Consider the following 51,447-nt stretch of genomic DNA (forward strand, 5'->3'; position numbering starts at 1 on the left):
CATGAAACAAACAGTTATAGTCAGATTTTTAGGGAGAAGGATCGGGTATAATGCTCTTCTTAACAGAATTTACGCAATGTGGAAACCCATTGGTGACCTAAACATTGTTAACCTTGATAACGATTATTATCTTATCAAGTTTAACCAATAAGAAGACTACGTGAGAGTTCTTACTGAAGGCTCATGGACGATCTATGGGAGCTACCTAACAGTTCAACCATGGAGTAGGGAATTCTCTACAACTGAACAACACCCCTCTAAAGTGATAGTATGTGTTAGTCTCCCAGGCTTACCAGGTAATATACGAAAAGTTTATTATGGTCAATCGCCAACCTATTAGGTAAAGTAATAAGAATAGACTACAACACCAATACGAGAGAAAGAGGCAGGTTTGCGAGACTTGTTGTTTCAGTTGCCTTAAACAAGCATCTACTACTATGCCTTGAGATCGATGGTTTTATCCAAAAATTGAGTATGAGAGTCTCTATCAAAATGTTTCACTTGGGGCAAATATGAGAACTCTAAAGAGGGTTGTGGTGATAATAAATAAAAGGACTAACCCCAGACCATCCCAGCTAGGGATGGACATGGGACATGAACCCGATCCGACGGGTTTCGACCTGTCCCGATCGGGTCGAGTTTTTTTTTAAAAATTCGGGTTCGGGTCGGGTTTTTTCAATGTGATGTTCGAGTAGGGTCGGTTTGGGTTTAGAGTGAAAATACCCGATCCGACCCGACTCGAAAAAAAATATAATTTTACCTTATATATGAATAATTACAGTAATACCCCTATATATTATTTTTTCAATTAGGTAATTATTTTTATTGAATAAAAATAATATTTTTTATTATTTCAGGTCGGGTTAGGTTTTTAAATTATATATCGAGTCGGGTTCAAGTCAGGTGGAATCTTTTTTTTATCGAGTTTGGTCGGATCTCAGGTGGAGAATTTCTTGTTCTTGGGTCGGGTCGGATGGACAAAAAATCCAACCCATGCCCATCCTTAATCCCACCAAGAACCCTACAGAACAACAAAAGACAAGGTAGTGATGATACGGATGGAAACCGATTCAACCATGAATGTTTGTGGCAGGCAAATCAAGCAGGCAAAGAAAAGAGAATACCCAAAACACTAAGGAAAAAGAACATAAAAGTTACAAATCAAAAATTAAAATCTTTAACAAGTGGGAATAGGAAGAAAACAACAACCATCAAGTTACCGGAAACAACAGTAAGGTAGATTTGAACCCCGCTACTAGCATTGAAACTAAGGAAAACAAATAAGCAATGAAAGACAAGGACGGACATTGGAACTAGTAGAGGAAAGGAAAGCAAGCTGATACCTATAAGGCTCCAAGGAATACCTAATACAAAGGCACAGAAAATAAGACCATTGATATTACACTTGTGGAAGTCCCAATGACCTCGGGTATCATTGACGAAATGAATGACTTGGCTGCGACACAAGCTATTGATAATATTCACATAATAGCTAGTAATTTAGCATAAATATCTGAACATAACCCATGTTTGCAAACTGATACTCACAAAGCTATATCTATTTTGGAAAGAACAAAAAGAAGTAATCCTCACAAGAAACCAACCACACCAAAGACCAACTATTGCAAAACTTTCAAAACAACAAAACAAGGTGATCATAAAACCCCTAGCATTCCACTTTTAATCGAATGGGTACAAACTTTTTCCACTCAAAGTAACGTGCTAGTAAAAGATGTTATGGAAGGTAGTGACAACCCAACAATTGCAAAAGAAATAATTGAGGAAAACCTACATCCAAACTTAGGAGTGAAAGATATACCGATGAACAATGATGGAACCACTAAGGGAACCCATCTCCAATAACCCTCATCTATATGATGAATATCCTACTTTGGAATGCACAGGGTGTTGGACACCCAAATTTCTGGAGATATTTTAGAGATTTGATCAAGACTAATAAACCCAAGTTGGTAGCTCTCTTCGAAATCAGAATGAGTGCCACCAAAGCAGATAAGATTGTTAGGTCTCTTGGTTATGAGAATTCTTTTCGCGTAGAAACACAAGGATATAGTGGGGGATTTGGCTTATTTGGAATAACTCTTCCGAAATTGAAATCCTCCAGATCTCCAATCAATATATTCATGGAAAAATTAAAAAGAAGAATGCTACCAGGTGGAGTTTCTTTACTACTGTATATGCGAGCCCCAACATCACCATAAGGAAACAATTTTGGGACCAACTTTTGAGCTTGAATCCAGAAAATAATGAAGCCTGGATTATTGGTAGAGATTTTAACTGCATTCTCAAGAATGATGATAGACATGGGGTAGCGAACGGAATAGAGGGAGCATCAGTCTTTTCAAAAACTTTGTTTTCAAAAACTGCCTCCTAGAATTAAACTATGTTGGTAAAAAAATTCACCTGGAGAAATGGAAATATTTGGCAACGTCCGGACTGAGCTTTCATAAACAAGGAATGGAGCAACCGACCTCCAAAAACTAGAGAAATCCATCTGGATCGCATTGGCTCTGACCATAGTCCACTACTAATTCAATCGACCATAGAATCGGGGATTAAGGAAAGACCATTTCGGATGCGGCAGAATGGCTCGACTGCCCAAACTTTGAGAACTGTTGAACAAACATTGGGTAACAAATGGTGATATCAACACAAACTTGGAAAAGTTTAAGGAAGATGACACCAAATGAAATAAGGAAACCTTTGGTTGCATTAACAAGAGGAAAAAAGAGCTTCAAGCTAGACTAAGAGGGATTGATAATGATATACAAAGAAAACACTCGGATTTCTTAGTCCGTTTAAAAAAAAGAATCAAAAGCTGATCTAGAAGAAATACTCATAAAAGAAGAACTTCTTTGGTTCCAAAGAGCAAGAAGTGCTATATGGCAATAAGAACACTAGTTATTTCCATAAAATTACAATTGCTAAACAAATAATAAATATTATATATGCATTGGAAGTCACTGATGGAGATATTTGTACAAATTAGGAGGCTTTGAAATCACACGCTGTTTAATTTTTTAAAGAGCTCTTCACAAGCTCCATTGGAGACAGCTAAATTTTAACCCCGCGAAACCAATTTCCAAAAATCTAGGCAAGCCAGCTCACAACATTGGAAGCTCCTGTAGAGGAACTAGAAATAAAAGAAGTGGTCTTCAGTATGGCCCCCCTCAAGGCTCTCGGAGCATATGACATTCATGCCATGTTCTATCAGAAAAATTGGGACCAAGTGGGGGAAAGTGTTTGCAAACTAGTTAAGAAAATTCTAAAAGGTCAGCCCATTGATGAAACCATTAATATAACTTTGTTGGTGTTGATCCCGAAGGTAGAAAATCCCGTAAAAATTTCATAATTCCGACCAATAAGCATGTGTTCAGTCCTCTATAAAATTGTTACGAAGGTCATTGTCAATCGAATTAAACCCCTACTTCCCGACCTCATCTCCAGTGACCAGACCAGCTTTGTCCCTGGTCAAGAAATCACTGTTAATATCATAATAGAACAGGAAATCGTCCACTCAATGCAACAGAAAAAAGGAAGGAATGGCTGGATGGAAATCAAAATTGATTTAGAGAAAGCGTATGATCACATTGAATAGTATTTCATTGACAACACACTTAAAGATATTGGCATACCTAACCCCCTACGGAACGTAATTATGAATTATTTTAGTTCAGTGGCCATTTCGATTGTCTAGAATAGATCTCTCACAGATATTTTTAAACTATCATAAGGCATTAGGAAAGGTAACCAACTATCCCCATACTTGTTCATTCTCTTAATGGAGAGACTTGGCCAAGCAATAACCGAAGAAGTCAACAATGGAGCTTGGAAACCAATAAAGCTCGCCAATTTTGTACCCGAAATATCTCACCTACTTTTTGTTGATGGCCTATTTTTCTTTGCAGAACCCATTGTTTCTCAATTAAAAGTAATGAATAATGTCATACAAAATTTTTGTATCAAATATGGGCACAAAGTAAGCGTTTTAAAGACCAACATCTTCTTTTCTATGAATGTTCCTAATTAAGGATACCAAAACGATCATCAACATAAGTCTAAGCTTCAAGGAAGTTAGCAATCTCAGCAAGTACCTCAAGGTCCCACTTTTGCATAAAAGAGTCACGAGGAAAACTTACCAGCCAATTATACAGAAGGTAAGAAAGAGCTTTACAGATTGGAAGGCTAAGTCCTTATATCTTGCAGGTAGGCTCATTTTAGCCAAGTTTGTACTCTCAACAATTCCCTATTACACAATGCAATTTGCGATGCTGCTGAAAGGAACTTGTAGTGACCTGGAAAAGCTGATAAGAAATTGTGTTTGGGGTCAAATTGAAGAATTGGTACCCACCTATTTAACTGGGAAACCTTGTGCAAAACTCCCAAGGAATGCGGGATGGGCATGAAGCAACTTTACTACCAAAATATGGTTTTCTTCATGAAGTTGGCCTATCATTTTGTTACTAAGAAGGATCAAATGTGGGTTAAAATTCTACAGGGCAAGTACAAAATTAAAGAGTGAACCTTTCGAGAAAATGTAGTATGGAACTTGGGGAAGAGTGAACGTATTGAATTTTGGGAGGAAAATGGATTAAGGACTTAGGTCCCCTTTGGATTCATTGTCTCCAATCGAACAACATTACTGAAACTCCTTGCAAAGTAAAAGACCTCATCAACAAAAACAATGAATGGAGCTAGGAGAAAATCAGGAACATACTCCCAAAAAAAGCTATCATAGCCCTTGAGGCAATACCTCCACTACTCATCCTGGTAATCGAAGATTCTGTTGGTTGGAAAGGAACATAGAATCGTTCATTCTCAGTAAAATCATCATACAACCTTACCCTTAGTTCCGTAACTGAACAGTTAGACGGAGCCTGTGATATTCTAGCAAAGTACCAAAATTTCCCTAGAATCAAGGTGTGGTTGTGGCTGGCCATCAATGACAGGCTACTCACGAATGCCGAGAGGGTCAGACATCATATGTCCACCGACGCTAGGTGTAAAATATGTAGAGCAGACAAAGAAAACATTGATCATATCCTTCCAAGCAAACCCCCCTTTCCTTGGTCCACAATTCCATATAAGAAACTAAAACAAGAAATAAAAGTCTAATAATTAGTTGGCATCAACTTCTTACTTGTCTCCTTCTTGTCCCTCCACCTCGCACCTCTCAACAAACATGTTTTCCTCCTTGTTAACACCACCTACACCCTAAACCCCACTTCTTTAAATCCACCCTAATCCTCTATTTTCGTATTTCTAAATTGTGTTTCCAAGCTTTTCTTTCTTTCTCATGGATTTAAATTTTGTCATGTGCTAAACGTGCTACTTAAGAACCCATTATTATGCAACAAAACTCACTGAAATGTATCTTTTTCTCTACCGATTCTCAATTCGTGCATGCATGCCTCTGTCTCATTTTGTCTGCTCAATTGGTTGTCTTTTTTAAAACAAAAAATGACCTCTATTCATCCCCTTTGTTTCTCTCTCTTTCAAACTTCAAGACAAACAATAATTATATAAGGTATCTGTATTTCACTCCAAAATTTCATACTTCTGTGCTTCTGTGCCGGCGCACCATTCTGCGCTTCATTGTAGTCGCCTCGCCTAGACCTAGTTAGGCGCTTCACCCTCGCCTCGCCTTAGCGCCTAGGCGTGCCTTTTTAAACACTGGTCCAAACAGAAGTAAAATATTTATGGACTTTATTATTCCGCTTTGATTTCGCAGAGATGGTTGACATGTAATATTTAAGTATAGGAGATGACAAACTTCATGAGTTTATGTTGTGTTGGAATTTTAGACTGATTGGAAAAATGTGATGGTTTCATATGAAAAAGTTTGGGAGCTTATTTACAGTGGTGTATATTTTTGTGGATAATGCATAATTATTCATCTTGTTTAGGTGAGCTTCTTGTTTTACTGGGTTCTTCATGTTCCATACATGAAATGCATTTCTGTCTTCTTATATGTAAATTCTTTATGAGACCTTCGTTTTTCCCTTCCCTTCTATATCTCTGTGGTGAGGTCCAGAGAATTTGATTGGTTTTTTTGGCACAAATAAGACCATTTGTTTTTTAAACGGCATCCAAAAATGTTCTATTTTATGGGCGGTTGTGATGTTGTCTTCGTGGAAGCTCCTATTACTTGTACTAAAATTTGAGACATAGCTGTTCTATCTGGATTCCTGGAGTTGTCTAGAAGTTGGTTGATCATCTACTCATCGATAGCTAATCAATATTTTTAGGTTTTACCCCCTGTATTTTGGAGTTAGATGAACATATGTTCTCTGATTATTGCTGCAGCCTGTACCTATGGAATTGTCAATAGTACAAGTTGAGGAGTTAGTTGGTAATAAAGCTAATGGCCACCACCAGTTTTCCTTGGAGAACTTTCTGCTTACCTTTAGTTTGATGCACTATGTATGATATAGAAGTTTCATTCAAGAAAATCCAATTTATTGCATATCTGTAGCACATCATGGTTACTAATTACTACATGAGGGAAGGAGATGTACATCTAAAATTTCTGTTTATGGCGATGGGTAAAAAAGAATGTTAATTAACTTTTGTTTTCATCTTGAAACTAAAAATAATTCTAACATGACACTTTTGGTGCATGCTAACTGATTAACATTTGATATAACAATGACTTTGACACATGATGTCTTTGAAGTAAAAAGCATGATTTTGTTGCCCAAGAACCAAATAGGTATAGTTTGATAGAAGTAAGTCCCTTAAACTTCTCTTATTGTCAACAAAAAATGGTTGCTTATGGTGTTGAATAATTATTTTCAATAATCCAAGAACAAAATAGGTATAGTTTGATAAAAGTAAGTCCTTTAAACTTCTCTTAGTGTAAACAAAAAATGGTTGCTTGTGGTGTTGAATAGTTATTTTCATAATCCAAGATTAAAACATACTTGAATTTTAAAATAAATTTTTAATTTTTATGATCTTAAGTATCACAATTTGTCGTATCGATATCATGTTGTCTGCAATTTGATATGTTTGTTGGATGGCCTTTTTTGACATTTTTATACTTGTTGCACCTTCACTTCAAAATGACAAAAAGGTGGAGCAATTTTCATTCTGGGATAGTTGCACTTTTGATTCCACGAAGAGATGATATATTGATTTTATGCATGCAGGATAAGGTTGAGTTTTGAAACAGGGCAACTGGGGTGAATTTTTTATATGTACAAGAGGTTTGTTTCTATCACAGTTGGATTAAAGAAGGATTCATAACGGTATCTTCCCTGCAATGGTACTGCAGGCATGTGAAAAGTTTAATTAGATTATTGTTTCTGTAGGTAGTACTTTTCATCTCACAAAATTTTGCTGCTGAATATTTTTGGCTTGGTTTATCTATGCCTGGCAACGGATTCGGTGACAGTATCCATAATTTCCTTGGCCAAGAGAGCTTGTACCTGGGCCAGCATCACTCAAAGCTGGTTGATAGTACCTGGCATGACTTAAGTAACAATCTGTTTGTTGGAAGCCAGATACACCCTGTTTCAAATGTGAAGAATTTCAGTGTAAATCAATTTGGTAAGGCATCTTATTTGTTTTGTTTCTACTTCTGTTACAACAATTATATCCTGTTACAAGAATTTGGAGGGCAACATCAAGTTAATGGAATATCCTGGCATGATCCAGCCTTTACCAGGGCAGCAATCTGGGATGACGGACATGCAACTGTTATAGCAACAGTCCATTCTTAAGCAAATGCAGGAATTCCAAAGACAACTACTTCCAAATTCACAGTTTCCGCTACCTGAAGTAAGGCAGTTGAGCTCTGCGAATCAGGTTTCCTCATTTTTGAAACAGGGATCAGATAATTTCCCCCCAGCTCAATGGTGTTCCTGTCCTTGATGCTTCAAATTGTTCGTGGCAGCCTGAGATCATGACACCAAATGCAAATTGGGTGCAACATGATGCCTTTTCTTCCATGCCAGAATCCTCTGGTGGATTTATGTCTTCCCATGAGCAAGGGCAGGTGCGTTTGATGTGTTTGGTTCCACCGCAGGATAATCAATCATTTAATGGGGCCTTTAACAGTGGTGCAAGGAGAAATCCATATCAGCATCCAAATAGATAAGCCTTTATCACAGCTGATGCCAGCTAGCAGTAATTCCTTTCCAGGTAATCAGTTTGCTATGTTTCCAGACCAATTCGGGTTGCAAGATGGAACTTTGGTTTCCACACAGGGTGATCAGGTTAAAAATGTATTTGGTGATGCAGCTCTTCAAGGTTCAAATATTGTATTCAATTCAGAAAACTTGCAGCAAATGACTATCCAGCCAAAAAATATAGGGATGGTCTCTCATGGGAGGCAAGAACATCTTCGTCAATCAGAAACATCCCGGGAAAAGTCAGAAATTCATGCTGTGCACTCTCAGAATGTGGCTTCACTAGATCCAACCGAAGAAAAGATTTTGTTTGGTTCAGATGACAGTGTGTGGGATATCTTTGGAAAGAACGCCAACATGGGTGCAGTTTTGGATGTTACAGATTCTTTTGTGGAATTTCCTTCTCTGCAAAGTGGAAGTTGGAGTGCTCTCATGCAGTCTGCTGTAGCAGAAACATCTAGTAATGACATAGGGGTACAGGGAGAGTGGAGTGGTTTGGCTGTGCACAGTAGTGAACCTCCTAGTGGAAACATGCACCTTCAATTGCCAATGATGGCAGCAAACGTCGATTGCCTGGAATTGATAACAAATTGCAGAATGCCATGACACTGAATTCTAAATTGTTAGGTCACGGTACTCTACAAAAGCCTGTAGCTGAAAGTGCTCACTCCCCTGATGTGCGAGAAACTGCAAAGAGTGTTTCTGGCCACCAAACCATGTCCATATTTGATGCTAGTGTTCAGCCTTATATGAAGGCAAATGATTGGAACTTCATTGAGTCTGCATCACGTAGTGGTGGGGCCATATCAAAAGTTCATTGCAGCCTTCTCATAGGGATCACAAGGGTGTTATGTTCGAGGAGAGAAGCCATGGGTCTTGCCTTGATCGTTCTGTTCAAGAAAATATTGAACCCTTGAATGTGATTACTGACTTGGGAAGCCCACAAGTGAACATAGAAGGTTCTGATCCGGGTAATGTTGCTGCATTAACAGACACGAGAATGATAAGGGTTAACAAGGAAAGCAGTCAGCAACTTCCAAATGGCCATAGTCTTAATCTCTGGAAAAATATTGATTCTAAAGTAAAGTTTGGACTAAGCAGGGGGTCATCACAGTATCAGCAAAATCTGGATAGGAGCCCTCAATCTTTTGATTCATCCAGAAATAACTGCTTGGACACAGGAATTTATGTAGCAAATATGGAGGAGAACACCACTGTTAAGGACACTTCAAATGACAGTTTTTGTTCCAACATGTCTCACAAGACATCCACCGGTGGCATTATGGACTATGGCTGGCTAGATGCAAACAATCCACGGGCAGTAGAACAGAAGTCATCTGTTCCTGTTAATTTGCATAATTTTCCCATTCGGGATCTAGATGCGGAAGTTCAACCTTCTTATGGAACTAAAAATCTTTCACATATGCAGGCTATAGTCCAACATGATTCTCAAGGAATGAAAGATCCTGACCAAGGATATTTTTTGCAGTCAAATTATACTGTTCATGCTGCTGCGGAGTCTTCAGAAACTGAGAAGGTTATTTTCTGTTTTTGGCCATATATGTGAAAAGTGTGGAATTGCCAACTATTTCTCTGGAAGACTACTTTAATTTTAGAATATAGTGGAAAATTACTTTAATTTTAGAATATAAGTCTCTAGAAGACTAAACATTCTCTGTCCTCTGTATATTAGGGTTGTTTTCCTGGCATTCAAGTAGACGAGGTGCCCTCGAGAAGCTCAAGTTCTGGTTCTGCAACTGACAGATCTTTTGGCAATTTTGTGCCAAACAAGACAACTTCAATCAGGTAGTTGAATATTTGCAGTTCTCAACTTTTAGCCTGACTTTAATTTATTGCTTTTCTCAATTTTAATTGTCGATGAAACTTGGCTGTAGCAAACATTCATTTCAGTTGTTAAAACAATTAGAGTGAAAACTTGATCATATTGATATTTGAAATCTGATTTTCATTTGGTAATGGTGACTCTTCTGCTTCCCTTAGTGTTGTGCTGGTTTCCTTGTTTACCTTTTTTTGTCTTCTGAATACCTCAAAATTTGGCAGTCAAAATATGCTGGAGCATCTTCAAAAGGTTGATCAACCAAGGGAACCTGGTACTGAAGCACACTTAAGCTCTTCTGAACACAATCAATCATCTGAAATGCCAGATGCAGAAACTTCTGATGGATCAGTAGGCCAATTTCAGCATTATAGGCATTCTGCTGCACAAAGTTTTGGTTTACAGGTAGGCCCCCCATCTCAAAGGTTTACCATTCCAGACCGTCCAGTTCTATCTCAAAGTTCTCCGCAAGGACTTAATTCTATAAAGTCAGTTCGCATGTCTCCTAAGGTAGGAAGGAAGGGTCATGCCTTGTTGGGTGCAACAGCTTCTGTTCAGTCCTCAACTCATGGAGCATCCCGGGGAGATATCAGGAATAATATTCCAAGTGTCTCTGGACATACCAACCATAAAGCCTCACCACATAACATCTCGGGAAATGTTTCTGCGGGTTTTACCTCTGATTATCCTTATTTAGAAAGTCATCTTCAAAGCCTACTTGCTACGGATGTGGGTTGTGGGTAATCAAGCATTACCAAATAAACATGTTAATGCATATTTTAGTGGGTTGGCATCTTAATCGAAGCGGATTAATGACTCTTTTGAGAGAGCCCAAATTAGTCCATTGGGAAGGATATCACCTCACGCACCTGAAACTGCTAGAGATAATGACCTTGCTTCTTCAGAGACTTCCTGGCCAAGTTGTGGCAGCCAAAACCATGAAAGAGATCTAGACCAATTGTTTCCGGTGTTAGAGGCTATGCCAGCTTTGCAACCCTCTGCTATGGCCAAATCATCACGGCAAGGTGATTGTAACAAAATGCCTAATGTATGGCCCAGTGTATCAGCTGCACATCTATTAGGAGCTCAATCTTCTCATGCCTCACATAATTTGTTGAAGAGCCATCAACAGTCCAATGGTAACTCAGAAACAGCTCTTCCTGGAGCAAAGAAACTAGATGATGAAATTGCAGGAGGAATTGGGCTAACCGAGTTCCCTGCAGGATCTGCTAAACCACAGAATTTTGTTGGAGGAGAACACCGGCCAAAGGTCAGCAGTTATTGCCTGAGACTGGTGGCAGCCAAAATCCTGCAAGCGTGCTGAGAGACGTTGAAGATTTTGGCTGTTCTTTAAGACCAAATAATATTGTACATCAGGAATATTTATTGTTGCATCAGATGCAGGCCATGAAAAATATAGACGGTGATCCAAGTAATAGGAGTGCCAAAAGATTTAAAGGCCCAACTCTAGAGTCTAGTTCGGATGCTCAACAGGTATTTCAAGGTGCAGATCAGTCGCCTTATGGATCCGGTAACATGATGAGAGATGCCCAAGTGAATTGTCCTATAGTTCCTTCTGGAGATTCTAAGATGCTAAGCTTGTCATCAAATGCTGTAGATTACCATGAGACACAGTTATCTGCTATTGAGCAGATGCCATTTGCTCACAATGGTTCCCTGCATGTCAGCAATGCTAATGATTTACCTGGTAGTCTGAGGGGTGAACACTCTCAGATCAGACCCCAGATGACTCCATCCTGGTTTGACCGGTATGGGGCATTTAAAAATGGTATTTACAATGCTCAGAAAATTGCCATGATGAAGGCTACGGGCAAAGCATTCATCTTTGGTAGGCCTCCTGATGGTTTATATGCTCTTGATTCCAATGAGCAAGTTAGTGCTGCTGATGCTAGTCAGCTGGGTGATGCCCGGCAAAACTCAAACCTCTTGCCAATAGCAAGCGAACATATCTCCCGTCACATGCTTTGTCCTGATCTTCCAAATCAGAACCTGATTGCCGTGAGTGCAAAGAAGCGTAAAAGTATGACATTTGAGCTTGTATCATGGCATAGAGAAGTGACACAAGGTTGTCGAAGACCTCAGAAGATCAGGTGATTAGATAAATATTCATTTTGCTGAATTTTTATAATATATATAATGTCTCTATGTGTAGGGATGAGCATGGGTCGGGTTGGGTCGGATTTTTGGTCCACCCGACCCGAGAACAAGGAATCCTCCACCCGAGATCATATCCGACCCGACCAAAAATAAGATTTCACCCGACCCCGACCCGATATATAACTTAAAAACCCGAACCAATCCGAAATAATAATAAAATATTATTTTTATTCAATAAAAACAATGACTTAATTGAAAAAAATAATATATAGAGGGGTTATTATTGTAATTATTCCTAAATATATAAAGTAAAATTATATATTTTTTCGGGTCGAGTTGGGTATTTTTCACCCCAAACCCTACCCGACCCGAACATTACATTTAAAAAAATCCGACCCGATCGAGTTGGAACCCATCGCGTTCGGTCCCATGCCCATCCCTATCTATGTGTGTGTTTTACATCGAATGACCAAAAAACCTGAAATATTTGCAAAAGCAATTTGCTAAATTCAGAAATTAGATGCTTTCTTCTCTACTATTTTTATGCATTTTCCTCTTTATTGGAATTATATTTGAAGTTTTCTGTTGATCACAGTGCGGCTGAGGTGGAATGGGCACATTCAGCAAATCGATTGATTGAGAAGGTGTGTTCAGTGTCAACTGTCGTACTAATATTAGTCCTAATTTGAACTATGGAGGTTCTCACTTAAAGACATTTGTCTTGATCACAGGTTGAATACAAACCTGAAATGATTGAAGATGGGTCACCGGTGCATAGATAAAAAAGAAGGCTCATTTTGACAACAAAGCTTATGCAGCAACTACATTGTGCTCCTCCAAGGGTGGTTCTTTCTGCAGAGTGTAGCAAAAATTATGAGACTGTGGTCTATTTTGTTTCCAGATTAGGCTTAGGAGGAGCATGCAGTACATCATATATACCTGAAAGTGATACAGCTGTTCCTTCTGAGAGTGGAAGCACGTAAGAACATTCTACTTATGCTTGTAATCCCTGAATCCTTTTTTTACTGGCTTCCATCTGGAGTCACTGTCAGTCTACTTTTATACTAATGGTTCTTTTTTATGTTAAATTGTTTTTAGCCTCTCTGAAATGCTTAAGGAGAGAACGCAATCCATCTTAAAGGCTGCAGAAGAGTTTGTCGTCAGAACAAAGAAACTGAAAAATGATTTACAGAGGTAACTCTGATCAAGTTTTTACTAATATGTTTTACGCATAATATCTTGCTTTTGGTTTTTTTTTTTAATAAACTTAAAACAAAGGTTTATATATATATTGGAAATGTTTTGCTCGCAAGTAGACTATGCATCTATTTTCTTGCTTACTGTTTAGCTGTATACTTTATTTAAAAAGTCCCTTTGGTTGCCCAATGTTTCCCCTAGCAAAGGTTTTACCCTAAGCAGCTCCTTTTTTGCTGATTGTCTTGTCTTCTAATGTTTCCTATTTTTGTTATGCAGTCTGGAGAGAGAGCCTCAATATTGGACTTAAGATTGGAATGCCATGATCTAGAGAAGGTTTTGCTCATCAATCGTTTCGGCAAGTACTATGGGCGGGGGCAAGCGGGCAGGGTTGAGACTTCATCGTCCTCTGAAGCAATTTCTAGTCCTCCCAAATTCTTCCTCCAGAGATATGTTTCTGCGCTACCAATGCCTAGAAATCTCCCAGATAAGGTACAGTGTCTCTCACTTTGACAATTAGTTATTCGGTTATCCCCAGCTCAAGAGTTGACTGGATACTGGTTAAATCATAGGTGAAATCTTTGAAGATTTCTTACTTGTAAATACTATGTAATTGTTGTAAATATAGATGGGCAGCTCTAGATTTCTTTTCCTTGTTAATGTTCTTTATAGTGTGTATATATAGGATATATGTAATAGAGTTCATGTGTGGGAATACGGGTCAAAAACCCTTTTTATTTTGGCCCAGTTGTCGCAAAATCACCTTAATGCTCTTTTCTGAGTCCATTTTCTTAATTGAACCACACAAATCAAAATGTAGGAGAAGAATGTCTCTCTTAGTTCGTTTCATCGTTGGCCATTTATGCCTTACAGGCCTAGCAAGTTGTGTTCTTGTTGCGTTGCATATTTTATTATATTATAATTGTGTTAAAGCGATTGTATATCTATATAAATTTTGGTAAGTTTATATTTCTTTATTCATAGTTTGGAACATTTTTGTATTTGTGCTGTGTTCGTGTTAGTTCAGTGTTTTAGATATTTCTTTTTCTCGTCTTCTCCTATCTTATCATCGTTTTATTTGTCTATAAGTTGAATCTTTTGATCTAGTACTGGTTAAACATTTTTATTGAACAGTACACTTGATTTTGGGGCGATGTTTGAATAATTAAATTATGGCGAAGGTGAATTCTGTGTTTAGTTCAATGAATAATCATTTTTAAAACAGTTACATTTTGTTCAATTTTAACATTTGCTAATCTGTATCGTGTTAATTACGATTAGGATACTTTAGTATTTATTGAAAGTACTATTAATTCACGACTCGTGAATTCAAGTCAACTTCTCTTCTTGTATTTTCCTTTTTGTTTATTGTTTTTAGCTATTACTTTTCATTTCATATCATGCTCGTGTCTAATATCAAATTTACTGTTTTTTATAATTATTTTATATGTGTGCACTACGAGAGGAATTTGCGAGAGTGACGCATGCTTTCGCTCATAAGAACAGAAATAGAACATGAAACTTCTTTTACAAATTTGCAGCTCATTACCGCCCCAGTGTAACAAAGTTTTTAATATTCGGTTCAGTTTTGATTATTTAAATTTGAAATTGGAGGCTAGGAATATATATGCCTTAAGATCTAACGAGGTTCATTTCACAATAAAACTCGAACTGTTGAGTTTTACGTAATAAAACATACAGTTGATCGAATCAAATTAGAATTTAAGTTGGAGGTGATCTCTTATTATTATTATTATTATTATTATTATTATTATTTGACAAAAGAGGTTATATCTTATTAATACTAATTAAAAATAAATAAGATGGATAAAATTCATCAACTATTTATTTATGTATATGTTCCGTTGCCAAATTTAAATTTATTTGGAGTTTTTTTTTTTTGGTTAAACCTAAGCGGGTTAGGAATATATTTGCGATCTCATGTGCTTGACGCGTTGATATTTCATTGGCAAGAGTCGCACTCAACAGTCAACACAGAAGATAAACCGTTAAAAGAGGGAGAAGAGATAAGAGAGATCATTATCGGAGATGTCTCACAATAACAATTCAACGTCGGCCAACGACCCCAGGCAACCTTCGGCGGCAGAGCCTTACGCGGCGCAGCCGGTTTCGCCGCAAGATCTCCCTGTCGAATATTCCGGTTTTATCGCCGTAGTATTCGGCTTCGCAGGCGTTATGTTCAGGGTCCATCTTCTATACCTCGATTTGTCTCCTGTTCTTGAAGTTGAATTATCTCGTTCAATTGACTCTAAACTTTTAGATCTGAATTTCATCTTCTTTATTTGTTTATATTTGCAGTACAATCTGAGCTCGTGGCTAGCGATCATATTCTGCGTCCAATCACTGGCGAACATGAAGAACGTCGAGAACGATCGCTAGCAGATCTCTATGGCTATGATGTTAGTTCTCCTTTTCCTCGTTTGTTAATTTATTTTTTATTATTCAAAGTCCAGTTTCATCCGAAATATTAACTTTAGAAATTATAGTGATGTTATGTTTTTTTTTCTGGATTTTAAATTAAGGATCTCTAATTAGGAAAATTCTATTGGTTCGGGCAATAATTGGATATTTGGATTGCAAGAGTAAATTTTTTGGAAGTTTTACTTCAACTGAATATATAACCGATGAATTTGGTTTTAGTTATTTATACCTTTAGATTTGCTAGATGCACATATGTTTACAGCGTTCAACGAACATTGTTTGAAGCCTAAAATTTCCACCAAGTCTGATGTGATAGTGCCAACACTTTTCAATAAGAAAAGCAGCTAGTTTTGGTTGATTTGTACTGGTTTTGGTGTTGGTAATGGTTCCTCTCAAAATCTCCTGTGACTATTTCTAATTGAATTGGATGATCTCTCTTTGAAAGCAGGGTTGAATTTATGTTAAAAGAAGTGTTAAGAAAGTTATAGTAGAAGTTTAACAATGCAAAATTAGATAATCAATAGAAAATACAAAGACAAATCTAAACTAAATTATATGAGTATTCAAAATTTCTAGGAGTACGACCTCACCCCCAACTTCCCTCGGTCCATTCCTGATTACAAGCATATAGTAGATTCTTAGAGATCTTCTTAATTTGATCCAGGTATTAGGCAGATGTTAAACACTAGTTTGCCCTCAGATTCTTTCCTTTGTCTTGATAACCAACTAGCTTGGAGATCCTTTGAGAAATATTCTGCATCTTTTTATTAATGTTAGCGGAGATAGATTTTGTTTCTCAATTCTGGGTAATGATTATCTGTCCCTGTTTTATGTGTTACTCATTCAATCGTATTGAAATCAGGTTTGCTATCATGGGATTAGTTACATACTATTTCAAACCAGCTCGACCAGGAACACAAAGTTAAAAGCTAACTGGAATCACGTAGTTAGGTTTGCTAATGTCTTTTTGCTCGATCATGATGTTGAGATAAACGGTGGCCTTATTCAAGTTCAATTTTGTTGGATATAATTATTCTACATCACCAATTGACTTATATTTACAATTCTGATAGTTTTATAATGCGTAGCCTCTAGTCTTTATTTTTAGGGTAAACTATTCAAATACCCCCTTAATTATGGGATTGGTGTTGATATGATCACTATATTTTCAATTTTGGCAATATGATCATATAACTATTTAAGTAGTTTCAATCAAGCTACCTGCCATTAACATTCAACTATTTTGTTAACTATCATGTTAGCACTTCCGATAAATATTAATGGCAGGTGACTTGATTAAAATCACTTAAATATTTATGTGGTTATATTGTCAAAATTGAAAGTATAGGGTCATATCTATATTAACTCTATAGTTAAGTGGTCATTTAAGTAGTTTGTCCTTATTTTTATTGAAGTTGTCAGTATAATATCCAAGAATCTTTGCAAGTAAGATGGGAAAAAGGTCTAACCATCTCCCTTGCATACTGTTGCTTGGAAGTTTTGATTCCATCTTCCAATAAAAGTCATAAACCCATTATTATGATTCGTCGTAATTAGGTGTGTTTAAAATTATTTAATTTGATTCTTAAGTTGATTCATCGATTCGAATAAAAATAGTCGGATGTATTTTAAAAATATTTGAATTTTTGAGTTGAGTACTAGGGTTGTTATTTTCACGGATTTTGAGTACTCAGTTTCCTTTCTTTTATTTTAATTTTATATTAAATCTTTTATTCTCAATTTTTAAATTATTTCACTCTGACATTTTAAATATTTAATTTCTTAAAGGCTTAATAAAAAAATAAGTTTAAACTATGTTTGGAAAATATTTTAATGCCTAAAGAATTTTTTGATAAAAATAAGTGACTGATGTTTTCTCAATTATACTTTTAAGTGTCTATCGTTAATTTTTTATTTTTTTGATAATAAAAATTTTAATTTTAATTTAAAAAGAAAAAATAATTTATTTATAAAAAACTTAATTTTGTTACTGAAATTATAAAAAAAACCCTAAAAAACTAAAACCTTTCATTCCAACCCAATACTAATTGTCGTCGGCCATCTTCGGCCACCTCATCATCGTCGAATAATCATCCACCTCATCAATCGTCGTACTTGTTGTCATCCCAAATCTAGATAATTCCCAATTTCAATTTCTTGACCCAAACAGTCGTTGACCATTTTTGGCTATCATCGTCATCACCGAACGTTTGGGTTTTGATCGAAATTGAACGGTGGTTCAGATGGTGGCGGTGGTGGGGCTTATGGACATTGGAATCAGTCGGAATCGACAAAGAACTACGATGGTGTCTGACGAACCTTTGAATGCTTTTTCACTACAAACAATGACATATTCCAACGAAAGGTCAATGGGGGTTTGATCGGGGTCGATGCTAGTGTTGATGATGGTGGTGGTGACGGTTACCACTAGCCGACCGAAGACTATAGAAGGGGGATGGGAGAAGGGGGTAGAGGGGAGGGAGCACAAGGTATTGATGTTGGGTTTTTTTGTTAATAATAAAAAATATTTTTTATTTTTTTAAGTTTTAAATAAATTCTTAAAATTACTAGAACGTGACACATGTCACTTAAGGGAGATTTTTAATGGAGGTTAATGTGCGGGCATCTAAAAATGTAACGTTGTAAACATTAGGTACCTATTTTTAGCGAATAATTATTTAGGCACTAAAACATTTTTGAGACATAGTTTGGACACTTATTTTTATATTAAGCCTTTCTTAAATTATTTTTCCTAACATTTTAAATTATTTTTCAAATTATTTCTTTTAAACTTAAAACACTCTAAATTTAGTTGTATTTCTTTAATTTTATTTTTTCATTTTTAAGTTTTATCTTTGAATTATATAATTTAAATTTCTAGATTTTGTATGAATTATGTATTATAAGCTTGTAGATTTTATGTTTTTATATTTGATTTTTTTAAATAATATAATTTAAAAGATAAATAAATATGAATTTGATATCTAACTCAAAAAATGTGAATAGTTGGGCTTTACGAATACACAACTTGTATGTATCCAACTGTAAGGGGTTAGTGTTTGATTGAGTAAAGTAAAAATTTTATAAGTTATTTGAGTTGATGAATCTTATTTTATAAATTCAAACTTTATTTGAATTTTGTTTGAGTTGTTCGAGTTTATGTTTAAACTTAAATATAAATATTTATACTATTATGATATTATTTGATTTCAGTTTAAACAATTTTCTATAACTATATACAATGTGCATATATTTCTTCATATTTTTTATATGTGATATGCATATATCATATAGAATTGAGGGGTTCGACTCAAACTTGAAAATCAATCCTTTAATTGCTAAAAATTTAAGTTATCAGAGTTACTATTCAAGTTGTATTTTATAATACCACTTAGGATGCGTTTGGTTCACGGAATGTAAGATTACCAGGGAATATGATTACTGGAAATGTTGTATTTTGTGTTTGGTTGGCTTAGCATGAATGTAAGATTACCGTGTTTAGTTAAAAGAATAAAAGATTATTGGAATGTATATTTGACCAAATTGTCCTTATTAAATATTCGTTTTTTAACAAGTTTGAAAATATTTATATATTTTCTTTAAAAAAACTAAATTTATAAAATTCATATAAATTTTTTTACAAAATTGAAAATATAAAAAGGTTTAATGAAAGGGTAAAATTTTATTTTAATCCCTGAACTTCATATAAAATTTTAATTATAAACATTTTTTTGTAAATCTAAAATAGTTTAAGGATAAATTTGTAGTTTAACCTTCGTAGAATTTTTATTATTCAATGACAGAAGAAGAATATTTTTTAAAGAAAAAAAAAATTTAAGGGCATTTTAGTCCAGAACGCCGGTAATCCAATAATACCTAAGGAAAGAGAGGTAATGATATTCCCGATAATATACCCCAAAAATTCACTATTGATAATCTTACATTACCGGGAATGAGATTCCCAGGCTAACCAAACGGGGGAATGTGAATTCCATTCCCATGAGAATCCCACATTCCCCATCCAATCGCCCCCTTAAATTTAAAAATTTTCGAGTCGATTTAAGTTAATTCAAATTGAATTTTTTGAATAATGAATATTAGACACTTATTATTTGAAAGGGATTAAGTATTAATTTTCTGAGTTACTAGAAACTCTATATCTCTCTTTTCTTGTTACTTGAGATTCAGTTTTGGGAATGTAATGAAAGGGATTTTCAACTAGACACTTATCATTTGAAAGGGATTAAGTATTAATTTAATGTACTGAATATTAGAATTTTTTTCACATTAACATAACAACATTTAGGGATGTGCATTAACAAAAAATATTGAAATTGTCAATTATTATTCAGTTTAATTTATAATTTATAAACATAAAACTATATATGAATTTTGATCCAATAATATAGAATAAAATCTTTGATTTAGTATAATTATAACATAAATTTTTAATTTTATATTTATGTATATTGTAATTCAACTACCCTTAAACAATTTAAAGTTTCGTTCAAAAATAAAAATCAAGATGGTTCATTTTACTAACCCAACTCTTTTTAAAAGTGTAATTATTAATTTATTAATTCAAACATAGAATAATAGAAAGAATAAGTTAAAGGATGGGTATTAGTTTACTAATTCAGCATATTACTTAATCTAAATAAATAAGTCAATTCAGTCCCCTTTATAGTCTCGTATATTTATTTTATACACTTTTGTAACGGTCGTTGATCTTAATTCTCGATTCATGCTCATAAAATTCTAATTATTGCATTAGTCATACATGGAAATAATAAAAAATATAGAAAAATTGCCTTCAATGTCTTTTGAAACAGACGTATTTTTAAAAATATTTCATTCAATTTTTTTCTTAAAAATTACTAAAACCGTTTTCAACATAGTACGGATTTATTTTTACATATTGCACTAAAAAAAGTATACGCATCTAATATAAAAATAAATGAATTCATTTATTTTTCAAAATACTTAAATTTGAATAAAAAATTAAAGTTAGGTGTGTGTAATTGAACTAAAATCAATATTTCATCTATCACATTATACATTATACCAAAACTCATATATAATTTTTATATAAAATACCAATTTTTAGATCCAACTAATAATTTGTCCATCTATTTTTGGAAAGTTTGCCCATCTCTCTCTCTCTCTTTTTGAATTAATCACTAGTATCTTATCTATTGACCGACTAATAATTAGATCTGGTATTTCGATGGTTTTCCGTTTGGGTATTGCTCTCGGTTTTCCTTTTCACTATATTTGTTTTTTTTTCCTGGTGGTTGCTGCGATTTCCTCGGTTTTTCCTCGTGTTTTTGATAGCTTGGTGGGGGTATTTATACCCCACCGCTGGTGGTTGTTTCCGCTCTTAACGGGGCTATTTCCCTCGTCCCCGTTATCCTCGGGTCGTTCAGTTGTTCGTGTGGCCGAAAATCCCGAGATGGTTCAGTACCGTCAGCTGCTTGATCACTCCATGCGGTGCCTTGACATTTAGGGTTTATACAACCCTAAACTCACTGTTAGACTTATTGGGCTGGGTCAGGCCCCCTAACTGGGCCTACTTTGTTGGGTCAAGCTGGCATGGCTCGGTTGGGCCCTTTTACCCTTGCTGGACCCAGACTTGGACTCTTAATTTGGACCTGAAATAATTAAATAAATAAAATGAATAAAAAAATTAAAAAAATTGGTAAATAAAATAATATGTATGTATTATATTTCAAAAACAATATAAAATGTTTTCAAAAATTATATATATTATATATGTTTTCAAAAACCGTTTTAAAAACTATATGTATATGTTTTCAAAATATGTTTTCAAAACTATATTATATACGTTTTCAAAAACCATTTTTTAAAAACTATATATTATATGTTTTCAAAAACCTTCTTTTAAAAATATATATTATATGTTTTCAAAACCATTTTTAAAAACTATATATTATATGTTTTCAAAAAATATTTTCAAAACTATACCATATATATCTTCAAAAACTATATATATTGTATATTTTTGAAATTATTATATATATTATCATATATACTAAATAAGCCCCTTGGAAGTCCCGGACGAAAATGGGTGTCTATATTACTGTTGTGTTTCCCTTCATCCCTTTATATCTTTATTCATATATTTGTTTTAGCTATTATATTTTTATTTCTTTGTTCCCAACATCACCTACACAAGTCTTTTATTTTTACTTAGTGATATAACAATTCTTTAAGTAATACTAGTCTCTGTGGATATGATACTTGATGCATTAATTTGCATCCACTTTATTACTCGATACGATAGTGAATGCTAGCACTGATTGTTGTTAAATTATTCGAAGCATCAAAGACCACCAACAAAATATCAAATCAAAGTCGAGCGACGTGAAAAAATTATCCACGAACGCAAATAAGTATCCAAATCCAATCTGAGGGTCCAAAGAAGGGAATATCAACATGATAACAAATAAACGCCATCTTCATCAGTCGTGGCGATGTCGAACCATCCCTTAAAAAAATAAATGAAAAACAACGACCAACCAACCGAAAACGTGCTATAAAGACATATAAAAATATGTCATAAAGATATACTTATTGAAAACAAGAAAAAGAAAAAAAAATAAAGATGCATATAAAAAATAAAAAGACAATAAAAAATATCAGTGGTCAACAATCAACATCAAAATTAATGTCGTCGTCGATCAATCAAGATAAAAATAAGTATGAATGGTACACCACAAATTAGAGCTAACTAGGAAAACACGATGTTTAAACCAACTGTTATTCTATAGTTGATTCTTTCAATATAAATTACTAAAATATTGGTTTTAGGTGAGCTATTTAATGACAATACTTGATAGTGTTATACAATCAAATTATTTAATTATTGTAGAATGTGAGGATTAAATTCTAGCCTATTAACATGTTCATAAAAATAAATTCTGGCCTATTAAATTAGATAAAATAATTTCTCATAATGAAATTCAAAATTAAATTTTCATTTTATTTTACATTTACTTATATTGCAATTCAAGTCCCTAAAATCATCTAATCTAATCTAACTAGTTTTAATCCACAATTTATCCCCCCCCCACAATTCAGCAATATGTAAAATAAATAATTAATCAAGTGCGCTCGTAATTATAACCATGCATATTTAATATACTTCCTGATGGTTATTTAGTTTTAGCTATAAAACTTTTAAAATATTAGTTATAAATTAATTTATTTAAGAATTTAATTATTGTGAATCAATTCTATAATATAATAATTAAATTTATAATTTGATCTCGAATAATCTTTTCTCACTCTCTTTATAAAAAAATGATTATAGTCGATACCCTTACGTATCCTCCCTCAATTATAAAAAAAGTGATTATTGCATCAGTCATACGCTGGTGAATAAAATATTAGATCAATAGTTTGTTTATTGAAGTATGGTAAAAGACTCAGTGTTATTTATTGTTTATATTTTGATATATAAACTAGTTTTAATTTATAATTTTTAGTAATTTACATGACTTAAATTAAGTGAAGGGAAGGATTATATATTATTTATTTTGAATATATATTATTGTTTAACTGAGTATTTACTCTTTTTTCTAATTTTAAGTTTATAATTATATTATTTCTTATTTTAAATTTAGAATTATGGTAATTCTTATTTATATTATGATAAATTATTTTATAAATTATTTTTATATGTTAAGGTTTATTTAACTAAATGTAACTCTATTCAAAAACTAAATGTAACATTAATAGTAATGTGTAGTTATTAATAAATCATCAATCTAGAAGTTTTCTAGTTCATCTTGGCGTAATAAAATTATTGTTTGGTGTTACGTTTTAGGATGTCATAAGAACATTAATCCTACATTTATATATATATATATGTATATATATATAGTGTTTAAAATTAATAATGTTATATATTTTAAAATAAAAAAAGTAATAATTTTGTGATCAGAGTTATTAGAGTGATTCATTAACTATTCGATTTCTTGTCAAGTTTCTTAACAAATGGAGTAAATTAACTATTCGATTTCTTGTCAAGTTTCTTAACAAATGAAGTAAAGTGAACAATTGTAAAGACGACATGTGATCCCCATTATATGTTTTGAGGATTTTTTTTGTCCCTATACCCATCCTTTATGGATTTCTGCGGGTTTCGGTTAATCCCTATCCCAAAAAATAAATATATATTTTTGAAATCAATACAACACCTAAAACTTATAAGATATATCATATTGTCTCAAATTGGTCTCTATTTATAATATGAAAATTTCAAACGTCAATATTCATCTAACACCCAATATATATTTACAATCTTAACCATTTTCAATCTCAATAAATCAATGTATATTACATGAGAAAAGATTTAAACTTCAATTTTAGTTCCTTTGAGATGTAACAGTGGCAACACGTAATCTCACAATCTTATCATATATTTTTAAAATTTTGTAAAATATCAGAGATCCCTACAGATATTTTTCGGGGATCCCACAGTTATGCATATGGGTACGGTTTGGTTATCCCCGTGGTTCTGATATTGCAATCCTTGTCCCCATCCATATTTAAGCTTTGGGGATAAAACTTCCCTCATCACTATTCATGTGGGTGAAGCTTTTGGTTATTCACCATCCCACGATTTTTGAGTTTTCCCCATGCGATTGCCACCCCTAGTGACAATAGTATTAGGTTTAGATATCTAGACAGCCGCTGGTGTTTGAGAATTCCGGACCTAGAAATAACAACTATCCCTTTAACCGCTGAGGTAACTTAGTTCATGTTTTATTTTAATATTTTTAAATATTTTAATTTATTATTTGTTTAATATTTTATATTGTCTATTAGTTCGGATATTACGTTCGCTTCGCTCACTCCGTTCCAACATTTGTCCTTCAACTGGTATATGAGAAACACCTAGGCGAATATCCCACCCCTTAGAAGATGAAATAGAAAACTGAATGTTTATTAAACATCAAAGTGTGTTGGGCTACCATGTTTCTCTAGAAATTGTAAACATTCAACAAATCCAAGCAATGCACGAACTTGTTAGTAGTAACTGACTTGGTCAACATATCAAATGTAGTCTCACTAGTAAGAACCTTCTATAGCAATATCTCTCCATATACAATCGGCTCTCTAATCTTGTGAAACCTCACATCAATATGCTTAGTTCTAGCATGATACACCTGATTCTTAGCCAAATGAATAACACTTTGGCTATCACAATGCAACTGAACTCCACCTTGCTGAACACCCAATTCCTTTACTAGCCTAGTAAGCCATAAAGCTTCTTTTGCAGCTTCAGCTGCTGCCATGTATTCTGCTTCAGTTGTAATAATGCCACAATAGACTGAACGGTTGACTTCCAACATATAGGCCCTCTACCAAGAGTAAAAACATACCAAACTGTAGATCTTCTATCATTCAAGTCACCTGCATATTCTGAATCCACATATCCTACAACCAAAGGATTATCCTTCTGACTACCAAAAACAATTCCATTCCCTACAGTGCCCTTCAAATACCTGAAAATCCACTTGACTACTTCCCAATGTATTTACAAACTTGACTAACAACATGAGCTAAATTAGGGCGAGTACATACCATTGCATACATTAAGCAACCAACAGCACTAACATATGGAAGCTTTGCCATGTAAACAACTTCCTTATCTGTCTTATAACATTGTTCTGAAGAAAGCTTAAAATGATTTGCCAATAGAGTGCTTACTGGCTTTGCATTGCTCATCCCAAACTTGTCTAACACTTTCTCAACATAGCCCTACTGAGATAACCACAGTTTCCTTGAGCCTCTATCCCTGTGAATCTCCATTTCAAGAATTTTCTTTGCAATAACTAAGTCCTTAATATCAAATTCCTGGCTCAATAAAGCTTTCAAACCAATAACATCATGCATATTCTTTACATCAATTAACATATCATCAACATACAGTAGCAGTAAAATAAAAGAACCATCATCAAGGCTCTTAACATAAACACAACAATCATACTCACATCACTTGTGGCCAATCTTAATCATATAGGAGTCGAACCGTTTATATTATTGTGTTGGATACTATTTCAACCCATATAAGGATTTCTTCAACCTGCAAACCAAATGCTCATGTCCAGATTGAATGAGCCCTTCTGGCTACTGCATATAAATCTGCTCCTCTAAATCATCATGCAAAAAGGAAATTTTGACACCCATATGCTCTAAATGTAAATCCCAACTAGCTACCAATGCAAGTACAACCCTGATTGAAGTATGCCTAACTATAGGAGAAAAAATTACATCATAATCTACTCCCTTCTGCTGTGAAAAAACCCTTTGCTACAAATTGAGCCTTGAACTTCCCCTCTTTTTCTGATACTGCTGGTTTCCTTTTATACACCCATTTGCAACCAATAGCCTTTTTTCCCTCATGAAGACTAACTAGTTCCCATATATTATTTTTCTGCAAAGACTCCATCTCCTCAACCATTGCAGTCATCCATTTTCCTTTCTCTTGACTAGTAATAGCTCCTTGGAAGGTAGTTGGATCATCACTACTAATGATAAGTGCAAAGGAGACAATGTCTTCAAAACCCAATCTGTTTGGAGCTTTTATATTCATACATTTCTCTCTGTCTCTAGCTAGTTTATAATCCTGCAAATCAACTATACTAGAACCGTCAGAAGTTGGATTATAACTTTTCTCTCTCTCAGCTTCTACTGGATACTATTCTACATCCATCACTGCCTTGTCTTGGTTCCGCTGCAACATGAACCGCTCATCAAAGACCACATAACTACTTATCACCACTTTCTTTGCAATTGGATCCCAAAACTTGTATCATTTGACACATTTCTTGTACTCCATAAAATGCACTTTTTCCACTTTGCATCAAGCTTTGATATCTCATCACCAAGTACATGCACATAAGCAGGGCAACAAAAAAATCATAAGTGACCAAAATCAACTGCATTACCTGTTCATATCTCTTATGCAACCTTGCCACCCAATGATGCTCTCGGTGAACTGTTAATGAAGTAGCATGGCATGCTTATAGCCTTTACCCAGAATCTTTTAGGAAGCCCTGCATTCAGTCTCAAACATCTTTCACTTTCATTCAATGACCTGTTCATTCTTTTTGCAACACCATTTTGTTATGGTGTCTTGCGCACTGTAAAATTCCTCTGAATCCCATGCTCCTTACAAAATTTCTGAAATTGTGAATCTATGTACTCTGTGCCATTATCAGTCCTCAAATACTTGATCTTTCTACCAGTCTGGTTCTCCATCTCAGCTTTCCACAGCTTGAACTTGGCAAAAACTTTAGATTTCTATTTCATGAAGTACACCCAAACTTTCCTAGAAAAATCGTCAATAAATGTAAAAAAAATACCAAGACTATTATGCTATTTTGGTTTTTAAATATTTTTCAAGTTGATCCAATGGATAGGAAAACTTGATAATGACCCATAAATAAACTTTGTAATACATTTATTCAAAGTAGAGGCCATAGATGTAATGCCCCATACCCGATCTATAAGGTAGACCCGGATACTTGAGCGCACATTAGGTTCCAATCATGTCGGACGAACAAAATCCTATCATGCACACTACGCGAAAGTACATAAATTTAAATCATTATATTAAAACACGTGGCAATGAAGTATCAAATTTAAGACAACATTTACTAAAAAACAAAGTAACACAAACCGATAACATTTCTCAAATAGAGGTAAAATCGATATTCCACATCACCATGACAATTCAACAATTAGTTATCAAATTGGGATTACCATCAGTCCTATTTAGTTACCAATTAATAACATGTAAAATTCCATACCAATCATACATCATTTGTGCACTTAATCATGCAATTATAAGGACCAAAAAGTCATGTACCAATAGCAAGCATTTGCGCACTTAATCATGCAATTATAAGGACCAAAAAGTCAAGTTCCAATAGCAAGTATACAATTGACACTCTTATTATAAACTTAGATATATTTAAGGGTGATAACTCAAGTCTCAACAAAAATCCAATTTGAGTGTTATCATTAATTATCAAATCAATTCTCTGGACTACATTAAACTTTTACAAACATGATGTAGTTAACATAAGACTTGGGAACACTTCATACCTTTAATGTATGTATTTTATCCACTTTCCATTGGGCTACACAACGAAGGGATTGATCATTTTTCAAAAAAGATTGATCCTTTTTTTCACGGGGATCGATTCTAAGCAAAACAGTGAGTTTGGGATCGATCCTTCAGGCCAAGGGATCAATCCTTTTTGAAAAGGGATTGATCTTTTTTTAGAAAAGTAAAAAATTCTCAAGAACATGCATATTTGAGTTACCAAACTTCCACATATAAAAAAACACTTGTAGCATGCTTCATAACATGAAATACAACACCATATAAAAATTTGGCATCAAAAGTCAAAGATTGCATAAAAATTCACTTAGAGCACAAGTCATGTAGTCCAATTATGCATTTTGGGTCATTTCATGCTTCCTATAAGTCTAATAGGCTTATTACACTTAATGTCACTTGTCTATGCACACCAAACACTTGTTCAAAGCTTACATCAACATTTGGCAACACTTCCCACACAAGCATACCATAACATGCATTTCAACAATTCAAATTCTCAAATACAACCAAATAACATCCATGACCACAACTCAATGTTCCATAACATTAACATCTTTATTACATCAACATATACCAAGAATATATAAATCCCAAGGATCCCATATTTCCATGTTTAGGGAAAACCAACACATATGTTTTATTCACTTTTGCCTTGCTCAATCACCTCAAGTACAAGCTCATTGCCTTCGACACAACATCTAGTCCTCTGAAAAAGGTATTAATCAACGAGTATGAGATGGAAGCCTAATGAATAATCAACATTCTAGGTAATTCACCACTCAAAGCTAAAGGCAAACCCTATATGCATTTACTCCTCATTTATTTTTACCTCACCATATATAAACTCATGTCATGGAATCATGCATCATAATTAAACACAATTTCCATAATGCATATATGTCAATAATTGTCATATTTCTACCAGCCATCACATACACATATGCATAATTACCTTTTTGGCCAAGTTACACATAATGTACACTTTATTTCATTAAAAGATCAATAGCCTTTGTTCAAAATACAACTAACTCATTGGATAAACGAACTATATATGTCTCCTATTTTATTTGTGGACTCATATAGGTCCAAAACCCATGACTTTCAAAGCAAAGCTCGACGAACCAACCTTGTCCCATATTATTCTCGGAGCAAAGCTCATCACACCAACCTTACCCCATATAATCCCGATAACACTTACACTTGTACAAAACACTTAGAGTACTCTTTCCTAGGCATGCCTTTCATATCCAAAGGTCCTATTAAGAACAAATAGCCAATTAATCCAAGTTCATCAAAAGTGGTTGTCAATGATGCATTGTTTTCGCTCATACAATTTCAAACACATTTTGAAACACTATCATTTTTTGTTGTCATGATCAAGCACACTTATATGGACATCGAGAAGTTCGTCTCATCCATGTTCACTTTCACTTTATATATATTCACTTTCAAACACACTTTTGAAATCACTATGCATCAATGCAACACAATCACCTTTTACATAACATGTTCACATTTCATACCATATCTCATATTCAATAAATACATCAATAAGATTCATCATTATCCGAATTTCTAACTAAACTCATTTTACGCTACACTTCCATTTACCTTTGAACAAGTCCAAACATAAAGAATGAAAGTCACCCACCTTTGTTGTCTGCTAATCAAAACGACTTACACACACTTAGGAAATGATCACCAAGACACTAGGCACCAATTTTCCTCCATAACCAATTTATCAAACACCTTGAAAAGCAATTCAACTGATCAAAAAGGCACTCAAAATAGAGCAAAATATTCTTCTACCAAAACATAGTGAAGAACATCAAAACAACTGAAAAACTTACAGATTATGCAACCAAAGCTTCCTAACACCTTAACACCACTTTTCCTTACCTAAAGGTAATCAATAAAAACTAAAATTAACTCCTAATCACCATTTAACCCATCCAAATCTGTAGCAACCAAAATCAGTTCCCGAATTCATGAAAAACACCAAAATCACACTTGTTTTCATTAAGTCGATATCCAAATCATAATCAAATGAAAAAAATTATTTAAAATGATTTTAATCACTCAAACAACACATCAATTATGTCAAGAAAACCTCAATATCAATTCATGAAAAATAGCTCTTTAATTAACTCCAAAAATCATCTTTAAATCTATAAATCCTCTTTAGAAAAGATCAATACATCAAAAGCATCAATCACATAGATCATTAATCATTGAAGCAATAAAAAGAACCAATGGAGAACCATTACCTTTCTGGAAAAAGAGAAGAAGGAAAGGAATTATCATCAATGGCCATCACCAAAGAAGATTAAAGAAAAATCAAGAGAAAAGGAATATGAATAATCTTTTGATTAGAAAAGAGAATTAAGAAGAAATAGGTTTAAAACATTGACAAAGGAAATGAAGAGAAAGAAAAAGGTTTCATTCATGGGAGAAAGCTTAAGAGAATTTTGGGAGAAAAGATAGAATTTGTGAAAAGAGAAAGAAAAAAGTTTCAGTCATGGGAGAAAGCTTAAGAGAATTTTGGGAGAAAAGATAGAATTTGTGAAAAGAGAAAATGAATGGTTAAGCATAAACCAAAATAAAAATGACAAAATATTATAAAATGAATCTATATGGAATTTCATCAAAAAGGAGGAATTAAGATATGATTATTTTAGGAGGGAAAGCACTTAGCATAAACCTTGGTAAAATAAGCTTCATAGATTTTCGATTTTGCGATCTTTACATTTTAGTCACTAAAATCACAATTTTAAAACCATTCAATTTTGTCACCTATTAAAATTAAATTATTAATTTCCAGAAATATAAATTAATAATTAGAAACCTTTTAAAATAGTTAAACCTACTTTCAAAATTATTTATCACTTTAAAATCACTGGATTATTATTTTTTTTACCAAAAATCAGGAAATCGACCCATTTACTGACCTGAAACTACCAGACTCGATTTTGGGATGTTACAATAGAGCCCAACATTTCAAACAAGGATATAAAGTAGATCGGTAAATTAGATAGAACATATTTTCCAAGGGTGATTTGGGCGCAAAAAAAAATTCCTTTTCACTTATCTAGTCGAGCCACTAATTTGCATATGTTGAGTTTACAAAGTGCAAAAGAATTTTGGGAATAGTAGAGGGGAAGACCAAGATAATTCAAGGGGAAAAGATCGCAACCATAATTACTCAAATCTGCCTGATAAGAATTCTAATATTAACACATAAAGAAGAAGTAATTATCTTCATTGATTGAACTTCTTATACAAGGATTATATTATACAATGTAAAGAGTAGTTACAAGTAACTCACTTAACAACCCTAAATGCTTAACAAATAAATTTCACTTTAACAACCATGAGAAGTTAACAACACACCTTTATTTTCCCAATATTCCCTTAACTTTTTCCTCTTCCTAGTCTTCAAAATAACTTCACACTCGGTTTCTCAAGACAAATCTCAAACTCACCTTCAGCCAAGGGTTTAGTCAAACCATCTGCAATCTAGTATGGAGCGGATTTGTTGGTTTTTGGCAAAAGTCCCACATTGGTTGTGTATAAGGAGGAGGGGAAATTCTTTTGTTATAAATAAAGCCCTCCTCATCCTTAGTTAATCATCCCACAAATATAAGCCTTCTTCTATTTTAAAGGCTATTTGTATTCTTTCTCTCTTTGTAATATTTCATCTATTAGTGAAATATTTTGGTGTTCTCTTTTATGTATATTTAATAGCTATTGTCGGGTATAGTTGTCGTCAATTATTGTCCTATTAAAATTACTTGTCTTGGTAGTTCTGTCTAAGGAAAGTGGGTTTTAAGAGGGACCATTGTGACCCCTCCTCTTTCCTGGGAATCTACCTTGGGGTGATTTTTAGTACAATCGTTTTCACACTAGTCACATAGATAATAGTTTTCAAGGTGAATCTGTTATTGGTGGAAATTAACTCGAATTTCACAACAATTGGTATCAGCGCTCTTGGTTTATTTTAGTATGCTCTGTGGTTGCGGCTTAGGCTGATCTTCCACATCAGAAAAATTTCCTTGGGATAATTGACATTCTGCATTGGCAGCTATTAAATAGAATTTGTAACAGAAATGGCAGACGCTTCTTCATCTTCAATTTTGGAAAGAAATGATGTGACAAATGTTAGATTTGCAGTGGAGATTTTTGATGGCACCGGTCATTTCGGCATGTGGCAAAGCGAGGTTCTAGATGCCCTATTTCAGCAGGGTCTAGACATTGCTATTGAAGGAGAGAAACCAGATGATGTTGAGGAGAAAGAATGGAATAGGATCAATAGAATGGCATGTGGTACTATTCGATCGTGTCTTTCTAGAGAGCAGAAGTATGCATTTTCTAAGGAAACTTCTGCAAGTAAATTGTGGAAGGCACTGGAGGAGAAATTTTTGAAGAAAAGCGGTCAGAACAAACTCTACATGAAAAAGAGACTGTTCCGCTTTAACTATGTACCAGGTACCACTATGAATGATCACATTACTAGCTTTAATCAGCTGGTGACTGATCTGATGAATATGGACGTGACTTTTGAAGACGAAGATCTGGCTCTGATGTTGATGGGATCACTTTCTGATGAGTTTGAGTATCTTGAAACTACTCTACTTCATGGGAAGGTTGATGTGTCTCTCAGTGAAGTAACTGCTGCCTTGTATAGTTATGAATTGAGAAAGAAAGACAAACAAGAAAACACAAGTGTCGAAGCAGAAGCTCTTGTTGTTAGAGGCCGTTCCAAGAGTCAGAATAAAGGAAGCAGAGGGAGATCGAAGTCAAAGTCCAGATTGAGCAAAGATGAATGTGCCTTTTGTCGAGAAAAAGGGCACTGGAAGAAAGAATGTCCCAGGCTAAAGAATAAAGGCAAACCTGAAAGGGGGAAGGCTGTCTCAGAATCAATGTGGTCGAGTATGATGATGGAGATTCAGATTTCGCATTCGCTGCTACGCCATCAACCAGCTGTTCCAGTTCATGGCTGTTAGATTCAGCTTGTAGCCACCATATGACCCCCAATAGAGAATGGTTCTTTGATTTTAAAGAACTAAAAGGTGGAATTGTCTACACAGCAAATAATTCCCCTCTTGACACACTTGGGATTGGTTCAATTCGCTTGAGGAATCAGGATGGATCAATCAGAACCTTAACAGGTGTCCATTATGTACCAGATTTAATGAGAAATCTCATCTCTGTGGGAACCTTAGAGTCAAAAGGTTTAGAAGTGAGGGAAAAAGATGGGATTATGAGGATTATCTCTGGTGCACTGGTGATAATGAAGGGAATCCAAAAAAGAAACAATGTGTATTACTTTCTGGGTAGTACAATTATTGGGACAGCAGCAGTGGTAGCTTCTACTGATGAACATGAGTCAGAAGCAACCAGGTTATGGCATATGCGCTTGGGGCATGTTGGTGAAAAATCCTTGAAATTACTGATAGATCAAGGATTATTAAAGGGTGCTCGGGCTTACAAATTAGCTTTTTGTGAGCATTGCATCAAAGGGAAGAAGACGAGGGTGAAATTTGGAACAGCAATCCATGATACTAAAGGTATTTTGGATTATGTTCATTCAGATGTATGGGGGCCTTCCAAGACAACTTCATTGGGAGGAACACACTATTATGTCACCTTTGTTGATGATTTTTCCCGGAGAGTTTGGGTGTATCCAATGAAGACAAATGATGAGGTGCTAGGATTTTTCCTTAAATGGAAAAAGATGATGGAGACTCAAACAGGTAGAAAAATCAAATGTCTCCGTACAGACAATGGTGGAGAGTACAAAAATGATCCATTTCTGAAAGTCTGTGAAGAGGAAGGTATTGTTAGGCACTTCACTGTCAGAGGTACACCACAACAGAATGGAGTGGCAGAGCGTATGAACCGGACATTAGTGGAGAAGGTTCGGTGTATGTTGTCTAATGCTGGGTTAGGCAAAGAATTTTGGGCTGAGGCTTTGGTCTATGCTTGTCACCTTGTCAACCGCTTACCATCGACTGCTATTGGTGGTAAAACACCATTAGAGAAATGGTTTGGAGTACCTGCTACAGATTATGATTCCTTACATGTGTTTGGTTCCACTGCATACTACCATGTTAAGGAGTCAAAGCTGGATCCAAGAGCAAAGAAGGCGATTTTTATGGGGATCACCTCTGGTGTGAAAGGCTATCGTCTTTGGTGTCCAGAAACAAAGAAAATAATCTTCAGCAGGGATGTTACCTTTGATGAATCTACCATGTTGAGAAAGGTGACTTCAGAAAAATTGGAGCAGACAGATGGAACTCCCAAAAGGTGGAGTTTGAAGGAAGCAAATTTGTCCCAACCAGTAAAGAAAATGATGTTGACTCTCCTATGGTAGAAGAAGAGTCAGATGAAGAAGAGGTTCAGACCCAAGAACCTCCACAGCAACATGAATCAATTGCACTCAGAAAGGGAAAGAGGACCATTAGACAACCTGCTCGTTATGCTGATATGGTCTCTTTTGCATCACCAATTACAATTGATGACGTTCCTGCCACTTTTAATGAAGCAGTTCAAAGTTCAGAACATAAAAAGTGGAGGATTGCCATGAATGAAGAAATGCAATCCCTTCAAAAGAATCAGACGTGGAAACTAGCTAGTCTTCCGAAGGGAAAGAAGGCAATTGGGTGCAAGTGGGTATATGCAAAGAAAGATGGATTTCCTGACAAGAATAACATCCGCTACAAAGAAAGATTGGTGGCTAAAGGCTACGCTCAAACGGAGGGAGTTGATTATAATGAAGTATTTTCTCCAGTTGTAAAACATTCCTCCATCAGAATTTTGTTGGCTTTGGTAGCGCAGTTGGATTTGGAACTAGTTCAGATGGATGTAAAAAATGCATTTTTACATGGAGACTTGGATGAGGAAATCTACATGACTCAGCCAGATGGATTCAAAGTTGCTGAAAAAGAAGAGATGGTGTGCAAATTAGAAAAATCGTTGTACGGATTGAAGCAATCTCCAAGGCAGTGGTACAAGCGATTTGACAAGTTTATGATAGGGCAGAAGTACACAAGAAGCAAATATGATCATTGTGTGTATTTACGCGAGCTAGAAGACGGATCCTATATATATCTTCTTCTTTATGTTGATGATATGCTGATAGCTTCCAGGAGTCAGACAGAAATTGCGAAACTAAAGACTCAATTGAACAGGGAGTTTGAGATGAAGGATCTTGGTGAAGCGAAGAAGATTCTAGGCATGGAGATATCAAGGGATAAGAAATTGGGGAGGCTTTGTTTGTCTCAGAAAGAATATCTGAGAAAGGTACTAAAACGTTTTGGCATAAATGAGATGTCAAAACCAGTTAGTACACCTCTTGCTCCTCATTTCAAGCTCGGTGCATCCATGTCACCTAAGGATGATGCAGAACGGGAATACATGTCAAAGGTTCCGTATGCAAGTGCTGTTGGTAGCTTGATGTATGCAATGGTGTGTACGAGACCCGATATTTCACAGGCAATTGGGGTTGTGAGCAGGTATATGCATGATCCTGGAAAGGAGCATTGGCAAGCTGTGAAATGGATTCTGCGGTATATTCTGAACACCGTAGATGTTGGTTTGGTCTTTCAGCAGGACAAACAAGATGGTCAGTGTGTAGTTGGGTATTGTGATTCAGACTATGCAGGTGATTTGGACAAGCGTCGATCAACTACTGGTTATGTGTTTACATTTGCAAAGGCACCAGTCAGTTGGAAGTCCACCTTACAGTCAACAGTGGCTTTGTCTACTACAGAGGCAGAGTATATGGCAGTTACAGAGGCTGTGAAGGAGGCAATTTGGCTTCAAGGGTTGCTTGGTGAATTGGGAATGGAACAAAAGCACATCAAAGTGCACTGTGACAGTCAGAGTGCTATTCATTTAGCAAAGAACCAGGTTTACCATGCAAGGACGAAGCACATCGATGTTCGATATCACTTTGTACGAGAGATTCTAGAAGAAGGTGGAGTCATAATCCAGAAGATTCGGACCACTGAGAATCCTGCTGATATGTTGACAAAAGTGGTAACTGCGGTCAAGTTTAAACATTGTTTAGATTTGGTCAATATTGTTACAAATTAAAAGATTGTTTTTTTAGAGATGTGTGTGGAATTTGCCAAGGTGGAGATTTGTTGGTTTTTGGCAAAAGTCCCACATTGGTTGTGTATAAGGAGGAGGGGAAATTCTTTTGTTATAAATAAAGCCCTCCTCCTCCTTAGTTAATCATCCCACAAATATAAGCCTTCTTCTATTTTAAAGGCTATTTGTATTCTTTCTCTCTTTGTAATATTTCATCTATTAGTGAAATATTTTGGTGTTCTCTTTTATGTATATTTAATAGCTATTGTCGGGTATAGTTATTGTCAATTATTGTCCTATTAAAATTACTTGTCTTGGTAGTTCTGTCTAAGGAAAGTGGGTTTTAAGAGGGACCATTGTGACCCCTCCTCTTTCATGGGAATCTACCTTGGGGTGATTTTTAGTACAATCGTTTTCACACTAGTCACCTAGATAATAGTTTTCAAGGTGAATCTGTTATTGGTGGAAATTAACTCGAATTTCACAACAGCGGGGACATAGTTCACTCGAAGCTTCTTTGCTGCTACCTTCTAGTGAATTAGTGAATGTCAAGGTTCATATGTTTTGTATGAGCATGGAAAACTAGATTTGCACTTACAGCCACAACACTTGAGTTATCGCACCATATGATAGGTTCTTCACATTACTATACACTCAATTCAGCAAGAAACACTCCTACCCATGTAACATTTGTTGATGCATCAGCCACACTATTGTATTCTGCCTCAATTTTCAACCGTGATACGGTATTTTGCTTCTTGGAATTCCAATCAACTAAGCTGCTCCCAACAAACACAACATGACCAGATATATATCATCGATCGTCAAGTCTACCTCCCAAATCTGCATTAACATAGCCAGCCACGCTCCATCTAGCTCCAATCGACGATAACACTAGTTTATAATCTAGTGTACCATCCAAGTAACACAAAATTCTTTTCATTATAATCAGGTGTGACTCATGTCGAGAGTGCATGTACTGTGAAACCTTATTGACACTGAAAGTAATATATGGGCGTGTATGACACACATATAGCATCCCCAAACTATGCCACAAGACTCACGCGTGTCTTAAACTAAATCACCATCTCATTGACTCTGTTTATTTGCAACCATCATGGGAGTTGAAATTGGCTTAGCTTTTAGTTTATTCGCCCTCACTAACAACTAATTGATAAATTTTTGCTGACAAAGCGCAATTCCTTTCACGCTTCCCTTAACTTCAATACAAAAAAAAATGCAAGATCACCTAGATCTTTTAGTGAAAACTTTGCACTAAGCTGTTGCACTATTGCTTTCACCTCAACACTAGAGTGCCATGTGATGATTATATCATCAACATAGATGAGCATATATTTGTAGCACCCATCTCGTCTTCTTACAAATAGTGACACATCTTCTTGTGACTCTTTAAACCCTAACTGCAACAAAACTCTCAAAGTTTTGTATGCCAATTTTAAAGAGCCTGGCGTAACCCGTAAAGAGTTTTTTTTAGTTTACAAAAGAGCTTGGACTTATCAGGGGAAGCTTGCTCGAACCCCGGACGCTGTTACATAAATACGTCTTTATGCAGATCGTTGTTTAAGAGCGCGTTGTTTATGTCTACCTGCTGAAAAACCCAATTAATTGTCACATCAGACGAGAGGATGACATTTAAGGTGTTAAACTTAATTATAGGTCGAATGTATCTCTAAAACCTTTCCCAAGAATTTGATAGTATCCCTTTGCAACCAGACATGCCTTGTATAAATGAACCCCTACTATAACAAGATTTACATCAACATTGTTCCCAAATAACTTAGTTTTTTTCATGTCTAATTTTAGGCCAGAAGTGAGTTTCAAAATTATTAGAATTCTCTTAATGATTCTAATATGTTATTCTCCAGTAGAGGAGAAGAAAATTAAATCATCAGTGAACTATAGGCTTGATATATCGAACCCCCGCTACCCACCACAACTCCATAGAAAAGTATAACTTCAAAAACTCTAAGAATTAGAACATTAAAAGCTTTCGTAATAAGGTTAAAGAGCAATGAAGAAATCCAGAATTCCTATCTCAAACCTTTTTTAATATTAAACATTTTGGAAGGGGATTCATTTATCAAGACTGAGATGGATGTTGTGTGTTGTATTCTAGAAATACTCTATTGATAATAGCCATAAAGTAATGGAAATCATTCATATATATGCCATGATTTGGAACAATGGCCTCAAATATATTTATAGTAGAAAATGAGACTAGTGTAAAAAGGCTAGCTATTCTTTACCAGCTCCTTTCCCATGCTAACAATATAACTAATTTCCTTTCTATTCACACAAGCTAGGGCCAGCTGGCATTCTTCTAAAATTGCATGCACAAAATTCTCCCTACTCTTCTGCTCATTCTCCATCAACAACTTGAAGTTTTCTGCGAAAAAAAAAACCATGCCTTAGCTAAAGGCTTGGTTAGGCCATCGGAAACTTGGTGTGCAGCAGGAACATAGTTGATAAAGAACTCCTTGTTTGTGACTTTCTCTCGAACAAACTGCATATCTAGCTCAACATGTTTTAACTTTACGTGGAACACGGGGTTAGCACTCATTGCGACAACACGTTTTTCACTCCAAATAATAGGCAGGTTAGGGTAATCTTCACCCATATCATGCAAAAACATGTGAATCTACATAACATATAATACCACATTGAAAATGCTTTTATATTCAACTTCTGTGGTGAATCGTGCCACTATTTTCTGCTTCTGAGATCTCCAAGCTACCATGTTGTTTCCAAGGATAACACAAGCTCTAAAAATGAAGTGATGATCATCAATATTGCTGGCCCAATCAACATCTGCAAAAGCTACAACTTTAGTTGGAGAACTCTTAGCACTGAAGACAAGACCACAGTGTAGGGTGTCATTGAGATAACGGAGAATCCTTTTAACGACTGCCCAGTGACCTTCACATGGGTTATGCATGTAATGGGCAACCCTGTGTACACTAAATATTACATCAGGGTGAGTGTGGAATAAGTACAACAATAATCCTACCATGCTTCGAAATTTTTTTGGATCTTCAACTGGTGCACTTGCATCCTTAGACAACTTCATTGCAGCGACCATTGATGTTGTGATAGGCGTAACACAACTCATTTGGGTTTGTTCCAGCAAGTCTTTTATAAACTTTTGCTGATTGAGAACCAGCTTAGTGAAACTTCTTGTTACTTCGATGCCAAGAAAATAATTTAGTTGGCAAGGTCTTTGAGAGAGAATTGATTTCCAAGTTGTTGAAATATATTCTCAATGACGTCGGACAAGTCACCCGTAATAATAATATCATTGACATAGACGAGCATAAAAACACGAGCACCCATATTCTTCCAAATAAATAGGGAAGCATCAGCTGTGGATTCTACAAACCTAAGGAAAACAAGAAACTCTTTAGTTTGGCATACTACATACGAGGCGTTTGCTTTAAACCATAAAAGGCTTTCTACAATTTGCACACCATGGGAGAACCACTCGAGTTTGACTGTTCAAAGCTGGGTGGTTGAGTCATAAAGACTTCTTTACCAAGGTCATCGTTTAAAAAGGTGTTATTAACGTCGATTTGAATAAGAGGTTATCCTTTTGATACTGCAACAACAAGGATCACATTTGCAATAGTAGGCTTAACGACTTGGCTGAAAGTATCTCCAAAATCATACCGTGGCATTTGTGAGAATCCTTTGGCCACCAACTGGGCTTTGTATCATGCTACAGTGCCATCAGCATGATGTTTAACTTTAAATAACCACTTGCAACCTACAGCAGTGCAACCAGCATGTAAGAATTCAAGCCTCCAAGTGTCGTTCTTCACCAACACATTATACTAATCAAGAGCAGCCTATTTCCAATAGGGTATTTGAAATGTATTTTCAATTATTGGGGGTTCCAACTCATCATCAAGGGAAGTAGCCACAAATAGTTTGAGCTTGAGAATGCCCATCTTACTCCTGGTCATCATATGGTGACGTCCTGGAGGCATAGAAGTGGTATGTTGATCAACATCAATATTTCTAGGGTGAGGTAAATGTTGAGTTTGTGTATCTTTAAAAAGCCCAATCTCAGTAGGTCTAGCAGAATATGAAGTCGCACTACTAGGTTTAGACGAGTTTTGTCCTTGCTCAAGTCCAGCTACCATCGATTGCTAAGAGGTAGCATGAGCAGTTTGACCATGGTTACCAATCAAGGACACATCCACATAAGTAGATCACCCATTAAATAAGTGCTCAACACAGTCATCAAAGAACTTTGAACTAATTGAGGAGGCATCTAACCACTACATGCATCAAAATTTTTTTCTAGTATAAAGAAATATGTTTTCGTCAAACATTATATGTCTCAAGATGTAGATGTTTCCATCAACAGCGTGAGGCATTGATATCCTCGATGTTGTGAGATATACCCTAAAAACACACAGGGTTGTGACCTATAGGTAAGCTTATGAGATTGAAAAGGACGAACATATGGAAAACACCTGCAACCAAAGAAACGTGAGTGACTGTAAGAAGGTTGTTTTCCATATAACCTTTCAAATGGGGAAACATAGTCCAATACCCGAGATGGTAATCGGTTAATCAAATGGACTGTTGTTACTATTGCATAGAACCAAACCAGAGTGAAAGCGAAGCATAAGCTAACAAAGTGAGAGCCCTCTCGATCACGTGACGATATTTTTGTTCTACAATGTTGTTTTGTTGTGAAGTATGAGGACATGTAACCTTGTGTTGAATACCTTCCTTCATAAGCATATTAGAGAAATGATGACATTCCCTTCCCCCATCACTATTAACAACCAGAATATTGTTGCCAAACTGAACATAAACCATTTGCTTAAAAGCCTGAAAAATAGTAAAAGTTTGGCTTTTATCCTTAAGAAGATACACCCAGGTGTAACGAGAAAAAGCATCAACAAAAGATATGTAGTACTTAAAACCATTCAAAGTGACGTGAGAAGGTCCCCATAAATATCTGTAAATCAACTGAAATGGCTTTTCATACACTATTATAGATGCTTGAAATAATAAGGCATGGCTCTTAACCATTTGGCATGCAATACATAATGGTAAAGAAGATTTATTAATTGAGCAAACGAACATCACTACATGTAGTATTTAACTGAAGTAAGACATCTCGAGAGGGATGCCCTAAGCGGTCATATTGTGTAATCTAACCCTTGCCCCTTAACAATATTTACTTGAGGACTAGGGACTTTATTATACAGGGTACATGAAGAAGCTCAGTCAATTTTAATAAGTAAGAGGAAGTATAAAAAGGGGAAGAACCAATCCTGGCTATATTCAAAGGCTTACCATCCCCAACCAATAACTTACCAAGTTTTATATACTTGACTCCTTCGGTAATTTCAACATCATTGGATGTAAGGTGATGCGTTGTACCTGAGTCAATTAACCAAGATTTAGAGCCACCATGAGTACCATTTAAATGAAAATTTACATACTCAATAGCCCCGTGAGAGTGTTGCACAGTTTGAGCGGAGCACCCACAACCATGCCTAGATCCAAAGCTGTTGTAGTGAAAGACATTAAAAGACGGCGATGAACCACCAGATCTTTCCTTGTTAGTAGAGGAAGTGACACCAGGGAACGTTTTGTTAAGCCAATACCAACATCGATCAACCATGTGACCAGATTTGACACATAGTTGACACCGGTACTTGCTTCTTCCTCGACCTCGGCCTCCTTGATTGCCACACCCTCCTAAACTAAATTGGGACCGATCTGTCTGGGAAGTATTAGAAGCAGACTGCAAATCGGAGTTGTGAGTATTAGCTTGAGCAATATTTGTACTGATATGGAGATTATCAAATTGCTCAGAGTTTTTTTGCTGTGTTTCAGCATCCACAAGAACAGACACAATCCCCTCCAACGTAAATGGTTCATGATTGGTCGTGATTACAACTATAAACGACCTATACTCTAGAGGCAATCCATTAAAGATGCTGCAAATACGTTCAAACTCTGAGATAGGGCTTCCACAAGCGGCCAAATGCATCACACACTTCTTTAACATGTGATATGTATGCTCTCATGACAAGATCACCCTTCTTGATAGTTTTAAGTTTATAATGAAGATTCATAAGCGTAGTGGTCGACTTACTAGCAAAAAACATATTCATAAGCAAGAGGGAATGATTTATGGTCGATAGAATCTAATATGTGAGAGCATTATCCTGTGCCATGATGATATCATATTGTTCATTCTCCACAGCAGACCCATTATCATAAACAACAGTCAGTAAACCCATTATCAGAAGCAACAATCATAGGAGGAGGCTGAAGGATGCTGGTCAGTAGCTTCTGAAGTCGATGACTTCGAACGGCCAAAAAGACTTGCTACTTCTAGACAATATAATTGTACTCATCAAGGAAAATAATTATCTTCTTGTTCATGAAAGCTTTTCCACCGATCGAAAAACACTTGGAGGCACCGGACTCAGTAATGCCATTGAGAATACCATATTGTATTCTAGAAATACTCAATAGATAATAACTAGAAAGTAATGGAAAACATTCATATATTTACCTTGATTTGGATCATTGACCTCATACATATTTATAATAGAAAAGGAGACTAGTGTAAAAAGGCTAGCTACGCTCTTCCCGATCCTTTCCTATCCTAACAGTAAAACAAATTTTCTTTCTATTCACGTAAGCTAGGGTCAGCTGGCATTCTTCTAGATTTGCATGTACAACACTATGGAAATACGTAGACTAATTCATTTTCACCATCTTGAACCAAAACCCTTTTTTTTTGAAAAAACTCCAAAAAAACCCAATCAATAGTATCATAGCCATTCTTGATATTATCTTTAAACACAATGACTTCACTATTATTTTTTTAATAGAATCGTTTACTTCATTAGCAATAAAAGAGTAATTTGATATCTTCTTTTCAAGAGTAAAATTATAGTGACACTCACAGACTACTTCATTAATACAACATTCATTAATACAACATGATAATTTTCTTAACAGAACACGAGTCAATATCTTGTACATACTACCACAAGGCTAATGAGCTTGAATTCTTCAATTGTTTTTAGCAGGCTACCTTAGGAATTAAGGTAATGAAGGAATGATTTAGGGACTTGCCTATTAGCTGTCTATCATAGAGAGCGATGAAGAATTACATGATGTCATCTTTAAGGATGGGCCAAAACTTCTTAAAGAAATCTAAGTTGAAATCGTCTGGATTAGACATTCGAAACCCATTTACTATGTTGATCGTCGACCATGTCTTATTTTATAAGGGAGCCTCTAAGGAACTGGATGAAAGGGAACTCAACTTGCAAAACTTACCCTTAAACTTTTTAACGGGAAACCTGATAACTTCATTCTAATTTGAACTAAAATGTTTTTCAAAGGCCCTGAAAATTGATTTTGGATCAGTAATATACGAATTACCCAATCGAATGGAGGAGATGCAATTGAATCAATTTCTCGCAAAGGTTAATAGATGGAAAAACTTTATATTTTTATCTCCACCTTAAACCACTTCAGACGTGATTTTTGTAATCATTATCTCTCCTCCATTTAATACCTTTCCCTCAAAGAAACTTTTAAGTATTGAATTGATGAGAAATTAGTGATTTGTCCCCAGGAGACCACAGATCATACCCTAATCGAGAGATTCTACTTTCTATGTTAGAAATCGATTCAAATTCTTTGGCTTGGAATGCACTGACCCAAAATTTTGACAATACTTTAATCGCTCTCAAGACAACTCCGATGTTTTTTCCACTAAACTTGGTGTAAACTGATTTCTCTAATTCAACATACTCTAACTCGTCTATTTAGTGAGATAATCATTTGAAAGGGGTGACCCCCTCGAAGCTTCAACCTCCTTTAAATGCATTGGGTTATGATCAGATAATTTTTTTGACAAAGAACTTTGAGTAATATGTGGGAAGTGTTAAAATCAAGTAATCTGCGTGCGGTAGCAATTAACACATAAGGATCTTGATAGGGTAATTAAATCAACCAAATCAAACGCATAGCATACTTGTTAAGAATTACAATAGAAGAAATGAAAACTTACTTGATGATTCTATTATGATAGTTGACTATCTCAAAAGCAAGAAATAATAAATGTTATCCAATCTCAATACTGTATAATCATCAATTCACCTTGTGATAATATCAAGAATTGTTTGATTCTTGATGAAAGAATTGTTTTCCTTTTAAGAGAGAAAAAGAGAGCCTTGAGGAAAAAATTGTATGCTACGTGAGATTTTAAAAAAAATTGATTCCACTATGTTTTTTAAATCACTATTTTTTTTAAATCACAAAATAACCGAAAGGCCAAAATAAATGAAAGGCCCCTCTACCTTTCAGTTATACATAACACCACTCAAACTTATATTTTCATAGTATGGGACGGAGGGATTTACATCCGATAATTGCCTCCTCAATAATACACTAATCATCACCGTGTGTACAACGACAACAATTCTCAATTACTTAAATTATATGAATCAATATTAGAAATCAAAATTTCTAACATTCTCCAACTTGATTCATATATGAAAAGTATATAACATATTAACATAATTTGAGTTCACTTAAATAATGTAATATACAAGTCACAACTTTGTAAGAACTAAACTAACTGAATCATGGCAGTCACGAGCCTGGCAAACGTCCCGATTCCTTCCATGTATTACAGGTCAATCCAATTCAAACATACACAATTTAATAAGATATACACCTGAAAATATCTTATCCGACAATGTCTTAAAATAAGATTCAACATCTATAATCATAACAAAATATGCATAACTGAAATATGATTTATAGATAAGCAAAATCCAAACAAGCATCAATATCTAGAGTATCAAACAAACATAAATGTGCAAGATATATATTCATACATGTATGACTAATCATCTGTTATACAAGAACTTCGCGACTACTCTTATTTCACTAACATGGCCAATAAATGTCTTGAAGCCATAACGATTAAACTGTATAGAACTATCATTCATCATACTTCTCACCATTTCCATCAATGTACGATTACACCTTTCCACTACACCATTTTTGATGTGGCGATCCATACACTATATAATGCACACAAATGCCCTTAGACTCAAGGAGTTTCTTAAATGGACCTAGAATTTATCCAACTTCTGATGTCTTTCCATAATATTCACCACCTCTATCGAAACGTATTACCTTAACCTTTTTATTTAACTACCTCTCAACCTCCGTAATAAATGTCTCAAGGACATCAACTGATTGAGTTCTTTCATACAGTAAATTCAGTACCTAGAGTAATCATCAATGAATGTGATAAAATACCTTTCACTGCCCCAAGACGGTATATCAAAAGGACCACAAATATCTGTGTGTATTAAATCAAGTAGTCCACTACTCCTTGTAGCAGCATGTTTTGATACATGTTTGGTTTGCTTACACTTAATGCAATCCACACAAGTATCATTCCAATCAGTAAAATCCAATTGAGATAAAAATCCACTTTTAATTAACCTCAAAATCCTTTCTTTTGATATATGATTGAGTTTTTATGTCACAAGTCAGCAGGAGATTCATTGAGTTCATTCCTTTTCATACCAACATCACATTCAACATCAACATTAAACAGAGAATTAACAAAAGTAGAATTTAGATTGAAACAATACAAAGTATCTGACAATAAACCAGTACCACAAAGGTTTGTTCCATGATACAATGAAAAACAACCATGTCCAATCCTAAAATAAAATCCTAAAACATCCAACCTAGAAACAGAAACAAGATTTCTAGAGCAATCTGGAACATATAGACACTTCTCTAGATCAAGGCAATAGCCCCTATCTAACACAATTCTATATGTCTCTACACCTTCAATTCTAGCCTTACCCTATTTCCCATAAATAGAAACCTTTCACTTTTTGGCATTCGATGGATATTTAGGTAACCCTACATAACATTAGAAACATGAGTGGTTGCATCAATATCAAGCCACCAAGTATTAGAAGGTACCTCAATCAAATTTGATTTAAAGCATAAGGAAACAAAATGTATACCTCTCTTTTCAAACCATGCTTTCCTCTTTGGGCAATCAGCCTTCTTGTGCCCATGTTTGTTGCAAAAGAAACATTTCAGTATCTTTTCAACCCATCCTTTCCCTTTACCAGGCTGCACCTTAAATGATTGTTTTCCCTTGTTCCTTCATTTCTTACTTGGAGCTTTGTCGCCACTAGAATCAGCGTTTGAATTACCACAATAGGCAAAGTTGGATTGGAGAAGTTTGACCTTAAGGTCTTCCCTTTTCCTTGCCTCCTCTTGCAAGAGCATAGTCTTAATATCCGAAAGAGACCATTTTTCCTTAAGTTGGTTGTATGTTTTCCGAAATTGCTTGAAATCATCACCCTTACATGATTTCATCATAAACTCAACCAACACCCTCTCACCAAGATCCATATCCAAACTTTTAAGCCGGTTGTAGGTATTCATCATGTGAGTAATGTGTTCTTCCATTGACTGAGCTATAGTGTGCTCTCTATTAGATAAACCATCAATAAGAGTAGCAACAACAGACTTATCCACAATGTTTTTCATAGTACACTTCTTAATTTCAGCCACAAATTCACTCACATTCTGAGTCTTGGGCTGGGAAGGCTTAATATTAGGCGCTATGCTAAACTTAAGAAAGCTCATCATAAGCATATTTGATCTCTCTCACTTCTCCCACTGTTTCTTGTTTTCCTCCAGACTAGTATCGGTCGGTTTAGTGGGCTCATCCATAACTAGAGCTAAATCGAGTCCCAAAAGGCCAATATTTAGGTTGACACATTCGATCCAATCATCATAGTTATGCCCATTAAACTTGATACCATTGGCAGACATATTTGACATAGTAGACACCACTGAAAACATTTACATCTTACATATTAATTACTTTGAATTTAAACCATAATTCAGACTATAACATATACCAAAACATTGCATTTAAATTCACCTTTGGGCTAAATCTAAACACAACCAACAATCATCAAACATGCATTATTGTTATAACATATATTAGGTCAATCATTAAGTTTACTTTAACATACAAGTCATCTTTGGATGCAACTTATATATTAATTAAACAAAGTTCATAACCTACTTCAATTGTTATTAACCATGAGTAAGATCTACCTTTGGGTAATCGTATAACTACATGTTAATAAATATAAATGTTTATTATTCTTAAATGTCATTTATGATGCTACATCAAATAAACATTTATAAACATAATATAAATGATTTAATGAATTTTGAGTGGGCCACTTTGGTGACTAATGCACTCACTAAAATATTAAATATTTACATCATAATCCAAAATTGTTTGATGTGATCCTACACTTCCAACGGAAACTTCACTTCCTAGCAACATCATTAACTCTACTTGCCTCGACAACTTCACTTACCACGGCAACGTCATTCACCATCAAACTGGGATCATATCATTGTTCCTTATCAGTTAACAATCAATCTAACATCAATATCATAATCAATTGTCAATTTGCAACTTCAATTAATCTTCAATAAGAAATACTCAAATTTCTTATGAAACCTTTAATAAGAAAAATACCCAAATTTCTTATAAAACTTTTAATAATAAAAAATACTCAAATTTCTTATGAAACCTAAATTGGTGATTTAATTCCTATCAAACTTGGCTTTGAGGTCAAATGTTAAAATCAATTAATCTTGCATGCGGAAGCAATTAATACATAAGGATCTTGATAGGGTAATTAAATCAACCAAATCTCATGACATAATTATTAAGAATTACAATAAAAGAAATGAAAACTTACTTGATGATTTCATTATTATAGTTGAATATCCCAAAAGCAAGAAATAATAAATGTTATCCAATCCCAATAATGTACAATCCTCAATTTGCCTTGTGATGATATCAAGGCTTGTTTGATTCTTGATGAAAGAATCAGAACCCCAAAACAGAAAGTGTTCTTGTTTTCTTTTTAAGCGAGAAAAAGAGAGAGCCTTGAGAAAAAATTGTCTTCTACGTTATATTTTAAAATAAATGATTCCATTATGTTTGTTTAAATCACAAAATAACTAAAAGACCCATCTACTTTTTAGTTACACATAACACCACCCAATGACCCAAACTTATATTTTCACTGTATGGGACGAAGGGATTTACACCCGATAATTGCCTCCTCGATACTACACTAATCATTACCGTGTGTACAACAACAACAATTATCAATTACTTAAATTATATGAATCAATATTAGAAATCAAAATTTCTAACAGGAAGCTCACCAAGGTTTCAGGATATAAGAGGAATATGTACAACCTACATATTGTAACTCTTGAACGACCACCAAACCAAGTATACGGACTACCAGCCAGAGGGAGGTCAACCAATTTGTTATTGTTGACGAAATCCACAAAGACACTCGTAACTTGGTTAAAACTATCCAAATTTTATCTTCATTTGATTTTTTTTGTATTAAAATCTCCTACCCACAATGATAGGTACTTGAATAGAATCAATTAAATCGATCAAGAAATCCAAAAAATTCTTCCTCTTGGATCGTATAGACATTCAAAAGACAACATTTCATTCTTACTTTCTAAGATAATCGATTAGGATAATAACATGGCCACGCTCTATCTTGCTCTCCATTGTAAAGAAATTGGAGTCCCAAAGTGAAATGAGACCACCAGAAGCACTTGTAAAAAGGGAGAAAACCAAATTCCCATTTTTGCAACCCCGTAATCGATTCAGAAGGCTAGCTTACGCACGAAAAGTTTAGATTCCTTGAAAACGCAACTCGAGCTTTGCTTAGAGATGATGAACGGACCTCAACTTTTCTATTTTGCCTAAACCTCTCACGTTTGAAGAAAGAACAATAGAAACCTCTCAGGAATAACAGAAACCCTCTAAACTGAAAGAAGAATCTTGAAAAAATCAAAATGGTTTAATTTGATAGTTTCGTCGTCAATATTTAAAATCTCTCCCTATCTACTCCCCAGAACACTGAAAAAAATTTGGTGCCAAACCTGACGAGGCACGTCCTCAAAAGTAACCCATAGTCTGACTTTTTTAACGTTAAAATTGTCTAAAAATCCAAAGAATCCAACCATGAACCTAAAAAGATTGACATATTATTCCAAAATGAAGGGCGATCTTCTTCGGAAGGAAATTGAATGATCACAAGCAGTCCAGGCCAAGGGCAATCCTTAACGTTAAACCCGTCCGAAGTCAATGCCTCTTGAACAATTTCAACGTTAGATATACCTTTGATTTGCCCAATAAGACAACAATCACTCCACTTCATCTCAGTTTTGAGGATTTCTATGAGGCGAAGAACCAAGCAATTGGATATCCATGTCTAGAATAAGAGGTGATGCAAGATCATCCACCACAGCAACTGAAGTTCTATCCTCATTGAAAGTATGAGCTATATCTCGATCAAATTCCTTAGCAAAGATTGGCAATATAGTTTTGGTCACTTTCTCTCGAGGGTCGTGGATGTTGACTCTCTAACTCCTTTTTCTTTCTCTCACGGCTCTTTGAAAAACCAGTAAATTAGGCAATAAAGTTATTATGATTTTTATGAAATTAGAATTTAGTTATATAAAATATTGAATCGATAAAATATTATCATAATTAATTATAGATAAAAATTAATTCTATTTTTTTATACATTTAATTAGATATTTGAATTTTAGACTTAGATATTTCGTTAATAAAATTAAATAAAGTTTGAAATAAATAAATAATTAAAATGATATATATAGTTAAATTTTAGGTTTTTCATATTATTATTAATAAAAAATAACAATAAAAATAAACTATTTGTTCAAGTTATTTTCAGTTTAGGTTATTTTTTGTTTGGGTTGCCTTCATTTCGATTTCTTTCAATTTATGTTACTCTTAATTAAAGTTAATTTCAGTTTCAGTTAATTTTAGTTTGGTTTGTTTTCACCTCAAATTACTTTTGGTTCAAGTTATTTTAAGTTCAAATTATTTTTAGTTCAAGTTACATTTGATTTGAGTCTGTATCAATCCATCTAAAATTCAATTTGGTTTCAACTTAGTTTAACTTGTTCGACTTTGAATCAAATTTGAGTCTATATGAAATCTCAAGTCGAATAAATTAATTCGGATAATTTAAATATTGTAAAGGAGAATACTAAAGTCAAATAAATCAATTACTACTTATTTTTGACAAATATAAATATATGACAACCATTCTAAAAATCATGAGCCATTGTAATCTCTTCCACGTACAAGTCTTCCAATGGCCCACTTCTCCTGAAAACAGATTGAAAAGAATTAGAAATGTTTGGATCAATAATTTTAAAATTTTAAAAACTTATAAGATGTTAATATTTTAAAATTCAACAATTCAAATTTTAGAAATTATTTGATTCGTTGTTTGATAAATATTTTTATAGAAAAATCAATATTGGAAGTTGATGAAACGACTATATCAAAGAAATAAATACTATTAAAAACAGGATGAGAAAATCATGCGATCTGAATTTGACTAAATTTGTGAAATTAAAATAATGTTAATAATAACACTTGAGAAAACTTGAATTAAAACAAAATTATCTCAAAATCTCTATTATTTTATTGTAATTAGGGACGAGTTTATTTGGGTCAATTGATCTCACTTGGGTTTAGAAAATCCTTATAAAAAATTTTAAGAAAATAGGAGAGAAAAAAAAACAAAATAGATTTGAATCCACTTGATCTATAATATGAACTAGGGATGGGCATGGGTCGGGTTTCGACCCGACCCGACCCAAAAATTTTACATCCTTCACTCGACCCGATCCAATTTAAAAAATATATATCCTCCACTCGACCCGAACCCGACCTGATTTTTTGAGATAAAATCTGAACCCGATCTGACCCAAGTTGTAATCATAAAAAATATTATTTTTATTCAATAAAAATAGTGATTTAATTGAAAAAATAATATATAGAGGGGTATTACTATAATTATTCCTAAATATATAAGATAAAATTATTTTTTTCCCGGGTCGGGTCGGGCATTTTTCACCCTAAACCCGAATCTAATCTGACCCGAACATCACCTTTAAAACAATCGATCTGACCCGACCTGAACCCAAACTTTTTTAAAAAATTCGATCTGATTGGGTAGGGTCTGAATCTGATTTTTTTTAAAAAAATCGATCTGATTGGGTCGGGTCTGAACCTGTCAAGTTTGAGTCCTATGTCCATCCCTAATATAAACCCTCTTAATATGAAGTCTAGGTCCGCCACCCGATTACAACTAATAAAGTTTTTTGAATAATTTTCGATAAATGTTTGTAAATCATTTAATGTATAATCTAATATAGAATAAATAAAAAATAAATCATAAATATAAAATTATTTTAATATTTATACGAAATTAATGTTACCTTAAACT

General features: G+C 34.7%; 3 protein-coding genes, 1 long non-coding RNA gene and 1 pseudogene across 4 annotated transcripts; 4 read left to right on the forward strand and 1 right to left on the reverse strand.

Annotated features, from left to right (window-relative positions):
* Nucleotides 1-7,628: 7,628 nt before the first annotated feature.
* LOC120187279 lies at nt 7,629-8,793 on the forward strand. The gene has a single exon (XM_039191031.1). The coding sequence runs from the start codon at nt 8,064-8,066 to the stop codon at nt 8,754-8,756; it is 693 nt and encodes a 230-aa protein (XP_039046962.1). The 5' UTR covers nt 7,629-8,063; the 3' UTR covers nt 8,757-8,793.
* Nucleotides 8,794-8,959: 166 nt separating this feature from the next.
* Nucleotides 8,960-10,765, forward strand: LOC120187277. Its single transcript, XM_039191030.1, has 4 exons — nt 8,960-9,493; nt 9,551-9,687; nt 9,844-9,956; nt 10,212-10,765. The coding sequence occupies exons 1-4, from the start codon at nt 9,001-9,003 to the stop codon at nt 10,729-10,731; spliced, it is 1,263 nt and encodes a 420-aa protein (XP_039046961.1). The 5' UTR covers nt 8,960-9,000; the 3' UTR covers nt 10,732-10,765.
* Nucleotides 10,766-11,220: 455 nt separating this feature from the next.
* Nucleotides 11,221-13,965, forward strand: LOC120187280. The gene is made up of 5 exons (XM_039191032.1): nt 11,221-12,098; nt 12,701-12,749; nt 12,837-13,084; nt 13,204-13,299; nt 13,579-13,965. Exons 1-3 carry the CDS (start codon nt 11,386-11,388, stop codon nt 12,885-12,887), a joined length of 813 nt encoding a protein of 270 aa, XP_039046963.1. The 5' UTR covers nt 11,221-11,385; the 3' UTR covers nt 12,888-13,084; nt 13,204-13,299; nt 13,579-13,965.
* A 1,241-nt stretch (nt 13,966-15,206) lies between these two features.
* On the forward strand, nt 15,207-16,802 carry LOC120187246 (annotated as a pseudogene).
* Nucleotides 15,665-43,397, reverse strand: LOC120187247. The gene is made up of 3 exons (XR_005522267.1): nt 43,385-43,397; nt 42,764-42,766; nt 15,665-15,791 (listed from the first exon to the last, which is right to left on the reverse strand). It is a non-coding gene; the product is annotated as an uncharacterized LOC120187247 (long non-coding RNA).
* Between the last annotated feature and the right edge of the window lie 8,050 nt (nt 43,398-51,447).

The sequence above is a fragment of the Hibiscus syriacus genome, unplaced genomic scaffold, assembly GCF_006381635.1.
Source record: "Hibiscus syriacus cultivar Baekdansim isolate YM2019G1 unplaced genomic scaffold, ASM638163v2 tig00113724_pilon, whole genome shotgun sequence".
Classification (NCBI taxonomy): domain Eukaryota; kingdom Viridiplantae; phylum Streptophyta; class Magnoliopsida; order Malvales; family Malvaceae; genus Hibiscus; species Hibiscus syriacus.

Bases quoted from the DNA above. Each gene is read 5' to 3' on its own strand.
- LOC120187279 (XM_039191031.1), top strand. From the start codon at position 8,064: ATGGGGCCTTTAACAGTGGTGCAAGGAGAAATCCATATCAGCATCCAA.
- LOC120187277 (XM_039191030.1), top strand. From the start codon at position 9,001: ATGTTCGAGGAGAGAAGCCATGGGTCTTGCCTTGATCGTTCTGTTCAA. The intron at 9,494-9,550 runs CTGTTAATTTGC...TTCAACCTTCTT, and splicing joins AGAACAGAAGTCATCTGTTC to ATGGAACTAAAAATCTTTCA. The intron at 9,688-9,843 runs GTTATTTTCTGT...TCTGTATATTAG, and splicing joins AGTCTTCAGAAACTGAGAAG to GGTTGTTTTCCTGGCATTCA.
- LOC120187280 (XM_039191032.1), top strand. From the start codon at position 11,386: ATGCAGGCCATGAAAAATATAGACGGTGATCCAAGTAATAGGAGTGCC. The intron at 12,099-12,700 runs GTGATTAGATAA...TGTTGATCACAG, and splicing joins CGAAGACCTCAGAAGATCAG to TGCGGCTGAGGTGGAATGGG. The intron at 12,750-12,836 runs GTGTGTTCAGTG...TCTTGATCACAG, and splicing joins CAAATCGATTGATTGAGAAG to GTTGAATACAAACCTGAAAT.